This window comes from Vicia villosa, unplaced genomic scaffold (assembly GCF_029867415.1).
Source record: "Vicia villosa cultivar HV-30 ecotype Madison, WI unplaced genomic scaffold, Vvil1.0 ctg.003578F_1_1, whole genome shotgun sequence".
Classification (NCBI taxonomy): Eukaryota; Viridiplantae; Streptophyta; class Magnoliopsida; order Fabales; family Fabaceae; genus Vicia; species Vicia villosa.
The window spans coordinates 106,188-173,218 of NW_026706241.1; the positions used below are offsets into that span (position 1 = coordinate 106,188).

The following is a 67,031-nucleotide window of genomic DNA, read 5'->3' on the forward strand; positions in this document are numbered from 1 at the left end:
GATTCTAAAAACAAGAACATGTGATTATGTAATGATTACATTTGTGAATTTATGGCAAATTGATGAATCACCCAAGGAATCTTCTCACCAACCAATTAGAGCTCATTTCTGGCTCAGAATTGTCCCCTAAGATCAAGCAAAATCGAGGGCTAGGGGATTGATCAAATGGAATCAAAATTCTCATCATTGCATAAGAGATATTTGCAAATTTCCTTCATGGCTAAGAAACCAAATCAACTTCACTAAGGAAGCTCACTCCTCTGCATCTATACTGATCCATTTGCCTATAAATACAGATGCATTCCTCATTCAAAAACACACCAAAGCAACCATATTACTTGCTTTCTCTTTCTCTTCTTTTGTTCATTGTTTTTCAAAGTTCTTTGGCAAGAAGAATCGATTTCTTCAAACCAGAGCTTATCTTTGGGAAGTGAGCATTCTAACATCTCAAGGGAGGTCATTTGAGGTGATCCAAGCACCTGGATCACTTCTGTAGGTGGAGGAACACCATTGTTGCTCTCACTTTGGAGCATTTGCAGTTGGAGGTCCATGGAGTAATTCAGGAGGTTCTGAGCCAAGCCAATCATCCAGGCACACTCCTCAGGTCATAGTGAAGCTAACCAGATGGCTGCAGCCCATCTGTAACTCTAAATTCAACACCCTCCATGTTCACTTGAAGCTGAAATCGAGGGAGGTCCATAGAACAATTCAGAAGGATTCAGGCTATAATAAACATCCAGTTAGCATCATTGAGTCTCAGGGAAGCTATTGAGATCATTCATTCAAGCCCAGGTGCCCTCAATCATCCTCACGACCTTCAATTTCAGAGGTAAGTTTCTGAACCTCACCTCTTTAATTTAAGCACTCTTTGTGATAAAGCTCGATTCTATCTTGTTCAGCATCATCAGAGGATTGAAAACCCTCTATCATCATTCATTTATCTTTCAGCATAGCCATTTAATTTGATTTTTAAGTTTTAGGGTTCTTCACGATTTCTGGTAAATTAGTTAGATGTAGTTAATATAAGTACATGTTAGTTACATATTTAGAATCGTGAGTAAATTTAGAGCAAGTTTGGTCTTTACATCTTTGCAATTGGTGGAGAAATGAGCAAGTTCATAAATTTGAAATTTGAGAGCTTGAGGTTGAAGACGAAGATGGTGGTGGCGCGCAATTTTCAAACTCAGGTCTAAGTTTATTTTATTTTGATTGATACCTGTTTCATTAACGACTAAAACGTGATAGCCCAGTGGTAGAGAGTGTTTGTGTGTTGCGCGTGCCCAAAGTCTGGGGTTCGAATCCCCCTCGCCCCAGACTTTTTGATTCTTTTATTTTTTCAATGATTTACTACTTGTTTTAAAACATAACCAAATGAGTGCAAGTTACTATCACCATGCGCGCGCTGGCCCAGTGGTTTGGTTTTGGGTGTGTGACCTAAAGGGCGTGAGTTCAAGCCTTGGTGAAGACATTTCTATATTTTTTACCACTTTTCACACTTATTTCCTTCACAACTTCACATAAATATTTAACCTATCAAATTAAATCATTTTCACTTCATTTTTCACACACTTCTTATTTAACATATCTATTTTGTGAATAATCAAAAAAATCATAAAAATATTATTTATTTCATGTATTTTTATTAGGTTTAAAATAGTATGTTTTAAGTGTTTTCTTAAATACTTTAAATATATATTATCACTTTATTCTAACCTAATCACTTTGTAAATAAGTTTATGATAAAACCCTAATTATTTAGGTCTTAATTAAGTAAAAATCTTTATTTTTTACTTTGATTAAGTTGACTTTTGTCAATTTTCAAAGCTGTTATCAATCTCCGATTAAACGGATGATTAAGGTTTTCAAACAACAAAACCTTATATCGTTTCAAATCATTTTCAACTGCTTTTATCACCAGTACTGCAAAGTACTGGGCCTCTAATAGAGTGTAAGTCCCAAAAACCTTCTCTTCTTAGCTTGTTTTCAAAACTGTATTTTCAAAATCTTCTTTCTGTTTTCAAAACATTCTTCTGGTATTTGAAGGGCATTATTCCCGGTGAAACTCTTCAGATACCTATGTGACCTTTGTCCATCTTCACTTCTTCTGTTTTCAAAAACCATTAACTGTTTATCATATATATATTCAACTGTTATCAACAAAAACAACAAAAATACTGTTGAGGCTCTGTACATACTTCTTCAATGGCCTCCACTCCATCCAGGTTAGGCTTTACAAGCTTTCAATTTACAGTCTTTATTTAAATTACTGTCAAATATAAACTGTGCATATATTAGTTTAGAACTGCGTTTGAGTATAAACCCTAGGACAGTTAAACTATATATATATTATAGGAATATGACCTAGGATTGAGAATGTCTTCCCGGTGAAGGCTCTTTCCTAATTAGAGATCTGTAGTTCAAACCCCCAAGATGAATTATTCCCGGTGAAACATCTTGGCAAAAACCTTAGAATCCAAAAAAATAGGACACATCCACCCAAAGAGGAATTATTCCCGGTGAAACCTCTTACCCATTTGCTTAGAGCCAAAATAAGTTCAAAACTACATAGCTTTCTCTTGTGCTATAACAAGGACCCTCGGTTAGCCTCCTCTTGGGCTTTGTACAAGGACCCACAGGCTTCTTAAAAGCATTTCCAGCTTCCTCTTGAGCTTGTATACAAGGACCCATCAGGTTTCTTATAAACATAGGAACAGGTCTTTAGTCACCTTTTAGCCTATCCTGGTGAGTTTCTTCCAATTTAAACCAGACTTTAAACAAGCTAAGTTTGTCTCAATTTTGCATTGAGTACAATTTTTGGAATGAGAGACATGGACAGTCTCTGTCACCCTCATCTTCATCAATCTTCCTTAGCAGAGTCTAGGATCCATGTTTGATCATCCTCAGCATTGAGTCAGCCTTCATCTTGGGCTTTAAACAAGAAGTCTCACTAGATAATCTTTCTGCCATTCATTTTAATGTCAAAACCCCTGGAAAGGGTTAGCCTCCAACATCTGTCTTAAATGTCAAAACCCCTGGAAAGGGTTAGCCTCCAACATCTGTCTTAAATGTCAAAACCCCTGGAAAGGGTTAGCCTCCAACATCTGTCTTAAATGTCAAAACCCCTGGAAAGGGTTAGCCTCCAACATCTGTCTTAAATGTCAAAACCCCTGGAAAGGGTTAGCCTCCAACATCTGTCTTAAATGTCAAAACCCCTGGAAAGGGTTAGCCTCCAAAGTCAATTAATAAGAATGTCAAAAAATAAATAATTTCACTCTCTTAGGAGATAATTTCCCCAAAAGAGTCAAAACCCCTGGAAAGGGTCAGCCACCAAAAAACATGATAAAAGTCAGTCTTTTAACAGACAAATTCACCAGCTGAGTCAAAATCCCTGGAAAGGGTTAGCTTCCAAAGAAAAATAGTCTTTTAATAAATAAAACCTCCTCAGTAGAGTCAAAACCAACAAAAACAGTTAGCCTCAACCTTGGGCTTCATACAAGGCACCCAAACAATAAAACTCCCCTGTCAAGAGTCAGCCTCAACCTTGGGCTTTGTACAAGGCAGATAATAGAGTCTCCCCAGTGAGTCCTTCATCACTCAGTAGCCACAACCTTGGGCTTTGTACAAGGCAGATAAACCATATCTTTCATGTGTCAAAGATTCCTAACACTTAGAATCTTTCCCCATATAGTCATCAATACTTAATTCATTTAAGAGTCCGCCACAACCTTGGGCTTTGTACAAGGCAGAAAATAGTGTTTTTCCCTAGCTAAAGTCAGCCACAACCTTGGGCTTTGTACAAGGCACATAAATAGAGTCTCCCTAAGTAGAGTCAGCCTCAATTCTGGGCTTTGTACAGAACACTAAAATACCCTGTAATTAATCCCCAGTGGAGTCATCTCCCAGAGTCAATAATATTAATTAATCAATCAAAAAGCCTCAAGCTTGGGCCTCATACAAGCCAGCTAAAAGTCAAATCTTTTATACAGTAGATAGACATAGCTTATCTCCATAAAGAGATATTTTTACTACTCTACCACATTCAAACAAACAAACATTCCATTTCAATTTTAATCAAGTCTCCCATTTAGGATTTTGAAAGGCATGAGCTGGCAGTAAAACCCAGACATGTGGTAACTTTCCCTAATTTGGATGAGCATCCTTCTTTCATTTAAGAGGCATTTGACTGGTATACTTGCACATACACAAGTAAGGTCCCCCTCTTGAATGAAATGAATTCAGTTATTCTGTCACTCCTTTAAATGTTTGTGGTAGAATAGTACAAATACCTCTCTGTAGAGATAATTTCATGTCTCTTTACTGTAAACAGAGATTTAATTCCAAGCTTCAACCTTGAGCTTCAAGCAAGGCACCCAAAAACAATTAATTTCCCTAGTTAGTTCCCCGAACTACATTAAGCTCTGACTTCCACTAGGGATATGTAGGCATGAGGTTCACAAGGAATCTCAGCGAGCTAATAAAATACCAAAAATAGTCAGTTTGTCTGTCTGTCTGTCTTTTCAAATCAATTCAATTCCTTCTCCTAACACAAAGGAGAAACTTTCCCAATCATTAGCAATAAACACAATCACAATGACACAGAGAAGGTTCCTGTAGAGTACTACAGATATGTAGGGTGCTTAAACACTTCCCTATGTATAACCGACCTCCCGGACTCCAGAATTTCTAGTCTAGGTGAAATCCCCACACTTAGCAAACTCCTAGGGTTTAGTTGAGATCTTTTTTCCCCTTTCCTACTCGTAGGACAAATAAGAAAGTTCGTGTGATATCGTAGGAAGAACTGAAATAAAATTCATCCCACCACGGGCGCATTCTCCTTCCAAATTTCGCGTGAAGGGTTTAGCGTGCCGTCCTCCCAAGTGAAACGGGGAGGTAAAGAAAACGACCACCACACTTAGCTAATATCAAAGTCAGATTCTCTCAAAATAGTTCATCGTCAACTGAAAATATTTAACCACTTGAACACAATAAGCAGGATGTGTAAACTGAAGCAAAATAGTTTAAATTGGAGATGTAATGCGAGGAGTGACAAATTATATCGAAGCTTGCACCCCCACTCATAATTAATGGCACAATCACAAATATGAATCTAATTCACAATGATATTGACAAATATTACAAAAAACAAACAATGTTATTAATGAATATTCCAAACTCTGTTTAATGACTTTATTTCAAAAAAGACACCAACTATGGCTCATAATACTTTATACACTATCCAATTTAAATTTCAAACAAAATTGCAAGAACCAGCAGCCATATCAGTGAAGAACTGATGAGAAAGAGGAACCACGGGCACATTTAGTCACATGACTTTACACCCTCCCCGAGGCCCATACTTTTATGGAGCCCGAACTCAAATGGTATGTTGAATCATAGTAAAGGGGAAAGTAATCCATACCTCACGATAGGTGATGAATATAACTCTAGCTTGTATGAAAGAATCCCATATGTCTCTCTCCACTCTTTTAACATTTTCACTGACCTCTCTTCCATCACTACCTCAATTATATAAAAGGGATTATTTTTAATTTGCTGTGCTACAAGTCCTAGTATAGCTCAAATGTCATCCATTGCAGAAGAAGACTGAATAGGCGACATACAAAGCATTAAGATTGCAATGAACCGTTTGGTCAGGCACGGCTATATCCGTCTAAATTACCAAAATCCTATTGTTCATATGCCCTTCAATTTGCCACATTCATCATAAATAATGTCAAACTCCCCATCTACAAAACAAATCATCTTACCAAATTCTACACTATAAAGTACCATACATAAAATTATTTAAGGTATTTGGCTCATTTTGCTACACATCGACACTTCACGCTCATAGACCAAAACTTGAACCAAAATTTAAAAAGTATATATTATTAGGATATACACTTGGTATGATATGCAATTTAGTTGTTGACCGGACCTCAAAAGGAATTTTTACCTTTAGAAATGTTTATTTTCACGAACATATACTTCCATACCAAGATACCTCCTTATCTGCATCCACATCATGGAATTATTTTTCCTCTAAACCTTCACATTCCATTATCCCCAACTCATCCATTAATCATGACTTAGACACAAATGAGCCTAGTAAGTTAGTTCCTCTCATCATCTCCACACCTTACATCAACCATAATTCTCCATCCATAAATAATAGAGTAACTTCAATAATAAGATATCCACCATCTTATCTGGAAGACTATGTTTGCACTTCAATAAATGATTCTCACAAACTATCAAATGATGATCTTTATCCTATGTATAATTTTTTGTTTAATTCTAATTAGTTCAATTCACATTTCCATTACTGTTTATTAGTGCATTCACATATTAAGACTAAGTGTTGTGTTGAAGCTAATGAGTCTGATTGTTGGAATCAAGCAATGTAAGTTGAACTTAATGTCCTTGAGAAAACTAGAACATGCAAGCTTGTAGATTTACCTCCATATGTTAAGCTATTTGGTTAAAGGTGGATATACAAGATCAAACATTTTGTTCAAGGTTCCTTTGAAAGTTTTGAAGCAAGGTTACATGCAAAGGGGTATAACCAAATTGAAGGCCTGATTACCTAAACTCTCTAAATTATTGAACATTACATCAACTAGATGTGAATAATGGTTTTTTTTGCAAAGTGAGCTATAAGCAATATGATCAGATGAATCGATCCTTAAGCTAACAGATGAAAATTAAGCATCAAATGAAGTCCCAAGATCACAAGTGCTTCAGATAAATCCCAAAGTTTATAGAAGAAGTCTCAAGTCTCAGATGAAATTCAAAGCATCAAATGTAACAAGTATCCAAGTCTTAGATGAATCAAAGTCTCAAATGAGTCTTCTAAGCAAAGGGAAAGCATTCTAAGTCTAAGTCCAAAATTCAAACTCCACAAGCATAAGATAGTAATCAATAGTCCTCAAGAGCACATAATTTTTTATAGGGTTTTTGCCTTTATTAATGTTTTTGGTCTTTTGGAGAAAAGAACAACCAAAAGCCCAAGGGGTATAAGGACATGAATGTAAAGGGCTTGAAATATAAATGACGTAAAAGTAAATGACATTTAAGTAAAGTGCATAAAATGAATGTTAGCACAATTATTAGTCAATATCAGTGTTAATGGTTAGCCAACAGATTCGGGAGAATTTAGCACTACGTTAAGCAATAATAATTGTACTTATGTAGAAGTACACCTATATGAGACCAATCAATAACAATTTATGTGTCAAGGTGGTGGATTGATCCTGATTACAACTAAGGATAACTTGGATGCAAGATAAATTTCAATGTTTTTCTCTCTTTCAAGTGTGGAAGAGGAAGAAGAAGAGATGAATGAATAGATTATGATTTTATCAAACAAAAGGTTTATATAATTAGGAGTATAAAGACCAATATGCCCCTGCATCTAATTAGAATTCTCAAATGCCCTTTGCCCATTAAACTTTGGCTCAAAGTTTTAATCACTTTCTTAAACCTAATTGTATTCTAATTTGGCTTGAAGTATCATGTAATATTCATGAGAAGTAACAGCAATACCCTTATAGTAAAATGCCTTATTCTTCTGATTCCATTAATTTGCAAATAAAAGGATTTTTAATCAATAAATGTATGCCTGGATATTACAAAAATAATCATAGAAGTTTGCTGAACGAAAATGTATAATATATAATGCAATTAAATTTTTTTGATACATCTTTCTTTGTTGAAATGTATTTACGAAATAAAAGAAGATCATACAATATTTTAGAGCTGCGCATAAATATGTTTTCATTCCATTGGTAAATTACTTAAACAAATAATTTTGCGTAACCTTCTCGTCTTCGGTTTAAACTCCTGATCTTAGGATCAGGGACCTTGTCGGGAAGGTTGAACGGTCCTTCTCTAATCTAGGTTTTCTCTGTATCTCTCCGTGACTAATTTCTTCCGCTTCTTCTTTTGTCTGTCGGCTCTCTCTCAGCTGTTTATTTCTCTTCTGGTTTGAGTGGGTCTGGTGATTAGGGTATTCGATGCAGAACGGTGGTTGGTCGAAAGTTTCTTACTCCAAGCGGATATCTCCGAGATGGGATACTTTCCCGTTTGGGGGGAGGAATCTGAATCCGGCGTCTCGAAACAAGGTATTAACCTCGATGTATGTTTCTGAGTTTCCGGAATCGGCTTCAGCGAAAGATCTATTCGATTTATTTGGGTGCATTGGGTGTGTGGTGGAGGTCGCGCTATCTCCTAGGCGGAACAGATTAGGTAAGAGATTTGGTTTTGCTAGATTTATCGATGTGTCTGATGGAAGGAGGTTAGCAGTTCGTTTAGATAATATCATTATGTCTGGGAAGAAAATCCATGTGAACTTGCCAAGGTATCAGAAGGGGCAACAGAGCGGTGGGGGTAGGGATGGAGGGAAGTCTGATAGTTCGTTCAATAGATGTAAGGACAGGAAGGAGGTTAAGGGGGGCGATAGGATTTGGGCTGGGGAATACAGAAAAGGCATTTCCTTTGCGGAGGTGGTGGGGAAGGCTGCGGAGAGTGGTGCGAAGGAAGACGTTAACTGCAGTCCATTTTTCTTTCAACCTAACGAGAGTCGCAAAGCAAGGTTTGCAAAGGCGTATGTGGGGAAAGTTTGTATTCCGGGATCGGCTTTCAACATCCAAACTCAGTTTGACATGGAGGGTGTTTTTGCGGTTAAAGTATCCCCGTTAGGTGGAAATCTGTGTTTGCTCGAGGAGATGGAGGAGGGCTTCATCGAAGATTTAATCGCGGATGGTGAATGTTGGTGGAGGAATTGGTTTTCGGAGGTGAAGAGATGGGAAGAAGGCATGGTGGACGTTAACAGAGATATGTGGATTAGAATTTACGGGCTTCCGGTTCACGTTTGGCATTCGGAATTCTTCATTGCGCTGGCTGAAAAGTGGGGTAGATTTATCTGTATCGATGAGAACACGGCAAAAGGGGATGTGTTCGATGTGGCGAGGATGATGATCAATGTTCCTATTTCTTTTCAGATTCCGGAATCTATGGTGATAGACGTTGGGGGGAGTCGTTTTTGTATTTATCTTCGAGAAGACGCTATGGGACAGCTTTCGTTGAAGTCAAGCTTACCGGTCTCAGTTTCATCAAGTTGTGCTTCTTCTGAACTGGAAGGTAGATGGGCGGAAGATGATAATGATGATATTCTATTCTATGAGGATAGTACTGAACCTATTCGTAGGAGTGGTGACTCGGAAGTGAATAGACCGTGTACTGTAGAAGCTGATATGCTGGATCCTGGTGGGAGTAATTCTGTGGCCTCAACAGGGAACGTAGGGGCTGGATTAACAGTAGGTAACGGAATGTTTGACAATTCGCTTGCCTTGTTTCGGAATTCTGTTACTGAGAGGGAAGGAGGAAGACGCAATTTTAGGGAGTTTGGGGAGGTCGCGGTCAGTTTGTTAAGAAGAAACAACAAGGAAGCAGTTGCTGTTAAGGAAAGTGGGGAAAACACATTTAATGATTCTCAATTTTCTGGAGGGGCTTCGTTACCGGTTACAGGGACTAAGGCTGGTAGTTCTTTGAGGAGAAAATACAAGGATGCTGGAGGTTTTGTGGTCAGTGGAGAGGAAACTGTTTCGGCAGCAAAGCTTATTGATGCAGTTTTTGAAGAGGTGTTAGTTTCGGGTGATCCTCAGCTGGCAGCAGACAGTGATGGAAGGGTAGGTCCGGTTATTGCTGCAGATAGTGTAGAAGGGTCTGTTTTGGGTGTTCCGCAGCCAGCATCAAACAGTGAAGGAGGGGCAGTTCCGCAGGCAGCTGACGGTGATACTCGGAAAAAACAGTGTGGCACTTCCACTAAGAAGGTGAAATTTAAATCATTAAAGGGGATGGGTGGTAAGGTTTATAGTAAGGGAGAAAATGGTGGTAGTATGAGGATTAAAATGGCAGGGTCTTTGGACAACAGTGGTGGAAATTCTTCCGTATGTTATGGATACCAAAAGGAGGATTCGGACATCCACCGGAGCAACTTGAGACAATGGAATTTTGTGGATTTGAAATTAGGCGACAAATTGTGGGAAGCTATAGTGGCTTTGGGGGTGGTCGATGTGGAGGGTCAGAACAAGCTAATTAGTAGAATAGTGAGTTTGGAGAAAGATGGAAGTAATCAAGCTCAAGAGGGATCGGTGAGGAAGGAAATAATCAATGTTACTCAATGATTATTGGAACGTTAAACATTAGAGGGGGAGTGAATGCACTCAAGAGGAGAAGGATTAATTCTTTAATCTCAAAAGGAAAAGCGGATATTTTCTTTTTACAAGAAACGAAGATCTCAAATATGAATGATGAGTTGGCCAAGAGTTTCTGGAGTTCTTCGGAGGTGGATTTTTCTTTTTCGAATTCTTTGGGAAGATCGGGGGGGATCCTTACCATTTGGAAGAAAGATTGTGTGGAGGTGTTAAGTAGTTTTAGAGGAGAGGGATTTTTGGGGATCCATATTAATTGGCAAGGAGAATTATACTATGTGGTAAACGTGTACTCTTCATGTGATATGAATAAGAAGAAAGCTATGTGGAATGTTTTATTGAATTTGATGGATTCTTTCAAAGATGGTGAGTGGATTATAGGAGGCGATTTTAATGCAACGAAAAATAGTAGAGAAAGGAAAGGGAGGGCTTCATCGGCAAGCAAAAGAGATTTAGATCTTTTTTCGGAGTTTATTGATCGAAGCGGTTTGGTGGATATTCCTTGCAAAGGAAAAAAGTTTTCTTGGTTTAGCGGGGATGGAAAATCGATGAGTAGATTAGATCAGTTCCTTTTATCTAGCAAGGTGGTTGAAAGGTGGGAAGTGGTTGGTCAAATAATTGGGGATAGAGATATTTCGGATCATTGTCCTATTTGGCTTTGTAAAGACAATTGCAATTGGGGTCCTAAACCATTTAGGTTCAACAATGAGTGGTTTTCTCTTGACTCTTTTGTTCCGTTTGTCGAAAAGGAATGGATGAGTTTGAAGGTGGAAGGAAGATGTGATTTCGTCCTTAAAGAGAAACTTAGGCTCTTAAAAGACAAGCTTAGAAGGTGGGACAAGGAGGTTTTTGGGAAGTTTGATCTTGATATGGAAGAAGGTGTTCGTGTCATGAATAAGGCCGATGAAAGGTTGGTATCTATTTCTAATTTTTCTTCTTCATCTTTTGAAGAAAACTTTTATTTAAGAAAGGAAGCTTGTAGTAGTTTTTGGAGAAATTTGAGGATTAGGGAGAATTTGATTCTTCAAAAGTCTAGATTGTCTTGGTTAAAAGAGGGAGACTCGAATAGCGGTTTTTTCCATAATGTTATGAAACAAAGAAGAAGGCGTAATCATCTTGGTCCTATTCGATTACCGGGAGGAATGGTAGATTCGGTTGTAGATATTAAAGAAGCGATTTTCAAATATTTCGGGGAAAAGTTTGTTGAACCGGAGGAGGTTAGACCTTTGTTGGAAGGTGTTTCTTTTAATTCTATTATTAGTGAGGAGGCGGAGGGAATTGAAAGACCTTTTCTTGAAAGGGAGATAAAGGAGGCGGTGTGGGCGTGTGGTGGAAATAAAAGCCCGGGTCCGGATGGCTACTCTTTTCTCTTTATAAAAAAGTGTTGGCATATTATAAAGTTTGATTTCATCCGGTTTATTAACTATTTGTTTGAGGGAAGGGCGATTTCAAAGGCGGTCACTTCTTCTTTTTTGACGCTTGTTCCGAAGACCCCTAACCCGATCGGGTTGGAAGATTATAGACCCATTTGTTTGGTGGGTTGCATGTATAAGGTGGCGGCGAAGCTCTTGGCGGGAAGGTTAAAAGTTGTGCTTAATTCGGTTATTTCTACTTGTCAAAGTGCTTTTGTGCCCGGAAGACAACTTCTTGATGGTGTTCTAGTAGCTAATGAGGTGGTGGATTTTGCAAGAAAAGAAGGTAAAAGGTGTATGCTTTTCAAAGTGGATTTTGAAAAGGCGTATGATAAATTAAGTTGGAGTTTTTTGAGATATATGCTTAAAAGGATGGGATTCGGGGAGAAGTGGATGAAGTGGATGGATTCTTTGGTGTTTACTAGTAGCATGTCGGTGTTGGTTAATGGGAGTCCTACGAAGGAATTTAGTGTTTCTAGAGGTTTGAGGCAAGGAGATCCTCTCTCTCCTTTTCTTTATGTCATAGTGGCGGAAGGTCTCTCGGGGTTGATTAGACAATCTATTGAAGTGGGAGAGTTTCAAAGATTTGTTTTTAAGGGATCTTGTTCGGTGGATATATTACAATTTGCGGATGACACTTTAATTGTGGGAGAAGGTAGTTGGAAACAAGTTTGGGCTATTAAAGCGGCGCTCCGGGCTTTTGAGATTGTTTCGGGGCTTGGTATTAATTATCATAAAAGCAAATTGATAGGTATTAATACTAATGTAGGCTTCTTGGAAGCGGCATCTTATTTTCTTTCTTGTAAGGTGGAGGAGAGTAACTTCTATTTTCTTGGAATACCGATCGGTTATAATCCAAGAAAGGAAGAAACTTGGAAGCCACTTTTATCAAAGATGAGGAGAAGGTTGGAAGGATGGACGAATCGCTTTTTGAACTTTGGTGGGAGAATCACTCTTTTAAAGTCAATTCTTAGTTCCTTGGTAATTTTCACTATGTCTTTCTACAAAATGCCAAAAAAAGTGGTGAGAAGTTTTAACACTATACAAAGTAAGTTTTTATGGGGTGGGGTGGAAGAAAAGAGGAGAATTCATTGGGTGAGGTGGGAGGATGTCACTTTACCGGTAGAAAGGGGGGGATTGGGAGTTAAAAATATATCTTTTTTCAATGTGACTCTTTTAAACAAGTGGAGATGGAGGATTCTACAAGGGGAAGATTCTTTGTGGTTAGACGTTTTGAAGGCGCGGTATGGAGATTTATCTTCTAAAGTGTTTTGTTTTGATAAGGAAGAAAAAGTGTCGTCTACATGTTCATTTTTGTGGAAGGACTTGATTAAGGTTAGTTCTCCTTTCATCTTGGATCCTTTTGTTGAAAGAACTAGCTTTGTTGTTCATAATGGTTTTAATACCCCTTTTTGGGAATCCAAGTGGCTTAATGGAATTTCATTGAGAGATGATTTTCCGGTTTTATATGAGGTTTCCCGGTTGAAAAAAGTATCGGTTGCGGCGATGGGTGGGTGGTTGGAAGGTAATTGGAAGTGGAGTAACTTTGGTATTTCCGATCTTTTTTTGGAAACGGACGAGGCTTTAGAAGACATGGTTAGAATGAAAAATAGAGTGGAGGAGTTTAATGGTTGGAAAGTGGGCAAAGATTTGGTGGAATGGAATGGTAATTCGGATAAGACTTTCTCGGTATCTTCGTGTTACGAATTTTTTGATTCTTACCGGATTCCATACGGCCCTCCTAATGTCCATGATGGTGTTTTTAGTTTGATATGGAAGATGGATGTCCCGTTTAAGATTAAAGCTTTTGGGTGGAGGTTATTCCGCAATAGACTTCCAACTAAGGACCAATTGGCTATTAGAGGTATTGTTCTTCCTTTAGAGAATTCGTTATGTACATTTTGTGGTGATTGTTTGGAAAACTTGAATCATCTCTTTTTTAATTGTGGGGTGGTGAAGAAGATTTGGCGCGATATAGCGGTTTGGGTTGGTAAAGGGGATAGTTTTTTTGTTGAGTGCTTTGCGCTTTTTATGGAATGGCACTCATTCTTTAATGTGAATATGGTGAAAGATAGGAAATTGGGGGTAGTGTGGTTAGCGATAACTTGGGCTATTTGGTTGGTTAGAAATGGAGTTTGCTTCCGGAATGACCCTTGGAATGTCGGCAATACCGTTTGGAACATTAAGCTTTTAGTGTGGAAGTGGTCTTTTTGCGGGAATATTACTCATCCCAATTATTCTTTTTACGAGTTTTGTAAGGATCCGCTATATTTTCTCTCGTAAGGATAATTGGTTAGTAATTTTCTTTTTCTTTTTGGTTGAGTTTTCGGTGTATTCGGGTTGGAGAACCCCCTTAGTTCTCCCGTTAATATATATTTCCTTGCCTTCTAAAAAAAAAATAATTTTGCGTAGTTTAACAAATTTCTAACATTCCCGGTCATGTAAGGTTATAAAAGAAATTAAAATTATGAACAATTATTACATGACCTCTTTACTAAGTGTGTTTAAGGAACAAAATAACACATTAATTTCCTTAAGAGAAATTAATTTTCGAAAGGCTTCTTACAACTTCTTTAGTGTATATTTTTAAAAAAATTATTAGGAGTGCAGTATCCCTACCCATTATAAAATGATCAAATCTTGTTCTATACAATACATCAAAAGAAGAAAATATGGCTGCTATTCTCAAGATTGTTTATCTTGTGGTTCTTTTTCTTTTCATATTTCTTGTTGCAATGAACATTGACGGTAAGCTTCTTTGTTTGTAAATAATCTGTTGTCATTAACAATACTAACTTATAATATTTTTCATAATAGCATTGGAGGAATGTATTCGTAATTCTGATTGTCCAAGGTGTGGTCCTCAATGTACTAAGAGGTGTGTCAATTTTAAGTGTAAATGTCTCATCCCAAGTGCACTTTGAGTGCCGAATCCAAGAGAGAATAGTTTGTCTTAAATAAATGAATCAATTTGTACTTCAAAAGAAATTTATGTAATATTGATTCCTCAATAATATTTCTCAATTATCATTTATTTATTAGAGTAACAAAGACTACATGACTTTTTAAACTTTTTTTTGAAAATTTTATTTCACAAAATTTGCGGTTATGAGTTTTGTATTTCAAAACAATGAAAATGAAAATGAATATCAGTCACTAATCTAATATTATTTTTATTAAAATGCAACCGATAAGGTCAATCTATTGTTGTCGTTGTTCTTATTGTCCACATCTGGTCAATGTTAAATGATAAAAGAAAATATTGTGATATTTTAGAATAATTTTTCAATGTTACCAGTAAAAAAAACATTCTATAATATATTATTTTTTTCGATTGTCGTTGTTCTCTTATTGTTTCCACATCTTGTCAATGTTGAATGGTTAAAAAAAATTGTTATAATATGGATAACTTTTCAATGTTTTCCGTAAAGAAAATATTCTATAATATATTATTTTTATCGATTGTCGTTGTTTTATTGTTTCCACATCTTGTCAATGTTGAATGGAAGAAAAAAAAATATTATTATAATATGGAATAACTTTTCAATGTTGTCAATAAAAAAATTCTATAATATATATATTTTTTATTGTCGTTGTTCTTGTTGTTTCCACATCTAGTCAATGTTAAATGGTAAAAGAAAATATTGTTATATTTTGGAATATCTTTTCAATGTTGTCAGTTAAAAAAATATTTTATAATATATTATTTTTTTCAGTTGACAACATTGAGAAATTTATTTTTAATGATACTGTAATTTCAAACAAGAGCTTGAAAATTTTATTTAGAATATATTCCTTTGTTTCATTGTTGCAACAAAAAAATGGTAAATGGTAAAAATAAAATAAAATAATACATGTTACTTTTAATTTTTTTATCATTCACCGCTTTTTAGGATAGGAGTAATCTATTACTTCAGTATTTTTATAAACCGAAGAGAAAAATTCCTATGTTGTTTAATTTTTTATTTTAAAAATATAAAACCTTTAACCTCGATTTTTAAACTCAACCGAAGGGTACAGTAACCGAGTTTGTTGAGTTTCTTTGTTGTTCATAAATAAATATTTGCCGTCCATTTATATAGGATCAACACTCAAGATTTGTGTCCTTTACATAATCTCTTGTCTTTATACATGATAAATTAATTTTCTTATCTAACATTTATTTAATTTTATATATCCAAATCAATTGAATGAGAAGCCATCCAGAATATCCTCCAATATAAAAATGAAAATAATTCCATTATTTGATCTTCACCAAGGTTCACAAGAATAATGATGAAGTAGTTTCATGATTCTTCTTTAAAATTGTACGTGTAGGTTTTTAACAAAAATAATGTAAAATTATTAAAATTAATTTGTATTCTAATAAAAGTTTTATACACACACACACACACACATATATATATATATATATATATATATATATATATATATATATATATATATATATATATATATATATTTGGGAAATAAACCTTCTCAAATGGTCCCTAAAGCACCACCCTCTATTTGTTGTACCACACATATTATTGAAATCTGCGTCAACATTACATTTCAGTTGGTTAACTGCAGGAGGAATCCAACTTGTTGTTAAATTATTAACCACTACCGAATTAAGGTCATCTCTAACTAAGAACCAATCATACCAATTGTGATAAGCTTGTAAATCAATATTCAAAGCATCATCCCGAGTATTTTGCCAAACCACATTATTTCTACTCCTCCAAAGAGTCTAAAGCAAAACAGCAAAACGACCCGCATCTCTAAGATCCTCCCGACTACAAACATACAAAATAAGAGACTTAGCATCATGGAAAGTATGCAATCAAGGGTCTATAATAGATGACAAACCTGTTGCCCGCCAACTTTGAACGATGGCAACGCATCCAAAAAAAAATATATGTCACTCATCTTCATCCTCTAAATCACACCAAGGATATACAGACGAGCATTGAACATGCCGTTGTTGTTTGTTCTCTTAAATCCATTAATTTACAAATGAAAGGATTTTTAATCAATAAAGGTAGGCCGGAATATAACAAAAATAATCATAGAAGTGTGGTGCATGAAAATGAATAATATATAATACAAATAATTTTTTTTTTATACACCTTCACTTTGTTGAAATATATTTACGAAATAAAAGAATTTTTTTTATCACACAATGTGTTAGAGCTGTGCATGAATATGTTTTCATTCCATTGGTAAATTACTTAAACATATAATTTTCCGTGGTTTAACAAATTTCCCACATTCCCGATCATGTAAGGTTATGAAAGAAATTAAAATTAAGAAACAACATAACACATTAATTTACTTAAGAGGCATTAAATATATATTGATTCTTATTTTCGAAAGGCTTCTTACAACTTCTTCGTGTAGTTTCTTTTTAAATTTTATTAGAAGTGCATGATCACTACACATTATAAAAAAGATCAAATCTTGTTATATTCAATACATCAAAATAAGGGAAAATATGGGTGCTACTCTCAAGATTACTTATGTTGTAGTTCTATTTCTTTTCATATTTCTTGTTGCATTGAACATCGATGGTAAGCCATTATTTTACTTTCAAATTGTTGTCTTTACTTCTTTGTTTGTAAACAATCTTTTGTCCCATTAACAACACAAACTTATAATATTTTTCATTATAGCATTGGAGGAATGTATTCGTGATTCTGATTGTCCAAGGTGTGGTCCTCACTGTACTAAGAGGTGTTTCAATTTTAAGTGTAGATGTCTCATCCCAAGTGCACTTTGAGTACCGAATCCAAGAGAGAATAGTTTGTCTTAAATAAATGAATCAATTATTTGTACTTCAAAAGAAATCTATGTAATATTGACTCCTCAATAATATTTCACAAACTACCATTTATTTTATTACAGTGACAAAGACTACATTATTTTTTTATTTTTTTTTTTGAAAATATTATTTCACAAAATTTGCGATATGAGTTTCATATTTCAAAACAATGAAAACGAAAAAGAATATTATTCTTGTCATCTTCTTTCTTAATTGAGGAGGCATACGAAGGCATGCAAGTCAAATATAACACAACTTCTAATTAAAAAAATGTGAATGGCAAAAAGAATAAAATACATGTTATTTTTAATTTTATTTTCATTCACTGTTTTTTAGAATAGAAGTAATCTATAACCTCATTGTTTTTAAAAATCGAAAGGAGAACTTTCTATTTTATTTCTTTGTTGTCTATAAATAAATCTTTGTCGTCCATTTATATATGATCATCAACACTCAAAATTTATGTTCTTTACATAATCTCTTGTCTCTTTATCTAACATTTGTTTAATTTATATATCCAAATCAATTGAATGATCAGAAGCCATTAAAAACACCATGGTTAATTATCTTCCAGAGCGGTGCATGAGACAATTTGGGTGTGTGAAGATGGTACCGAGATCTCCATTTGAGGCTGCTCCCGACACCGTTACCCGTCGAGATCTCACTGCTATGTTTGAGGGTTGGGCGCATCATCTAATCCCGGAGGAGCATCGGTGTATGCGGGCCACCTAGAGCTGGCACTATGTAGATATGTATGTGACATGGTTTTATGAGGTGTCACATCCTATCATGACACCCGATGATCCGGGATATCCACCTAGGCCAGCGCACGAGGAACTCTTGAAGAATCAGTAGGCTAAGGATGACCATGTCACTGATCTCCTGCCGATATGCCAGCAGATACACTCGATTGGGCAAGAGGCATTGGAGAGAGGGATCATTGAGCAGAGCGGTTCAGAGGTGGTTGGCATAATGTAGATGATGGTTAGTGAGGCATCTGGTACGACATCGTATAGGAGGCAGAGGAGGTCGCAAGAAGTTCGCATAGACATACTCAGTAGTATTAGCCTATTTATATATTGTTTATGACTTTTTTACGGTGTTGTAATATTTTGACGTTTTGCGCTTATCCGAACAACTATTTATATATTATCATATCATTTTTTTCTATAATCTACATCTTTTTTATTTTCATTAAATATTTGTCGAATAATAGAAGGTATTAATTTTAGTTGCTACAATGCTCTGATTGTAACAATGTAATGTCGTTGTTTTTTAAAAATGAAGAGTCAGAGCATATTTCGGATATGCATATCCGAAACTGCTTCATTGCATTTTCGGACATGCTTATCCGAAATATTTAAAAGTAGTTCAAATATGGGTGTTTTCGGATATGCATATCCGAAATAATTGAAAATAAGAAAATAGTGACTTCGGAAATGCATATCCGAAGGGTATTTTGGAGTTTTCAAAGGTGTTTTCCACCCTATATGGGTGCAATGAGAAATTTCTAAAAAAACTAGGCTTAAGACAATGGCCTTCTTTTCTTGAGCTTGTGTCGGCCCTGGTATTCTCAAATACCTATTGCCTATAAAACTTTGGCTCAAAGTCTTAGTCAATTTTTTAAGTTTCGAATATATCTTAACCAGGTCGACTCTGCGGATATACAAGGAATGCCACCTCACATAACCTCTAATTTTTTAGAGCTTAACTTTTATATATTGGCTTAGTATAAATATAATATTGAATAATATATAACATTAGTTGCAACTATTATCAATTAATTTGGCGTAGCCGATACTACAATTTTGGTTGTTAAATTCTATATTATATGTACGTTTTCCATTTTAATAAAAAGTGCTACAAAATAAAATCGTTTTTGATTTGGCCCACTTAATCAATTTTTTTCTTTTATTATTTTTGTTCTGAACTAGCCCAAGTATCCCATTTGACCCAATCCACTCTTGACATAAAATGGACTAATTAAGCACTGGCCCAACCCACTAAAGTCAAGAGAGGATAGCGCTTACCCAATGTTCCAAGCACGTTTGAGGACTAGCCGAACACGTTGGGATCCCGTCCCCGACAACAATTAGTCTCCCGGGCACGACTAGTCATGACCTAGTCAAAGGTCCCATACATTCTGGGCTTAGAAACACACCAAAGTCCAAAAAGATAGGTGATCCATTCTACAATGTGTGAACACTTATAAATAGCCCTCTATCCCAAGAGGGCAAGGTAATCCAATTCTCACCCAAAATCTCATACTTTCTATTGTACCTTCTTTGTCCCTTTACTTATTTTGGCATCGGAATGTATTGTAGGGACAACCTCCCTTTTTTCTCAACCATCACCAAAGATCAAGCCTACCGTTATTGGACATCTGTTCTTCTCGACGCAAACAATTTTTATTATATAATATAATATGAATATTAATTATTTAAGTGAATTTCTTATATATATATATATATATATATATATATATATATATATATATATAAGTTGCATTCTTAAATTTATTTATTTTTTGATATTTTAAAATTAGTAAAATTTATCATTATTTATTATTTAAATTATTATTAAATAGATAATAAATTAAATTATTAGATTAAAAAATTTTAGCCTAATTTGTTTTTCGTGATAGTAACGGAAGGGTTAACGGGGTTGATTAGGAAATCTATAGAAGTGGGTGATTTTGAAAGCTTTTCTATTCATCGGAAGTGTGATGTGGATATCCTTCAATTCGCGGATGATACACTTTTGGTGGGGAAAGGTAATTGGAAACATGTGTGGGCCATTAAAGCGGCGTTAAAAGCTTTTGAGTTGGTCTCGGGTTTGGGAATAAATTACCACAAAAGCAAGTTGATTGGGATAAACGTCAATAGAGGTTTTTTGGAAGCCGCTTCTTTTGTTCTTGCGTGCAAGATTGAAGAGAGCAATTTTCATTTCCTTGGGATTCCGGTTGGTTACAATCCGAGGAATTTTGAGACTTGGAGACCGCTCATTTCCAAGTTGAAACATCGGTTGGCGGGGTGGAAAAATAGGTTTCTCAATATTGGTGGTAGAATAACTTTATTAAAATCTATTTTGAGTTCTTTAACGGTGTTCACTATGTCTTTTTATAAGATGCCTCTCAAGGTAGTCAAGGAGATTACTCGTATTCAAAGCTCTTTCTTATGGGGTGGAAGAGATGGTAGGAGGTGTATTCATTGGATTAGTTGGAAGGAGGTAACTAAACCGTTTGACAAAGGTGGTATTGGAATAAAAAATGTGTTGGATTTTAATTTGGCTCTCTTAAGTAAGTGGAGGTGGAAGATTCTTAAAGGGGAGGATTCTCTTTGTCAAAACATTCTTAAGGCGCGGTATGGAGATTTAGGGGTGAAGATTATGGGTGGAGTCATTCCTTTCAGGAACAAGGGCGGGGAGTCCGTTTGGTGGAAAGACATCATGAAATTGGGAGCCAACTCTTTTTTTGACCCGTTTGTTTCTTTTTGCAGATTCGTTGTTCATAATGGGTATAATACTCCATTTTGGGAAGCGAGGTGGTTAGGCGGTTTGATTTTGAAGGAAGAATTCCCAAGGCTTTTTGAGGCATCTTGCTTGAAAGGTGTTTCGGTGGCGGCGATGGGAGGTTGGGTGGAGGATAAGTGGGTTTGGGGGACGTGTGGCATTCCGGATATTCGGTTGCACTCTCCTTGTGTGGTAACCGAATGGGGTGCTTTATATACTTTATTGGAGGCTTTTGGAGGGATGGGCGTTATTAAGGATGAGGTGGAGTGGGACCGTAAAGGGGTTGATTCCTTTTCGGTAGCTTCTTGCTATGAGGTATATGCTCTTTATCGCACTCCTTTGGGTCCGTATGGTAGATTCTATGAGGATAAATCTTTGGTTTGGAAGGCGGATGTTCCCTTTAAGATTAAGGCTTTTGGGTGGAGGCTCCTAGCTAATAGACTCCCAACAAAAGATCTCTTGGTTTTACGAGGTATTCCTATTTCTTCCGACAATTTAAATTGCTCTTTTTGTGGTATTGTTCCGGAAAACCGGGATCATTCTTTTTTTGCTTGCCCTTGTGTAAAGCGTATATGGAGGGAGATAGCTAATTGGATAGGAAAACATGGTTTAGGGGAGGAAGAGAGCTTGTCAAATTTTATGGAGTGGCACTCTTTTTGTAAATCAAAAAAAGTAGGTGTAAAGAAATTAGATGTCATTTGGTTGGCCACGACTTGGTCCATTTGGTTGAGTCGTAATGAGGTGTGCTTTCGGATGGAAGATTGGAATTTAGATGATTTGGTTTGGAGCATCAAATGCTTGGTTTGGAGGTGGTCTTTTTGTGGAGAAATTACACCCGCCAATTATTCTTATTATGACTTTGTTAAGGAACCATTGAGGTACTTGTCATAATATTAATTGGGGTATAATTCCTTTGTCTTTTCTTCTTTTCCTCTTGTTTCCGGTCTTGTGCCGCTCTTTTGTAAACAGGTTTGAGAACCCTTAGTTCTCCGTTCAATGTTATCTTGTTTACTAAAAAAAAAGATTTCCATTTTACTATATCAATTCTATATTTATACATATGAGTCATAATCTGTCTTGTTCAAGTACAACTGAACCCACGGTACAATGTCTTAAAATTTTATGAATAAATGAATATTTTTAAAATTAAAAATTGAAAATAATTATATTTTTTACCATTATGAATGGACACATTAATAATAATTTGGCATAGAAGTTGTAAGACCTTAAAGAATTTGAAATTTTATATAGTTGATTTTTTATTAATTAAAACATGTCATTATTAACATTTTTGGTAGGAAATGGAGTAACATTTCTTGGCCGGATTGGTCCTCCAATCCTGACATATGTTGGAGGTAGTTTTGTGGGATTGTTTTTGTTGGTGTTGTTAGATTGCTCGGTTGGGAAGGTTTTGTTTACTTTTTATTATGGTTTGTTTGTTTGTAAAAGGCTGAACATTCTTTGTGTTTTTTTAATCAAATTCTAATTTTTTATAAAAAACAAAATTAACGTTGTTGAAATGGTTCAAAGAATTATTTCTTTTTATTAAATGGTACGTATGAATTTTTTAAAAAATTGTAAATGTAAGAGTAGATAAGTGCTAAAAATTAAACTTCTATGAGTTTAATTGGTACACACCTTCACTTTGTTTAAATGTATTTATGAAATAAAAGAGGATCATACCATACCTTAGAGTTGTGCATAAATATATTTTCATTCCATTGGTGAATTATCACCATATACAATTTGCCGTGCTTTAACAAATTTCCCATATTCCTTATCATGTAAAGGTAAAGTTATAAAAGCAATTAAAATTAACCAACAATTATAATTTGACAATATTTTAAGCGACCCCTTAACTAAGTGTGTTTAAGGAACAACATAACACACTAGTTTCCTCAAGAGACATTAAATATTGATTCTTATTTTCGAAAGGCTTCTCACAACTTCTTTAGTGTATATATATTCTTTTAAATGATTAGGAGTGCATTATCCCTACACATTATAAAATGATCAAATCTTGCTCTATTATACAATACATCAAAAGAAGAAAATATGGCTGCTATTCTCAAGATTATTTATGTTGTGGTTCTATTTCTTTTCATATTTCTTGTTGCAATGAACATTGACGGTAATTTTTTTTTTTTTACTTTCAAGTTTTCATATTTCGTTGTGTTTACTTCTTTGTTTGTAAACAATCTTTGGTCCCATTAGTAACTAACTTATAATATTTTTTATTTTAGCATTGAAGGAATGTTTTCATGATAATGATTGTCCAAGGTGTGGTGTTCACTGTACTACGAGGTGTGTCAATTTTAAGTGTAAATGTCTCATCCCAAGTGCACTTTGAGTACCGAATCTAAGAGTGAATAGTTTGTCTTAAATAAATGAATCAATTTGTACTTCAAAAGAAATCTATGTAATATTGATTCATCAATAATATTTCTCAATTATCATTTATTGATTAGAGTGACAAAGACTACATGATTTTTTAAATAAATGAATCAATTTATACTTCAATTATCATTTATTCCTATTTTATTTAATTTTTTTATTTTAAAAATATAAAATCCTTAACCTCGATTTTTAAACTCAATCGAAGGGTAAAGTAACTGAGTTTGTTGAGTTTCTTTGCTGTTCATAAATAAATCTTTTCCGTCCATTTATATAGGATCAACACTCAAGATTTGTGTCCTTTACATAATCTATTGTCTTTATACATGATAAATTAATTTCCTTATCTAACATTTATTTAATATTATATATCCAAATTACTTGAATGAGAAGCCATCCAGAATATCCTCCAATATAATAACGCAAATAATTCCATTATTTGATCTTCACCAAGGTTCACAAGAATAATGATGAAGTAGTTTCATGTTTCTTCTTTAAAATTGTACGTGTAGGTTTTTAACATAATAATGTAAAATTATTAAAATTAATTTGTATTCTAATAAAAGTTTTATACACACACATATATATATATATATATATATATATATATATATATATATATATATATATATATATATATATATATATATATATATATATAAACAAAAATATCTACTTGTAGGTTCGAACCCATCACTAGTATAAAAATGTTAATTTACACCCGTTTTTTATTAAATTTACACACATTATTTTTAATAAAAATCGGGTGTATATCCACCGGGTGAGAAATGTCTAACGAATTTACACCCGTTTAAAAACGGGTGTAAATACGTTCTAGTTTACACCCTATTTTAATTAAAATCGGGTGTAAATACGTTCTTAATTACTCTCCATTTTAAAAATATTAGGTGTAAATATGTTCTAGGTTACACCATTTTTTAACAAAAATCGGGTGTAATTGGGCGTAATTACGTTTTTAATTACACCCTGTTTTAATAAAAATCGAGTGTAGATACGTTCTTAATTACACTCTATTTTAATAAAAATGGGGTGTAATTACGTTCCTAATTACACCCAGTTTTAATAAAAATCGGGTGTAGATACGTTCTTAATTACACCCCATTTTTATAAAAAATCGGGTATAGATATGTTCTTAATTACATCCTTTTTTATAAAAATCGGGTGTCAATACGCCATTTATGAATGAACAATTATATTATATTTAAATCTATTTACACACTATTTCATATACACCATTTAGTTATATTTCATTTTCAGTCATAATATTGCAAATACTATAAAATCATACACATAAAAATCATATTTTAATTAAGTCAAAATATTTTTAATATTAACCAAAAAGTATACAAAATCATGTACAGTCTTAATATTTCAAGTATTATAAAATCATACACATAAAAAATTATATTTTAACCAAGTCATAACACTTTTTTCATATATAATTTTACGTCATGCTTGACGGTTAGCTTCGGTGTTCTCTAGTCCAATTGAATCCAACCGCTTTCCACCTGTAGCATTGGATTCATCCATGGCCAAATACCACGCCCTGGAGAAGCAATTGTTTTATGTATGCAAAAAACAAGACACAAGAAATTAATACAAGAAAGTGTTATTACAAGAAAGAGGCACATGTATCAATGCCATGGTAACCATACCGCGGTTTTGACGAGTGTAAAAAATGAAAAAAAGAGGGTGTTGAATATGTAAACCATAGTCTAATTAAGTTCACTCTTGTTTGGAAGTTAGAAATTAGAATTCACCAAACAAAAACAAAAAATATTAACTTGCATTCAAAAACAGAAACATAAAATGATTTGTTAGAAGATATCATCAATGCAGTTCCATCAGAAAAAAAAAGAACAAATGAAACTCCTAAACTTCTCATCCTCTTCCGAATATTAATTGTACCTTATCATCTAACGGCTTAAAATTTCTGACTATTTCTCGTTTTTCTTCAATTTAAATTATATACGTTTTAAATTTGCCAGATTTTTATATATCTCACTAACAATTGATAGAAAACAAGTGAAATATCATAAATAGGTTTGCCGCGGATATTCTGAAGTTCAGTCGAGCTATGTAAATAAAATCTAACTAAATTTTTTTCTTAGCTAATATCAAAGTCAAATTCTCTCAAAACAGTTCATCGTCAACTGAAAATATTTAACCACTTGAACACAATAAGCAGGATGTGTAAACTGAAGCAAAATAGTTTAAATTGGAGATGTAATGCGAGGAGTGACAAATTATATCGAAGCTTGCACCCCCACTCATAATTAATGGCACAATCACAAATATGAATCTAATTCACAATGATATTGACAAATATTACAAAAAACAAACAATGTTATTAATGAATATTCCAAACTCTGTTTAATGACTTTATTTCAAAAAAGACACCAACTATGGCTCATAATACTTTATACACTATCCAATTTAAATTTCAAACAAAATTGCAAGAACCAGCAGCCATATCAGTGAAGAACTGATGAGAAAGAGGAACCACGGGCACATTTAGTCACATGACTTTACACCCTCCCCGAGGCCCATACTTTTATGGAGCCCGAACTCAAATGGTATGTTGAATCATAGTAAAGGGGCAAGTAATCCATACCTCACGATAGGTGATGAATATAACTCTAGCTTGTATGAAAGAATCCCATATGTCTCTCTCCACTCTTTTAACATTTTCACTGACCTCTCTTCCATCACTACCTCAATTATATAAAAGGGATTATTTTTAATTTGCTGTGCTACAAGTCCTAGTATAGCTCAAATGTCATCCATTGCAGAAGAAGACTGAATAGGCGACATACAAAGCATTAAGATTGCAATGAACCGTTTGGTCAGGCACGGCTATATCCGTCTAAATTACCAAAATCCTATTGTTCATATGCCCTTCAATTTGCCACATTCATCATAAATAATGTCAAACTCCCCATCTACAAAACAAATCATCTTACCAAATTCTACACTATAAAGTACCATACATAAAATTATTTAAGGTATTTGGCTCATTATGCTACACATCGACACTTCACGCTCATAGACCAAAACTTGAACCAAAATTTAAAAAGTATATATTATTAGGATATACACTTGGTATGATATGCAATTTAGTTGTTGACCGGACCTCAAAAGGAATTTTTACCTTTAGAAATGTTTATTTTCACGAACATATACTTCCATACCAAGATACCTCCTTATCTGCATCCACATCATGGAATTATTTTTCCTCTAAACCTTCACATTCCATTATCCCCAACTCATCCATTAATCATGACTTAGACACAAATGAGCCTAGTAAGTTAGTTCCTCTCATCATCTCCACACCTTACATCAACCATAATTCTCCATCCATAAATAATAGAGTAACTTCAATAATAAGATATCCACCATCTTATCTGGAAGACTATGTTTGCACTTCAATAAATGATTCTCACAAATTATCAAATGATGATCTTTATCCTATGTATAATTTTTTGTTTAATTCTAATTAGTTCAATTCACATTTCCATTACTGTTTATTAGTGCATTCACATATTAAGACTAAGTGTTGTGTTGAAGCTAATGAGTCTGATTGTTGGAATCAAGCAATGTAAGTTGAACTTAATGTCCTTGAGAAAACTAGAACATGCAAGCTTGTAGATTTACCTCCATATGTTAAGCTATTTGGTTAAAGGTGGATATACAAGATCAAACATTTTGTTCAAGGTTCCTTTGAAAGTTTTGAAGCAAGGTTACATGCAAAGGGGTATAACCAAATTGAAGGTCCTGATTACCTAAACTCTCTAAATTATTGAACATTACATCAACTAGATGTGAATAATGGTTTTTTTTTGCAAAGTGAGCTATAAGCAATATGATCAGATGAATCGATCCTTAAGCTAACAGATGAAAATTAAGCATCAAATGAAGTCCCAAGATCACAAGTGCTTCAGATAAATCCCAAAGTTTATAGAAGAAGTCTCAAGTCTCAGATGAAATTCAAAGCATCAAATGTAACAAGTATCCAAGTCTTAGATGAATCAAAGTCTCAAATGAGTCTTCTAAGCAAAGGGAAAGCATTCTAAGTCTAAGTCCAAAATTCAAACTCCACAAGCATAAGATAGTAATCAATAGTCCTCAAGAGCACATAATTTTTTATAGGGTTTTTGCCTTTATTAATGTTTTTGGTCTTTTGGAGAAAAGAACAACCAAAAGCCCAAGGGGTATAAGGACATGAATGTAAAGGGCTTGAAATATAAATGACGTAAAAGTAAATGACATTTAAGTAAAGTGCATAAAATGAATGTTAGCACAATTATTAGTCAATATCAGTGTTAATGGTTAGCCAACAGATTCGGGAGAATTTAGCACTACGTTAAGCAATAATAATTGTACTTATGTAGAAGTACACCTATATGAGGCCAATCAATAACAATTTATGTGTCAAGGTGGTGGATTGATCCTGATTACAACTAAGGATAACTTGGATGCAAGATAAATTTCAATGTTTTTCTCTCTTTCAAGTGTGGAAGAGGAAGAAGAAGAGATGAATGAATAGATTATGATTTTATCAAACAAAAGGTTTATATAATTAGGAGTATAAAGACCAATATGCCCCTGCATCTAATTAGAATTCTCAAATGCCCTTTGCCCATTAAGTTTTGGCTCAAAGTTTTAATCACTTTCTTAAACCTAATTGTATTCTAATTTGGCTTGAAGTATCATGTAATATTCATGAGAAGTAACAGCAATACCCTTATAGTAAAATGCCTTATTCTTCTGATTCCATTAATTTGCAAATAAAAGGATTTTTAATCAATAAATGTATGCCTGGATATTACAAAAATAATCATAGAAGTTTGCTGAACGAAAATGTATAATATATAATGCAATTAAATTTTTTTGATACATCTTTCTTTGTTGAAATGTATTTACGAAATAAAAGAAGATCATACAATATTTTAGAGCTGCGCATAAATATGTTTTCATTCCATTGGTAAATTACTTAAACAAATAATTTTGCGTAGTTTAACAAATTTCTAACATTCCCGGTCATGTAAGGTTATAAAAGAAATTAAAATTATGAACAATTATTACAGGACCTCTTTACTAAGTGTGTTTAAGGAACAAAATAACACATTAATTTCCTTAAGAGAAATTAATTTTCGAAAGGCTTCTTACAACTTCTTTAGTGTATATTTTTAAAAAAATTATTAGGAGTGCAGTATCCCTACCCATTATAAAATGATCAAATCTTGTTCTATACAATACATCAAAAGAAGAAAATATGGCTGCTATTCTCAAGATTGTTTATCTTGTGGTTCTTTTTCTTTTCATATTTCTTGTTGCAATGAACATTGACGGTAAGCTTCTTTGTTTGTAAATAATCTGTTGTCATTAACAATACTAACTTATAATATTTTTCATAATAGCATTGGAGGAATGTATTCGTGATTCTGATTGTCCAAGGTGTGGTCCTCAATGTACTAAGAGGTGTGTCAATTTTAAGTGTAAATGTCTCATCCCAAGTGCACTTTGAGTGCCGAATCCAAGAGAGAATAGTTTGTCTTAAATAAATGAATCAATTTGTACTTCAAAAGAAATTTATGTAATATTGATTCCTCAATAATATTTCTCAATTATCATTTATTTATTAGAGTAACAAAGACTACATGACTTTTTAAACTTTTTTTTGAAAATTTTATTTCACAAAATTTGCGGTTATGAGTTTTGTATTTCAAAACAATGAAAATGAAAATGAATATCAGTCACTAATCTAATATTATTTTTATTAAAATGCAACCGATAAGGTCAATCTATTGTTGTCGTTGTTCTTATTGTCCACATCTGGTCAATGTTAAATGATAAAAGAAAATATTGTGATATTTTAGAATAATTTTTCAATGTTACCAGTAAAAAAAACATTCTATAATATATTATTTTTTTCGATTGTCGTTGTTCTCTTATTGTTTCCACATCTTGTCAATGTTGAATGGTTAAAAAAAATTGTTATAATATGGATAACTTTTCAATGTTTTCCGTAAAGAAAATATTCTATAATATATTATTTTTATCGATTGTCGTTGTTTTATTGTTTCCACATCTTGTCAATGTTGAATGGAAGAAAAAAAATATTGTTATAATATGGATTAACTTTTCAATGTTGTCAATAAAAAAAATTCTATAATATATATATTTTTTATTGTCGTTGTTCTTGTTGTTTCCACATCTAGTCAATGTTAAATGGTAAAATAAAATATTGTTATATTTTGGAATAACTTTTCAATGTTGTCAGTTAAAAAAATATTTTATATATTATTTTTTTCAGTTGACAACATTGAGAAATTTATTTTTAATGATACTGTAATTTCAAACAAGAGCTTGAAAATTTTATTTAGAATATATTCCTTTGTTTCATTGTTGCAAAAAAAAAATGGTAAATGGTAAAAATAAAATAAAATAATACATGTTACTTTTAATTTTTTTATCATTCACCGCTTTTTAGGATAGGAGTAATCTATTACTTCAGTATTTTTATAAACCGAAGAGAAAAATTCCTATGTTGTTTAATTTTTTTATTTTAAAAATATAAAACCTTTAACCTCGATTTTTAAACTCAACCGAAGGGTACAGTAACCGAGTTTGTTGAGTTTCTTTGTTGTTCATAAATAAATATTTGCCGTCCATTTATATAGGATCAACACTCAAGATTTGTGTCCTTTACATAATCTCTTGTCTTTATACATGATAAATTAATTTTCTTATCTAACATTTATTTAATTTTATATATCCAAATCAATTGAATGAGAAGCCATCCAGAATATCCTCCAATATAAAAATGAAAATAATTTCATTATTTGATCTTCACCAAGGTTCACAAGAATAATGATGAAGTAGTTTCATGATTCTTCTTTAAAATTGTACGTGTAGGTTTTTAACAAAAATAATGTAAAATTATTAAAATTAATTTGTATTCTAATAAAAGTTTTATATACACACACATATATATATATATATATATATATATATATATATATATATATATATATATATATATATATATATATATATATATATATATATATATATATATATATATATATATATATATATATTTGGGAAATAAACCTTCTCAAATGGTCCCTAAAGCACCACCCTCATATTTCAAAACAATGAAAATGAAAAAGAATATTATTCTTGTCATCTTCTTTCTTAATTGAGGAGGTATACGAAGGCATGCAAGTCAAATATAACACAACTTCTAATTAAAAAAATGTGAATGGCAAAAAGAATAAAATACATGTTATTTTTAATTTTATTTTCATTCACTGTTTTTTAGAATAGAAGTAATCTATAACCTCATTGTTTTTAAAAATCGAAAGGAGAACTTTCTATTTTATTTCTTTGTTGTCTATAAATAAATCTTTGTCGTCCATTTATATATAATCATCAACACTCAAAATTTATGTTCTTTACATAATCTCTTGTCTCTTTATCTAACATTTGTTTAATTTATATATCCAAATCAATTGAATGATCAGAAGCCATTAAAAACACCATGGTTAATTATCTTCCAGAGCGGTGCATGAGACAATTTGGGTGTGTGAAGATGGTACCGAGATCTCCATTTGAGGCTGCTCCCGACACCGTTACCCGTCGAGATCTCACTGCTATGTTTGAGGGTTGGGCGCATCATCTAATCCCGGAGGAGCATCGGTGTATGCGGGCCACCTAGAGCTGGCACTATGTAGATATGTATGTGACATGGTTTTATGAGGTGTCACATCCTATCATGACACCCGATGCTCCGGGATATCCACCTAGGCCAGCGCACGAGGAACTCTTGAAGAATTAGTAGGCTAAGGATGACCATGTCACTGATCTCCTGCCGATATGCCAGCAGATACACTCGATTGAGCAAGAGGCATTGGAGAGAGGGATCATTGAGCAGAGCGGTTCAGAGGTGGTTGGCATAATGTAGATGATGGTTAGTGAGGCATCTGGTACGACATCGTATAGGAGGCAGAGGAGGTCGCAGGAAGTTCGCATAGACATACTTAGTAGTATTAGCCTATTTATATATTGTTTATGACTTTTTTACGGTGTTGTAATATTTTGACGTTTTGCGCTTATCCGAACAACTATTTATATATTATCATATCATTTTTTTGCTATAATCTACATCTTTTTTATTTTCATTAAATATTTGTCGAATAATAGAAGGTATTAATTTTAGTTGCTACAATGCTCTGATTGTAACAATGTAATGTCGTTGTTTTTTAAAAATGAAGAGTCAGAGCATATTTCGGATATGCATATCCGAAACTGCTTCATTGCATTTTCGGACATGCTTATCCGAAATATTTAAAAGTAGTTCAAATATGGATGTTTTCGGATATGCATATCCGAAATAATTGAAAATAAGAAAATAATGACTTCGGAAATGCATATCCGAAGGGTATTTTGGAGTTTTCAAAGGTGTTTTCCACCCTATATGGGTGCAATGAGAAATTTCTAAAAAAACTAGGCTTAAGACAATGGCCTTCTTTTCTTGAGCTTGTGTCGGCCCTGGTATTCTCAAATACCGATTGCCTATAAAACTTTGGCTCAAAGTCTTAGTCAATTTTTTAAGTTTCGAATATATCTTAACCAGGTCGACTCTGCGGATATACAAGGAATGCCACCTCACATAACCTCTAATTTTTTAGAGCTTAACTTTTATATATTGGCTTAGTATAAATATAATATTAAATAATATATAACATTAGTTGCAACTATTATCAATTAATTTGGCGTAGTCGATACTACAATTTTGGTTGTTAAATTCTATATTATATGTACGTTTTCCATTTTAATAAAAAATGCTACAAAATAAAATCGTTTTTGATTTGGCCCACTTAATCAATTTTTTTCTTTTATTATTTTTGTTCTGAACTAGCCCAAGTATCCCATTTGACCCAATCCACTCTTGACATAAAATGGACTAATTAAGCACTGGCCCAACCCACTAAAGTCAAGAGAGGATAGCGCTTACCCAATGTTCCGAGCACGTTTGAGGACTAGCCGAACACGCTGGGATCCCGTCCCCGACAACAATTAGTCTCCCGGGCACGACTAGTCATGACCTAGTCAAAGGTCCCATACATTCTGGGCTTAGAAACACACCAAAGTCCAAAAAGATAGGTGATCCATTCTACAATGTGTGAACACTTATAAATAGCCCTCTATCCCAAGAGGACAAGGTAATCCAATTCTCACCCAAAATCTCATACTTTCTATTGTACCTTCTTTGTCCCTTTACTTATTTTGGCATCGGAATGTCTTGTAGGGACAACCTCCCTTTTTTCTCAACCATCACCAAAGATCAAGCCTACCGTTATTGGACATCTGTTCTTCTCGACGCAAACAATTTTTATTATATAATATAATATGAATATTAATTATTTAAGTGAATTTCTTATATATATATATATATATATATATATATATAAGTTGCATTCTTAAATTTATTTATTTTTTGATATTTTAAAATTAGTAAAATTTATCATTATTTATTATTTAAATTATTATTAAATAGATAATAAATTAAATTATTAGATTAAAAAATTTTAGCCTAATTTGTTTTTCTCACTTATTAAGATTTCCATTTTACTATATCAATTCTATATTTATACATATGAGTCATAATCTGTCTTGTTCAAGTACAACTGAACCCACGGTACAATGTCTTAAAATTTTATAAATAAATGAATATTTTTAAAATTAAAAATTGAAAATAATTATATTTTTTACCATTATGAATGGACACATTAATAATAATTTGGCATAGAAGTTGTAAGACCTTAAAGAATTTGAAATTTTATATAGTTGATTTTTTATTAATTAAAACATGTCATTATTAACATTTTTGGTAGGAAATGGAGTAACATTTCTTGGACGGATTGGTCCTCCAATCCTGACATATGTTGGAGGTAGTTTTGTGGGATTGTTTTTGTTGGTGTTGTTAGATTGCTCGGTTGGGAAGGTTTTGTTTACTTTTTATTATGGTTTGTTTGTTTGTAAAAGGCTGAGCATTCTTTGTGTTTTTTTAATCAAATTCTAATTTTTTATAAAAAACAAAATTAACGTTGTTGAAATGGTTCAAAGAATTATTTCTTTTTATTAAATGGTACGTATGAATTTTTTAAAAAATTGTAAATGTAAGAGTAGATAAGTGCTAAAAATTAAACTTCTATGAGTTAAATTGGTACACACCTTCACTTTGTTTAAATGTATTTAAGAAATAAAAGAGGATCATACCATACCTTAGAGTTGTGCATAAATATATTTTCATTCCATTGGTGAATTATCACCATATACAATTTGCCGTGCTTTAACAAATTTCCCATATTCCTTATCATGTAAAGGTAAAGTTATAAAAGCAATTAAAATTAACCAACAATTATAATTTGACAATATTTTAAGCGACCCCTTAACTAAGTGTGTTTAAGGAACAACATAACACACTAGTTTCCTCAAGAGACATTAAATATTGATTCTTATTTTCGAAAGGCTTCTCACAACTTCTTTAGTGTATATATATATTCTTTTAAATGATTAGGAGTGCATTATCCCTACACATTATAAAATGATCAAATCTTGCTCTATTATACAATACATCAAAAGAAGAAAATATGGCTGCTATTCTCAAGATTATTTATGTTGTGGTTCTATTTCTTTTCATATTTCTTGTTGCAATGAACATTGACGGTATTTTTTTTTTTTACTTTCAAGTTTTCATATTTCGTTGTGTTTACTTCTTTGTTTGTAAACAATCTTTGGTCCCATTAGTAACTAACTTATAATATTGTTTATTTTAGCATTGAAGGAATGTTTTCATGATAATGATTGTCCAAGGTGTGGTGTTCACTGTACTACGAGGTGTGTCAATTTTAAGTGTAAATGTCTCATCCCAAGTGCACTTTGAGTACCGAATCTAAGAGAGAATAGTTTGTCTTAAATAAATGAATCAATTTGTACTTCAAAAGAAATCTATGTAATATTGATTCATCAATAATATTTCTCAATTATCATTTATTGATTACAGTGACAAAGACTACATGATTTTTTAAATAAATGAATCAATTTATACTTCCATTATCATTTATTCCTATTTTATTTAATTTTTTTATTTTAAAAATATAAAATCCTTAACCTCGATTTTTAAACTCAATCGAAGGGTAAAGTAACCGAGTTTGTTGAGTTTCTTTGCTGTTCATAAATAAATCTTTTCCGTCCATTTATATAGGATCAACACTCAAGATTTGTGTCTTTTACATAATCTATTGTCTTTATACATGATAAATTAATTTCCTTATCTAACATTTATTTAATATTATATATCCAAATTACTTGAATGAGAAGCCATCCAGAATATCCTCCAATATAAAAACGCAAATAATTCCATTATTTGATCTTCACCAAGGTTCACAAGAATAATGATGAAGTAGTTTCATGTTTCTTCTTTAAAATTGTACGTGTAGGTTTTTAACATAATAATGTAAAATTATTAAAATTAATTTGTATTCTAATAAAAGTTTTATACACACACACACATATATATATATATATATATATATATATATATATATATATATATATATATATATATATATATATATATATATATATATATATATATAAACAAAAATATCTACTTGTAGGTTCGAACCCATCACTAGTACAAAAATGTTAATTTACACCCGTTTTTTATTAAATTTACACACATTATTTTTAATAAAAATCGGGTGTATATCCACCGGGTGAGAAATGTCTAACGAATTTACACCCGTTTAAAAACGGGTGTAAATACGTTCTAGTTTACACCCTATTTTAATTAAAATCGGGTGTAAATACGTTCTTAATTACTCTCCATTTTAAAAATATTAGGTGTAAATATGTTCTAGGTTACACCATTTTTTAACAAAAATCGGGTGTAATTGGGCGTAATTACGTTTTTAATTACACCCTGTTTTAATAAAAATTGAGTGTAGATACGTTCTTAATTACACTCTATTTTAATAAAAATGGGGTGTAATTACGTTCCTAATTACACCCAGTTTTAATAAAAATCGGGTGTAGATACGTTCTTAATTACACCCCATTTTTATAAAAAATCGGGTATAGATATGTTCTTAATTACACCCTTTTTTATAAAAATCGGGTGTCAATATGCCATTTATGAATGAATAATTATATTATATTTAAATCTAGGGTTAAATATGTTTTTGGTCCCTATAAATAACCCAAAATCTTGTTTTAGTCCTATAACATTTTCGTTCAAAGAATGATCCTCATAAAGTTTTCCGTCTCCAATTTTGGTCTCTGCCGTCAACTTTCATTAACGGAAGCTGACGTGGCACGCCACGTGGAAGACAGTCTGGCAAAATTTTTAAAACGCATTAGATTGAGGGGGTTTAAAACCTCCTCTAAATAAACCCAGAAAATTTTAGAAACAAAGTTCTCACAAACATTTCATCAAACACCTTAGATACACCATTTAAAATTGCAAATTCATTAACAAATTCCATTAAAGCCTTCACAAATTCAAACCTGTAAACAATACAAACCGAACCAATACCAGTATCTCATATGATTTAGATACCCAAGTGTCAAGATCTGAGGTTTTGCATCATGGATTAACGCCTGGAGATTTTCAGATTGTAATTCCGCCAGAAAGAGCTGCAATCTATGGAGACAAAGGATGGAGACTTTCAATGTTGAAAGCAGTAGAGAATGTGGTAAGATATCCATCCCTCCCCCTCATGATATAGGACATGATCTTTCACCTGTTTAAGGAATAAATTGTAAATAAAAACACCTTTTTGCTCTTCCTCTTATTCAACGTATTCTATTTGATTACAATAACTGTCAATTTTTACAGTTGCAGGGAAGAAGTCGCTCATTATGCTTGGTGGCAGATGATAGTGTGTATTTACCTCTTCTCGTGGCAAAGCTTTTAGAAGCACCACATGTTATATCATCTTTTCCAGGGCCGAAGGAAAATGGACTCCAATATATGCAAGCTGCTGTCAGTGCAAATAATCTGTCACCAAATTGCATAAAAGCTGTTGGAAAAGGGGTGAAAAAGTTAACCATGCATGGTACAAACCAGAAAAAGGTCGAACTTACCTAATTCCACTTGCCTGGCATGGCTTTAATTTGTATGAACATGCATTTTAATTTAAGTGCTATTAGAAATGTATCATAATAGATAACTTCATTCATGCCTATGTAGCATACATGAAATATTTAAATGACTTTTCCCATGAACAAAGAGGCCCATGTATCATAGAATTGAACTGAAGTGATTAATCTAGCAAACAGAGTGTTACTTTAATATGTTTTATATGAAACATGATTTCATATGAAATAATAATATAAAATTTCTTTTCAAATGCTTTATCTGGCTATTGTACGCAAATGCAAATGTGATTGTGTTTCTTTCTTGCTAGTAATAAACCTTGTGTAAATTTGATAATTATTTTGTTATTCATATATGTTTATTGGTTTTGTTTTAGTTTTTATATTTGGAATTATTTTTATTTATTACTTTGGGATTTTAGTCTATAGCAGATTATCTCATTCTGGCTTAAAATCGGAATTACTTATTAGTGTGTTTAACTTCGGTTCTATAAATAGATTTTCAATGTAAATATCTGAGATGCTTTTGAATTGCTATGATTTCTGAATATCTATGTATATATGTTTGATCTGTAGGTTGACCTGTTAATAGCAGAACCTTTCTATTTTGGACAAGATGGCATGCTTCCGTGGCAGAACCTGCGGTTTGGTATATTTCATTAGCTACTGGTGTAACCATTAACTTGATTTGCTATATCATATATGCCATGCTTTAATAAGTCTTAAGTATTCATTGTGTGTTTTATTTTGGGCGCTACTCCACATTTTGTTGCCTGCCTTTACTCAATTTTTTTAGGAAGGATCGTACAACACTCGAATATATGCTCTCTGAAGATGCTATAATAGTTCCCAATAAAGGAATTTTGAGGGCTTGTGCCATTTATCTTCCTGTAAATTATAATATCCATAAATTTGTGAAGGCTTTAATGGAATTTATTAAAGAATTTGCAATTTTAAATGGTGCATCTAAGGTGTTTGATGAAATGTCTGTGAGAACTTTGTTCCTAAAATTTTCTGGGTTTATTTAGAGGAGGTTTAAAACCCCCTCAATCTAATGCGTTTTAAATTTTGGCCAAGCTGTTTTCCACGTGGCATGCCACGTCAACTTCCGTTAAGGAAAGTTGACGGCAGGGACCAAAATTAGAGAAGGAAAACTTTATGAGGATCATTCTTTGAACGAAAATGTTATAGGAACTAAAACAAGATTTTGGGTTATTTATAGGGATCAAAAACATATTTAACCCTTAAATCTATTTACACACTATTTCATATACACCATTTAGTTATATTTCATTTTCAGTCATAATATTGCAAATACTATAAAATCATACACATAAAAATCATATTTTAATTAAGTCAAAATATTTTTAATATTAACCAAAAAGTATACAAAATCATGTACAGTCTTAATATTTCAAGTATTATAAAATCATACACATAAAAAATTATATTTTAACCAAGTCATAACACTTTTTTCATATATAATTTTACGTCATGCTTGACGGTTAGCTTCGGTGTTCTCTAGTCCAATTGAATCCAACCGCTTTCCACCTGTAGCATTGGATTCATCCATGGCCAAATACCACGCCCTGGAGAAGCAATTGTTTTATGTATGCAAAAAACAAGACACAAGAAATTAATACAAGAAAGTGTTATTACAAGAAAGAGGCACATGTTTGTTTTTTTTTTTCAATAGGAAATGGATTAATTAGAAGAAGCAACAGATACAAACAGAACCAGTCTACCTCTTAATACAATTGAGAGGTAAAATGTTCCAGATATGAAAATTACAGGACGCAGAAGAAATATTAACTGCTCTAAACCACTTCCACGAGGTTAACACAATCGCACTGACACATTCGTCAAAACTAAACGTGCTACCTCTAAACACTATGGAATTCCGCATAATCCAGATATTCCAAACAACCGCCATCCAAATAATCCCCACAGTTAATCTTTCGTCTAAAACCTTAATATTTTCAAAGAAAGCAAGGTAATTTCTTAACTCAAGGTTTGTTAACGAACTAGACGTACCTATCCAAACATCAATTTTCTCCCACACTTTCTCAAGAATAGGGCAGCCAACAAACAAGTGAAAGGAATCCTCTTCACAATTGTTACAAAAAACACAAAAGCAATCGGTGGGCAGGGTGAGAATCTTCTTCTTCCGCAATTGTTGTCTCGTCGGAATTCTATCCATGGTTAACCTCCAAACAAAGATAGAGACCTTTGACGGAACCTCAAGACTCCACAAAAACTTGAGCTTAGCAGCCAAAGCTGGATCCGCCCCCTGCGTCTCTCTTCTCTTCATAATCTCCTTTGCACAAGACTTTACCGTAAAACCGTCCATTTCATTCGGTTCCCACACAAACTGGTCTTGATCATTCTCCACCATAGCACTCTGATCCAACACGTTCAGCAGCTCTTGGACCAAGTATAAATCTTCCTCTTCGTACTCGCTAAACCAATCCTGAACATTCCAATTCCACTCCCCTTCCTGCCATTGTCCCGCTGCCGCTACTGACATGCAAGGATTCGCAGCCTTAACATAAAGCTCAGGGAACACCTCGGCAATAGCATGTTCACCAATCCACCTGCTAAACCAGAATGCTGTTTTTTCACCATTCTTCACCTTACAATAGACTACATCCGAGACAGACAAACCTCTGGATCCTTTACAATCATTAATCGCCATTAAGTCACGCCACCAAATAGAATCCCTCTTCTGAAACAAGCTACTTTCATTGACGAACATTTTCAATTCCGGGTTAGAATACTTGTGCTTAAGCAAATCACTCCAAACCGCGTTATTTTCAACTAGAATTCTCCATTTCCACTTCATTAGCAGCGATATATTCGTATTCTCGATATCCCGGATACCAAGCCCTCCCTCCTCTTTGGATTTACAAACTTGCTTCCAACTTACCCAACAAATGCCTCTATCCCCATCCACACCCCTCCATAAAAATTTTCTTTGAATCCCTATTAACTCATTTATCACTTTTCTAGGCGCCCTGTAAAAAGACAACGAATACAACGGAATCGCGTTCAGCACTGAATTTATCAAGACCACCCTTCCTCCTATAGATAAGTACCTCCCACGCCACGAGTCAAGTCTCCTTTTCACATCATTCACAACCTCTGTCCACATTCCTCTCTTCCTCGGACTATCACCTACCTTAATCCCCAAGAACTTGAAGGGCAATTTCCCTATTCCGCAGGCTAGAAAAGAAGAGGCCATCTGCAGAACTGACTCATCTATATTCAGGCCATAAATGTTGCTTTTACAAAAATTTACCTTAAGACCAGACATTAACTCGAATCCTCTCAGAATCGCTTTCAATGACCAAAGGTTATGGTTCACTCCTTCGCCAATGACTATTGTATCGTCTGCGAACTGAAGGATATCAACTGCTTTATCCGTCCCGAACTGGAATCCCTTGTACTCTCCCAATTCAACAGCTTTGTCCATTAGACATGTCAGGCCCTGCATCACAATTACAAACAATAACGGTGACAAAGGATCTCCCTGACGAAGTCCACGATCCACCTTAAAATCTCTCGTGCAGCTGCCATTAACCACCACTGCCATACTGCTTTTAAACACAGTTGCTTCGATCCAACGCATCCACAAATCTCCAAACCCCATTCTTTTCATCACGTATCTTAAATATTCCCAGTTGACGCAGTCATAAGCTTTCTCATAATCTACTTTCAGAATCAAACAGCTTCTTTTTTCCTTCTTAGCCAAGTCAATAATTTCGTTAACAACCAATACACCATCAAGTATATTTCTATTTCTAATGAAAGCCGACTGTTTAAGAGAGATCAGTCCCTCCACCACTTCTTTGAGCCTTTCAGCCAGAATTTTCGAGAGGATTTTTTGAAGGCTTCCCACAAGGCAAATGGGTCTGTACTCGTTTAGAGATTGCGGGTTTTTCAGTTTCGGAATCAAAGAGATAAAAGATGATGTGCTGGCCTTTATCAAAGTTTGGTTCTCATGAAAATCAAACACAAACTTCATGACGTCTTCTTTGATCCATTCCCAGAAAGTCTTGAAGAATTCCATCGAGAAACCGTCAGGCCCAGGTGTCTTGCTTCCATCACAACTCCACACAACAGCTTTAACTTCCTCCAACGTGAAAGGTCTTTCAAGGGAAACCGCTGCTCCCTCCGCCAGACACTTGAAATCCAACCCTCCAGGAACAGGTCTGTTACCCCCCTTCTCCTTAAAAAAGTCCATGAAGTGTTCACGAATTTTCTCTTTCACCTCCACCATGCTTTCCATCGTTCCATCTTCCTCCCTAACAAAGCTGATGAAATTCCTACGCAATCTACTATTTAAGGATCTATGAAAGTACCTTGTGTTCATGTCACCTTCCTTAAGCCAAGTTTGCCCTGATTTCATCCGTAACATACTTTCCTTCAATACAAGATATCATGTATCAATGCCATGGTAACCATACCGCGGTTTTGACGAGTGTAAAAAATGAAAAAAAGAGGGTGTTGAATATGTAAACCATAGTCTAATTAAGTTCACTCTTGTTTGAAAGTTAGAAATTAGAATTCACCAAACAAAAACAAAAAATATTAACTTGCATTCAAAAACAGAAACATAAAATGATTTGTTAGAAGATATCATCAATGCAGTTCCATCAGGAAAAAAAAGAACAAATGAAACTCCTAAACTTCTCATCCTCTTCCGAATATTAATTGTACCTTATCATCTAACGGCTTAAAATTTCTGACTATTTCTCGTTTTTCTTCAATTTAAATTATATACGTTTTAAATTTGCCAGATTTTTATATATCTCACTAACAATTGATAGAAAACAAGTGAAATATCATAAATAGGTTTGCCGCGGATATTCTGAAGTTCAGTCGAGCTATGTAAATAAAATCTAACTAAATTTTTTTCTTAGCTAATATCAAAGTCAGATTCTCTCAAAACAGTTCATCGTCAACTGAAAATATTTAACCACTTGAACACAATAAGCAGGATGTGTAAACTGAAGCAAAATAGTTTAAATTGGAGATGTAATGCGAGGAGTGACAAATTATATCGAAGCTTGCACCCCCACTCATAATTAATGGCACAATCACAAATATGAATCTAATTCACAATGATATTGACAAATATTACAAAAAACAAACAATGTTATTAATGAATATTCCAAACTCTGTTTAATGACTTTATTTCAAAAAAGACACCATCTATGGCTCATAATACTTTATGCACTATCCAATTTAAATTTCAAACAAAATTGCAAGAACCAGTAGCCATATCATTGAAGAACTGATGAGAAAGAGGAACCGCGGACACATTTAGTCACATGACTTTACACCCTCCCCGAGGCCCATACTTTTATGGAGCCCGAACTCAAATGGTATGTTGAATCATAGTAAAGGGGCAAGTAATCCATACCTCACGATAGGTGATGAATATAACTCTAGCTTGTATGAAAGAATCCCATATGCCTCTCTCCACTCTTTTAACATTTTCACTGACCTCTCTTCCATCACTACCTCAATTATATAAAAGGGATTATTTTTAATTTGCTGTGCTACAAGTCCTAGTATAGCTCAAATGTCATCCATTGCAGAAGAAGACTGAATAGGCGACATACAAAGCATTAAGATTGCAATGAACCGTTTGGTCAGGCACGACTATATCCGTCTAAATTACCAAAATCCTATTGTTCATATGCCCTTCAATTTGCCACATTCATCATAAATAATGTCAAACTCCCCATCTACAAAACAAATCATCTTACCAAATTCTACACTATAAAGTACCATACATAAAATTATTTAAGGTATTTGGCTCATTATGCTACACATCGACACTTCACGCTCATAGACCAAAACTTGAACCAAAATTTAAAAAGTATATATTATTAGGATATACACTTGGTATGATATGCAATTTAGTTGTTGACCGGACCTCAAAAGGAATTTTTACCTTTAGAAATGTTTATTTTCACGAACATATACTTCCATACCAAGATACCTCCTTATCTGCATCCACATCATGGAATTATTTTCCCTCTAAACCTTCACATTCCATTATCCTCAACTTATCCATTCATCATGACTTAGACACAAATGAGCCTAGTAAGTTATTTCCTCCGATCATCTCCATACCTTACATCAACCATAATTCTCCATCCATACATAATAGAGTAACTTCAATAATAAAATATCCACCATCTTATCTGCAAGACTATGTTTGCACTTCAATAAATGATTCTCACAAATTATAAACTGATGATCTTTATCCTATGTATACTTTTTTGTTTTATTCTAATTATTTCAATTCTCATTTCGATTACTCTTTATTAGTGCCTTCACATATTAAGACTAAGTGTTGTGTTGAAGCTAGTGCATCTGATTGTTGGAATCAAGCAATGTAAGTTGAACTTAATGTCCTTGAGAAAACTAGAACATGTCAGCTTGTAGATTTACCTCCATATGTTGAGCAATTTGGTTGAAGGTGGATATACAAGATCAAACATTTTGTTCATGGTTCCTTTGAAAGTTTTGAAGGAAGGTTAGATGCAAATGGGTATAACCAAATTGAAGGTCCTGATTACCTAAACTATCTAAATTAATTTAGAACATTACATCAATTAGATGTGAATAATGGTTTTTTTTTTTTTTGCAAAGTGAGCTACAAGAAAATATTTGTATCATTGTTCCCATGGTGTTTCCTCATCCAAGGTGTTTTTTCTTAGGCAAGTCATTAATTTCATTGAGAACAAAATAAATATATCACAGTTTCAAGGTCTCCATTTGAAGTTGACTTACAAACATTAATAGCTTATAGATGTGAACTTTAATGACAACTTTATCTCCTTAAATATCTACAAGTCACTTGCATTAAGACAACTACTTTATATTGTGACAATCAAAGTGCACTGCACATTACCGCCAACCATTCCACATATAGCTACTCAAGTTGAAGATGATTGATTGATATAAATCTCCAACTTGTGGAGGATATTATAACTTAATAAACAAGCAGTTATAGATGAGAATTAAAATTGTTAGTTAGTTACGAATTGTTACTTGTTGAACAAGTTAATATTGTATATTACTAAAGCATCTTATAAAGGAGAGTAAACACGCTATATAAATCAATATAATTGAGATTAATGAATAAGAAAGGAGTCATTTGCATGCTCAATATTTGTATATCATAATACCTTGCTATATCCGGTTAAGATTTACTATCAAGTGATTTTGTTTAATTTGTTTGAGTTTTTTCAAAATCTTTAGAGTGTGTTTGGATGGAGATTTTAATGAGGAAAAGTATTTTTTTGAGGGAATTTAAAATGACTGACTAAAATCTATTGTTTGAATATAAAATATGAAGAATTGTTAGAATGATGTAAATTTATGAAGTATTTTATTCAAGTTAAATTTAAGGAATTTCAAATGACACCAAAAAATAAAGAATTTGAAATTACTTCTTCATTCTATATAATGCAAATGTTAAACTGTTTATTATTAAATTTTCCAATTTTGCAAGATGGTCCTTATATTTTATGAAAAATTTAAATTCACCTCTAAAAATTTCAAAATATTGTAAATAAGTCCTTAATAATTTTTAAATTTTACAAATTAGTCCCTTCAAATTTTCAAAAATTGCAAATAGTCCATATTTTTCATATACTTAATTTGATCCAAAAGTTTTAAGATTTATGAAAATGAGACAAAAAATTTAATAATGAATCATTTTAATACTCTATTCAAAAAAAGAATTTTAAAATGAATGAATTTCAATTAAATCATTTAAATTGTTTAAAGTTTTAAATTTCTTAAGAATTCTCAATTACCTCATCCAAATACATTTTTAGATTCTTTTAATTTGTAATTTATATTATATTTCTTGAATAAATTTTCATTTACCCTAAAAAAAACCAATCGCTCGCATTGATAATTTAATACTCCATCTGGTTCTATTTATAAGAAAAAAATTGCTTTTTAGATACATTGAATTATTAATGTTTCTAAACAATATATGGGTCAAATACATTATCTTTTCAATAAATTTAAAAAATAAAATTTTTCTTAAAAATAAGACTAGAGGAAATAATATTAAAAAAATTTACCGTTTGAAATACCAGAGTGAAAAAATGTACATAGATAAATCAGAAATTGTTCAAAGTTAATGCATATACGATGTAGCAAACTTGACTTTTCTTATTATAGTAAAGTGAGAGTGGCCAATTTGATTTTTTTTATTTATTTCTTTACTCCTACTCGAGAGCATCCAAGACCATAAAGTTTTAAAGTTCTTGGCATACATGGTAAAGAAAACAAACTAAACAAATTAAAAATCCTCACAAGTCACCATCAATATTAACTCGTGAATAATAAAAATAATAGTATTAATTAGAAGCATGATTAAAAAAATTAAAATATCTAAAGACACGTGAATAAGATGATAAAAGATGTCTTCTTTTTAATTAGAAATTTGAATTTTATTAATTAAAAAATTAAAAAATTTGTGTTGAAAATTTATTTTGAGAAACACAAGAAAGTTAAACCCTTTTGAGAAAAAAATATTGTAATCTTTTACGATTTAACTAATTAGTCTATACCGTTGTGAATTAGTTTGTATAGTTGTATGTAGAGATATTTTAAAAAATTAAAATTATATTAAAAATAAAAAATTTAATTTTAAAGTAAAATTAATATAATGAATCATTTAGTGTGGAACAAAGGGAGCGCTATCCTATTGTCATTTTATCATTTGCCATTTCAAAAGTAATAATTCATTCTACTAAATTAAGATTACACAAAAGTTTTAATCTTCTGTTATCAATCATTGATCATTTAGAATATACATCTATATTTTATTCTATTATAAGTACCATGATTTAATTACTTAAATTAGCCATCATTTGTAATCTGGTTAGTGAGATCAATTAAGGAAAGAGAGTAGAACCATGGAAGAAAAGAATTTCTCTGGTACTTCTCTTCTTGTGCCATCAGTTCAAGAGTTAGCCAAGGATAATATTTCAACAGTTCCACCAAGATATGTTCAATCTCAACTTGAAGAATTGATCATCAATGAAATTGATGGTATACTTGAAATTCCAGTTATTGATATGAAGAAATTGCTTTCTTTAGAATTTGGGAGTGAAGAATTGGCTAAGCTTCACCTTGCTTGCAAAGATTGGGGATTCTTTCAGGTCACTTTTCTCTCTTTACATATCCTATAATTTCTTAATTACAAGCATGATTTTACTTATTGTTAATTCTTAATAATTGTAGTTGGTGAATCATGATGTTAGTTCTTCCTTGGTGGAGAAAGTAAAGTTGGAGATTCAAGAGTTTTTCAACCTTCCAATGTTAGAGAAGAAAAAGTTTTGGCAAACTCAACAACACATGGAAGGATTTGGACAAGCATTTGTTGTGAGTGAAGAGCAAAAGCTTGATTGGGCTGATATATTTTACATGACCACACTTCCTAAACACTTTAGAATGCCACACTTATTTCCACAACTTCCACTTCCTATCAGGTTCTTAGTCTCCCTCTTCCTTTCTCTATCTTAAAATTCTAATTCAATTTTACTCTATCATAAAATTCTTATTTTATCTAATCCGAATAAAAGATTAAAGAGAAAAAAAAAAGACTATAAACACCATCAATTTTACTAATATAATTCGGCCAATAATATGTATTTCAGACTATAAAAAACTATAATTTCTTTTTATTTTTGTGATAATTAGGATTATAATGTTAGGACAATATATCTTAGGGTTAATAGTTGTTTACCCCCCTGTAATATGAGCGTGTTTCGATTTACCCCCCTACCGTTGCCAAAGACAGGTTTTGGCAACGTTTTTTTTGAAAAAAACCGTTGCCAAAAGGTAGGGAGGGGGGAAAAACAAAATTCGCTAACATTACAGGGGGTTAAATTACTATTAACCCTATATCTTACTAAGTACGACTGAGTTTACTAAAATATTCCTGGATGGGGGTCTGCCCCATGCACACCTCCCTCCCAATCACTTACCAAACAACAAGCAAACAGCTAGGTCTAAGACACACTTAGGCCAAACGTTAGGTCTCTCTCTCTCTCTCTCTCTCTCTCTCTCTCTCTCTCTCTCTCTCTCTCTCTCTCTCTCTCTCTCTCTCTCTCTCTCTCTCTCTCTCTCTCTCTCTCTCTCTCTCTCTCTCTCTCTCTCTCTCTCTCTCTCTCTCTCTCTCTCTCTCTCTCTCTCTCTCTCTCTCTATATATATATATATATATATATATATATATATATATATATATTGTTAATGTTGTAATTACTATATTCTACTATTCGAGTCATATTCAATACTTATAAAACTCAATCTACAAAGTAAAAAAAGTCTCTCATTTATATACACATTTATTTTCACGAGAGCATAATTTAATGTGAAACTAACTCAATAAAATTTATATAATATAATTTTAATTACATTTTAGAATTTTGTATAGACCTTACTCAAACATATGTATTAAACTTGATTGTAAGGTGAAAAATATATTCTATTTATAAATTTAGTTTTAAGTCATAACTCGTCTAATGTGAGACATTACGTGTTTTGATATTGATATAGCAAACGTGTTTATAAATGAGATACTTAAGTTATGTTATTTGTCATGCAGAGATACTTTTGAGCTTTACTCCATAGAAATGAAGAAGCTGTCCATGATAATTGTTGAATATATGGGAAAAGCTTTGAAAATGAATGAAAAAGAAATGAATACCATATTTGAAGATGGGATACAATCCATGAGGATAAATTATTACCCTCCATGTCCTCAACCAGAAAAGGTTATTGGTCTAACACCACATTCAGATGCATCAGGACTCACAATCCTCTTACAACTCAATGATGTCCAAGGGCTCCAAGTAAGAAAAGATGGCATGTGGGTCCCAGTTAAACCCCTTCCTAATGCCTTCATTGTCAATATTGGAGACATGCTTGAGGTTAAAATCTTGCTTCCTATTCAACTTATTTCAACTCAATTCTAAACCTAAGGTTGTTTATTTTTTTAATTTTGATTACATGTTTTTGATGGCAGATTGTAACAAATGGGATATATCGAAGTATTGAACATAGAGCAACTGTGAACTCTGCAAAAGAAAGACTATCAATTGCAACATTTTGTACAACAAGACACAACGGAGAGATAGGTCCCGCAAGAAGCTTCATCACCGAAGAAACACCAGCACGATTCAAAACAATTGGACTGCAAGAATACTTAAGGAATGTTTTTGCTCGTAAACTTGATGGCAAGTCTTACCTAGATGCTATGAGAACATAGCATCACTTACTCAAGTTATTGAAATTGTTGTACTATCATATATGTCAATGTGTTTTAATGAAGTGAAAATAATTGACAAATTAGACAATGAAATAAATTTTCCTAAATATTTTAGGACTAATGCAGTAAACACTGGTAGCTATGTAATGAATCGTGTCTTTATAAGATCAATTTTAAAGTTAATGTCCTATGAAATATATAAAAGATTCGGATATTTTGAACTTTCATGTCTTCGATTGCAAATGTTTGGTCCTTAATAACAGAAAGAATAACATTGGTAAAATTGAAGATAAAGTCGATGCGGATTTTTTCTTGTATATTACACTACTAGGAAAGCTTTTTAGTATTTTCAACAAATTAACTTTGACTATAATAGAATTTTTACACGTTCTTTGATGAAACTAACCCAATATATATAAGTAGAAGTCTCTGACTGTGCAAGTATTCTAGATAAAGATCAAAACAAAGAGAGAAAATAAAACAAAAAAATTAAGACAAAAACAAAGACCTAAGAGAAGAAATAAATAAATGCGAAGGGAAAAATGGATAATCATAAAAAACTACATAAGGTATGAAGAACAACAAGAGACCATTCAGGCCTCTAGAAACCATGCAACCTTTCTCATTCCTTATGGAAAATTTTTGCCAGAGCTTTTCATACGAGCGGAGATAGTTGATATGGTCAGCAATGGAACGTCAGCTAATGCTTTAGTTGTAGAACAACGCGAGAAGTTTGACTATGTAGAATGAACTATCTTGTACTTTTTCTGGATTTTTGTTTCGTTTCATCGGCCCCATCTTGTACTTCCCGTTACTCATTAATGAAAGTTTATCTCTATTTTTTTTAATAGGCAATGGATTAAAAACCGGAGTAAAAGGGATACTCCTCCCAACATACAAAGAGGAAAACTCCTACGTCTCAAAACACGAGAGCGGAAGGATATTCCAAATATAAAAGTTACAAGAGTTGACTCTAATATAGAAAGAATTAAGCCATCTCCAAGCTTTGTCGACGATCTCCGACCAACATTGAGTGAAACTAAAAATTTCATCTTTGAAAACAACGGCATTCCTCGATAACCAAATGTGCCAAACCGTTGAAAGCCACACCACCGCCCCAATAACTCTATACTTTACACACCGAATCTTATCGCAATTATGGAAGAAGTTCACAAATTCCTCTCTAGTCAAGAATGAAGAGACTCCAACCCAATCGTAGACTTTCCTCCAAATTCTATTAGTCACTACACAATCAACGAATAAATGCCGATGTGACTCATCCTCCGTTAAGCACAGAGCACATCTAGCATTGATGCTCTCTCTCAAAATGCCCCTTTCGACCAATAAATCTTTGGTTGCTAGTTTATTAATAATGCATCGCCATCCAAAGAAAAGAATCTTCGAAGGAACCTTAATATTCCAAAGATGAGATAATGCTCTAACCGTGAATATGTCAAGCGGCGGACTAGAGAGTTTCTCTTTAAAAAGTTTATAACACGAACTCACCGAGAAAACTCTGCTTGGTTCCTTGCTCCACCGAAAAGAATCTTCCCCGCCTCTCTGAACAAGCAGTTGGCGCTGCTGCAACTCCGATAGTAAGTCGGACAGAAGAGCTGCCAGCCTCGTTTCATCCGGTCCGCCGCCCCGTCCGACCGATTCTGCACTGACTGCATCATCAACAGAAGCAGCAACATGTATCATTTTTTCCAGATCCCACGTCCAGTTTCCAGCACTGTTGTTGACCATGGTGTTGCTGTCCGGGTCATTGGACAAAGATCCTGCAAGAGAAACAACAGCTAGGTGGTTTTCGGCATAACGAAATAGCTCCGGATATGCTTCAATAAGGTTTTGATTGCCGGTCCAGCAAGCATACCAAAATGGTATGTCATTACCGCTCCGGACCTTGCACTCTACTGCCCCGGCAAAATGGTTGTTGTCTAGCCTCTCGTAATTGTCGGAAATTAAGATATCCCTCCACCAAATTGAGTCTTTTTACCCACCACCGAACAATCCCCTATTAACACCTTCGCCTTCACATTACCGTATCTAGCCTCTAAAAGATCCCTCCAAACCGCCTCCTTCTCCGTTAGAATCCTCCACTTCCATTTACTAAGTAACGCCGCATTCATAATTTCCACGTGCTTCACACCTAACCCTCCTTCGTCTCTAGATTTGCAAATCGTGTCCCAACTTACCCAATTAACCGTTTTTCTAAGCTCGCACCCTCCCCAAAGGAAATTCCTTTGAATGGCCACAACCTCTTTCAACACTTTCTTAGGCGCTTTATAAAAGGATAGTGAGTATAAAGGAACCGCATTAAGAACCGAGTTGATCAACACCACCCTACCCGCCAAATTAAGATGAAATCCTTTCCACACGGCCAATCTTTTTTTCATCATTGATAATAAATCTCTCCACAACACAAGCTTCCTAGGATCTCCCCCCACCCGCACTCCGAGAAATTTAAACGGTAAGCTTCCGACTTTACACGTGAGAAAGGTTGAAGCGACTTCCAAAAACCATTGGTCCAAGTTGATACCATAAAGATTACTCTTATGAAAATTAATGCGGGACCCGGACATCAATTCGAAACCTCTAAGAATAACCTTCACACTCCACAAATTAGCGGCATCTCCCTCGGCTAAAATAATCGCGTCGTCCGCGAATTGTAAAATATCCACATCCTTCTCGCCATTTATCTTAAACCCACGAAATTCTCCCACTTCTTTAGATTTCTTCACTAGAGCCGTAAGGACCTCCATGGCTAGCACAAACAAGAAAGGAGAGAGAGGATCCCCTTGTCTAAGGCCTTTCTCCACTCTAAAATCCTTATTAGTACTACCGTTAACAAGAACGGATAAAGAATTAGAGAATACACTTCCCTCCATCCACCTCAACCACCTATCACCAAAGCCCATTTTTCTTAAAGTGAACCATAAGAAATTCCAACTTATCCTATCGTAGGCCTTTTCAAAATCCACCTTTAGTACCACACAATTCCTCTTTTCCCTCATAGCTAGATCAAGAATCTCATTCACCACTAGGACACCATCCAAAATATTTCTCTCCGGAATAAAAGCCGATTGATTCCTCGAGACCAACTTACCAACCACCCTTCTTAATCTTGCCGCCATCAACTTTGCTAGAATTTTATATAAGCTTCCCACTAAACAAATTGGGCGATAATCCTTCAAGGATTGCGGATTGGACACTTTTGGGATTAAAGTGATGAAAGAAGAGGTACAAGCCTTCGTAAGTATGGCTTTCTCTTGGAAATCTCTAACAAAGTTTAAGACATCCGATTTTATCACCTCCCATGATAACTTGAAAAATTCTAAAGAAAAACCGTCCGGGCCGGGACTTTTATTCCCATCACAAGACCAAACCGCCTCCTTCACCTCATCTTCCGAAAATGAACACTCCAAGGCCAACCTATCCTCCTCGGCCAAACATTTCAACTCAAGACCCTCCGGCACCGGTCTTCCATAATCATCTTCCATGAATAAGTCTTGAAAATAGTTTCTAATCTCCCCCTTGATGTTTTCTACTCCTTCCACCAATCCTTCTTTACCTTCCAACAAAGAGATCGCATTCCGTCTTTGTCTATCTTTGATTGCATTGTGAAATTTTTTTGAGTTTTTGTCCCCTTCCATCAATCAAAGACTCTGAGATTTTTTCCTAAGCATAGCTTCTTTAACATTCAAACTATGCCTAATATCCTTGCCAACCTCTCTTCTTTCAACAACCAAATCTTCAATATCTCCCCCAAGATTGTCCACCATTAACCTATCCAACTCATTCATTTTGTCCACCTCTTCCTCCACCTTAAGATCTATCCAACCAAACACCTCCCGGTTCCAAACCCTCAATTTTCCTCGTAATATTTTAAGCTTCTCATACAAAACAAAATCCCCCTTCCTTTAACAATTAGCTTCTCCCATTCAACCTTGATAAACGCCTTAAAATCCTTGTGCTTATACCAAACATTATTGAACCTAAAAGGTTTAGGACCCAAATCGACTTTTCCCACATTCAACCGAATAGGCGTGTGATCGGAAATATCTCTTTTGTCGATTCTTTGGTCTATCACTTCCCAAATATCCATCATATTCCTCGTAACAAGGAAACGATCTAGCCTACTCATAGCCTTCCCATTATCTTTGAACCAAGTAAATCTACCTCCTACACAATTAACATCAATCAACTCCATATTCTCCACGAAGCTATCGAACTCTCCCATCCCCCTTCGTTCACGCGTGCTGCAAACTCCCTCACGCTCTTCCTTATTCAGCACTTCATTAAAGTCTCCGGCTATGCACCACTCCTCATTCCCACGTCTATTCTTCAACGATAATAGATCAGACCACACCGAACTTCTTTCCCTCCTACTACATGGGGCGTAAACATTGACAAGATTGTAACTATTACCTTTCCAAAAAATGTTAATTCCCACAAATCCTTTCCCACGAAAGCTGTGATTTACCGTCAGTGCACCTTTTTTCCACAAAATAACCATCTCTCCAGCCGCTCCTACAGAATTGCTAGAGGTCCATTCCACCTCCTTCACACCCCAAAAATCCCTTGCTAAAGAGTCATTGAAACACTCATACTTTGTTTCTTGCAGAAAGCAAACATCTATCTTGTTCAATTGAATTAAGTAGATGACCCTCTTCCTTTTGGAAGAGATGCCTCCTCCCCTTATGTTGTAGGACATATGATTCATAAAAATAGATTATTGGCCTCCTTCTTACCCAACGAAATCTCCTTGTCTCTCTTTTCTAAAATCTCCACATCCTTCTCAACCTCACCATCTTCCTTCTCGCTCACCACCCCCAATCTAGATATAGCAGACCACACCTTCCTCCCCACTTCCGACACACCCAAAAGCCCTAGCATTACTACAGATTATATCAGAATCAGTAACTGAGTTGCAGAAGGATAGGGACTCACCAGCAAAAATCGGCTCTTCAATAGAATCAGAGATAGAGCACAGTGTAGGACATGTCTTCTTTATGATAATTTTCCTCGGACCGATATTCTTGATGATGGACGCCGTCATTGATACCTCCTATCCCAGATTTCGCACCGGCTTTTTCTTCCTCTTGATTTTTGATTTCAGATCTGAGCTTCTATTGTTTTGGGAAAATGTGTTATAATTCACTTTAATATTTATTTCCATAAACAATTATGAAAATAAATTTTGTATTTTATCCCATAAATCAATGAAGTTTTATCTTTTTTTATTTTATTTTGTTAAAGTCTTTTTGATTTCTGACAAATGGGAAGAAGTAAAGATGATTTTGGCATATCTATTCTCAGAAGATCTTTCCAACGCATAATATGAGATTTTTGCTTCTAAGAATGCTTAACTCAAGAACTTTGCAATAGTTCACTGAAATCTTAAGGACAAGCAAAACTATGAAGGATAGTCATAAGAATGATCAAGATCTGAAAAGCCAGCTAGTTGAGATGTTTTGAACATGGTAAATATTCAAGACGAACCCGGTTCTGAAGCTTAACACAAATCCATAACCAGGTTTCTACAATTCATCGCTTTTTGATAGCAAGCTAAGATCTGAGATGAAGAACCAAGCATTTCTAGTTAGACTCTGATGAAGTCTCAAACAGGAAAGTATTCCTTTCCAGCTACCTTCTTATACTACAAATTTATTTTGAAAGTCTTGAGCTCACGGGGAGCCTTAGAACAAGCTTAAATTAATTTTAAATGTATAGTTCTTAAGGGAAGTTGTTTAGCTAATTCTGAATATGCTTTTATGTGATTTAAATATAATATAATTTGTTCATCAAAATACATGTTTTTTTCATCATAAAAAAGGGCATATTGTAAGAACAAGATTTGGTTATGGATTTGGCCTTATGTTTTGATGATAACATTACATGATATCTTAGAGAACAATTTAATACTCTAACAGTTTCTGTCAAGTGTGTATATTTTGCTAACAGATTCTCAATCTGAAGAAAAGGCGTGTAACGTCATCAGGTTTTGAACTCAACATATTATGACTCTGGAAGAAACCAATAGGGTTTACAAAGACTCAGTCAAGTTCTAGAATGTTTCTATAATAATGGCTCTGATGAACTATAGTGATAGAGCTTTTGATCATGACTCTCGTGGAAGAGCTTTTGGAGACTCCTTTAGCTATGAGATTTTGTTATCCAAGTTCTAAAGACCCTGATGTCATGGTTCTGGAAGAATAAGTTCTGAATATTCTGAAGACCAAGTGCTAAAGAATTTGAAGACAAGGTTCTGGATGAACAAGTTCCAAAGACTTTAAAGACTTAGGCTCTGAAGATAGTTTTGATCCTTCTAAGCGCTTCATCATCTACTATCAGAAGCTGCGAAGATTAAAAGATGATATCAAAATTGGTTTACATGAGAAAATAGTACGAGGTACATATGTTTCCACTACCCGAATAGGATGGAGCAAGGACTATACTACGGTACTATGTTGTCGACCACTCTCTCATTGGCCTTTGTGGACAAAATAACTGGAATTGAGTATTTATATTATACCCTTCAATGGACTTCTTTTTTGCTATAAAAGGAAGACTTGGAAGATTGAAGAAGTAGATTTCAAGTGAACAAAACATACGCTGAAATGTTGCATAATTCCCTCTAATTATTTTCTTTGTATAATTTTATAAAGCAAATGTACTTTTTTTAGTTAACTTGCCGCAAGTGAGCTTTTGTTCATATACTTGCTTAACACTTTTGTGTTATTTAATTGTATTCAAACTTGCATATTCTGCTTTCAAGAAGCATTTGTGTAAACACAAACCTTTATATTCAGCTTGTGAGTTGATAGTTCCTTAAGAGACTGGTACACTTAACATTTCTCAAGAGGAAATTGACGGGTAGTCTTAGTGGTTTGCAACATTGAAAGTTGGTATTTGTTGTGATTTATATAATCAGCTTGGTAATAGTTAATTAAGTCATTGTTAAGAAGAGAAAATCACCTTGATGGGTGGACTAGATTAACTTCGTTAACAGTCAACAAGGATAAAAATAATTGTGTCATTTTTTTCTTGTGTTCTTTGTTTTTGAATTGGGAAGAATTTGATTTTAAACCTTAAAACACAATTCAAATCCCCATTTCTTGTGTTTCACGCACATTCAATTATATCCATTTAGATTAACTAAGATATATAATTCAACTTGTTTTTGTAATAGGAAACCGTTCTTATTAAAACCAGTACAAGGGGTACTCAAATCCCACAACCAATGCTACCTACTCTTCCTATAACAGTCCAAGAGAGAGCTAAACCAATCATAGAATAAACAATCTGGAATGGTTTTACAAAATAAACCTAACCACCTCCTAGATGTAAATTTAATAGAATTCAAACAATCCTCAAAACTAAACACCCTACTTTGGAAAATAATACAATTCCTAAACAGCCACATATTCCAAGTTATAGCTAACCAAATCAAACAAATACAATACTAGAAATCCTTGTTCTTCACATTATGGTTGTTGTAACAGAAATTAGAAAGATGATCCAAATTCAAAACTACATTTGTACCCAACCAAGACTCTACAGCTTCCCAAATTCGTCTAGTCAACAAACAAGAATCGAAAAGGTGGTGAACGACTTCTTCTTCAAGGAAGCAAAAATCACAACACTTGTTCCTATCAAAAGAAACCACACCTCTATTTGCATGTTGATCACGAGTTAGCAGCCGGTGAATAAGCAGCCTCCAGCCAAATAAATGAATAATGGTTGGAACTTTAAGATCCTACAAAATACCTACACCTTTCCTGATGTCGCTGGACCAAAGCAAAGAGACAGATGACTGAGTAACAACTTAATGGCGAGATTCATAGAGGATTTCTCATCATGAACTTTCATTCATTGGAACTCATCATTCCCCACCTCAAAAGGAAAACAAGAATCCAACAAGACAAAAAAATCAGACACATGAGACCGAAAATCTTTAAAATGATTCACCCTCTTATTTAATACACTCTAAAGAGGATTTTATGCCTAATCATAAACTTCCAAAAAGCTTCCTTCAAAGAGTGGTTACCCAACCAGCAACTATGCCAAAATCAAATGCTTCTACCATTGTGCAACCTGCAAGAAATGTTCGTTAAAAATACTTTATGTCTTTATTGATCAACCTATCCACAAGAGTAAGATCCCTCTACCATATAGAATCCCCTCTGTTGATCAATTTCTTATTGCTGGAAAACATTCTATGCCACAACAACCCACTCCAAATGGCTTATTTTCCCCTCAAAATCCTCCATTTCCACTTGATCAGTAATGCTTTGTTGAATCATTCGATATTTTTGCTACCGAGCCCTCCATTATGAACTAGGCTACAAACCAAGTCCCAACTGGTCCAATGAATAATATGCTTATTCTCGTTACCACACCACATCAAATTTATTTGAATGCACCAAATCTCTTTCAAGACCTTAACTAGAGCTTTATAGAATGACAAAGAATAAATATGAATAACATTCAACACCATATTTATCAACACAAATATTCCCCCATAGAAAGATGCCTGCTTTTCCATATTGAGAACATGTTCCTTAGATTTCTAAAAAGATCTTTCCATAAATAAATATTTCCTAGGATTGTCACCTATCTTCACCCCTAAAAATTTGCAAGGGAAATGATCAATGCTGCAAGAAAGAAAAGATGAGGCAACTAACATATTGACCCTCAAACCAGAAATTAGTTTGAAACCTCTCAATATAGCCTTCAGACTACAAAGATTGTTGCTACCTCTATCACCTATTGTTAAAGTATCATTTGCAAATTTAAGAATGTCAAATTTGACCTCCTCATTGAGTAGAAAGCCGTTGTACTCTCCAGTCTCCTCCTAGGATTGTTGTTACCTCCATCATATATTTTTGTTGGAAGACGAGGAAGTTCTTCTGGTTAATGGCCGCGAGTAGGGTCGTAGAGTTTCGGTCCGCGTTCGGCGGCACGAGAATCAATTGATAGGTGTCGCCGAGGAGACTCTGCTATTGGGCAAAATCGTAGCCAGCATCCTCGGATGAGGGAGTGACGGGCTGCCCATCCCTGTGGTCAATCTGCTCGAGACCAGTTGTCGTATTGTTTTCTTGGTTCTCAATAACGAGGAAAGGGTTCACGTTGTTGCCGTGTTGGCTGACCATTGTGATCAGTAGGTTGGTATTGGATTGCTTTGGTCTAATTCTCGAGAAGAAGGGGAAGCAGTTGGTTTTCCACGGACGACACCATTGATCTTACTGGGATCAGACAATCGTCTTGGCCTGTGAATTTCTTTCTGATCGGTCCAAAGAAGAGGATGGGGTACTTGCAATACACTCCGATGCTAAAGTAAGATTCTGAGTGAAAGCAAGTGAATTAAGTGAGAATGAGTGAATTACCTGGCCTTCTTGTTAAAGAGGATATTAATAATCTCCAGCGCTGGGCAAAGATCTTCCGTTTTGGGATGGATTGTTGGAAACCCAAAATGGGAGATTTCCATGATCCTACGTGGTAGGGCCGAGTCAACGCGTGACTCTCATCCTAGATGGACTTCCTATAGGGTTCGGAGGAGGCAGTTCACCGAATCTTCGTGACTTTTATATATCAATAGCATATTCAAAATTCAACTCACTGCAACACTTTATTCTTATTATAAGAAGTACTTTGAAAGATATAAATTTAAAACTCATTTTGAACTAAAATTTCTAAAAACACAAGAATCTCTCCAACTAAATAAACTTAGTTAACCGAGTATATTTCCTAAAATTCACCATTTCTCAAAAGACAAAATCACGTATTGAGTTTCTATTTAAGGTCACAAGTTCAGATCTCAACAAAACCAAAAGTTTATTATTTCAAATATTATTTTTTTTAACATTAGAATATTAAATTTTAAAATTTAATAGTCATATATCATTTATATAAAATAAATATATTTTTTTGAGAGATAATTTATTTTTACACCAATAAAATCATATTTAAAAAATCATTTTAATTATTTCAATTATATAAAATATGAAAAATAAATTAAATACATTTGCGCAACGTGTAGTATATTAATTACTAGGGCATCGTGTAAAGTAACTTATGAAGGAGAGTAAACAAGCTATATAAAGTATAAACCAATATAATTGAGATTAATGAGAATCATTTGAATGCTCAATATTTGTATATAGATTAATGAATAAGACAAGAGTCATTTGAATGCTCAATATTTGTATATCCTAATACCTTGCTATATCCGGTTAAAATTTACCATGAAGAAATTTTGTTTAATTATCTCAATTTAATATTATTGAGAAACTTTACCGTTTGAAATAGCCGAGTGGAAAAATGTACAAAGATGAAACAGAAATTGTCCAAATTGAAGGCATATATTATGTAGCAAACTTGACTTTTTCTTATAAATCAAAGAGTAAAGTGGGAGTGGCCAATTTGATTTTGTTTCTTTACTTGTACTCGAGAACATCCAAGACCATAAAGTTCTTAAGTTGTTGGCATAATGGTGATGAAAACAAACTAAACAAATTTAAGGTCCTCACAAGTCACAATCAATGTTAACTTGATGATAATAAAAATAATAGTATTAGTTAAAAGCATGATAAAAAAATTTAAAACACACAATAAGATAGTAAAAGATGTCTTCTTTTTAACTAGAAATTTTATGTTCAAATCTATTTTAAAACACACAAGATTATTAAAATCTCTTGTGAAAGAACATTGTAATTTTCCACGACTCAATAAATTAGTATGTGCAGTTGTGAGTAAAGATATTTAAGTCATACTTAAAAAAATAAGAAAATTAAAATTGTATTTAAAATTTAAAAATATTTAATTTTAAAGTAAAATATAATGAATCATTTTGTTTGGATTGATGGAACTCGACGAAGCGGAATGAAATGAAATAATATTATGTTTCATTATTTAGATTGGTAAAAAAGGATGAAATTAAGTGGAACATGATAAAATGCATTTCATCCTATTCCTTTCAATTTCTCATTTTTTTTCCATCTAATTTAAAGTGTATGAGACATTTTAAATAAAATTGTCAGATCATAGTATGGGATCATGTTGTGATTATATCATTTGCCATTAAAAAGTAATAATTCATTCTTCTAAATTAAGATTACACAAAAGTCTTAGTTTCCTGTTATCAATCATTATTCATTTAGATTATACTTCTACATTTTATTCTATTACAAATACCATGATTTAAGTAATTAAATTAGCCATCATTTGTGATCTGGTTAGTGAGAACAATTAAGGAAAGAGAGTAGAACCATGGAAGAGAAAAAGAATTTCTCTGGCACATCTCTCCTTGTGCCATCAGTTCAAGAGTTGGCCAAGGATAATATTTCAGCAGTTCCACCAAGATATGTTCAATCTCAACTTGAAGAATTGGTCATCAATGAAATTGATGGTATACTTGAAATTCCAGTTATTGATATGAAGAAATTGTTTTCTTTAGAATTTGGGAGTGAAGAATTGGCTAAGCTTCACCTTGCTTGCAAAGACTGGGGATTCTTTCAGGTCACTTTTCTGTCTTTACATATCCTTTAATTTCTTGATTACAATCATGGTTTTTATTATTGTTAATTCTTAATAATTGTAGTTGGTGAATCATGAGGTTAGTTCTTTATTATTGGAGAAAGTAAAGTTGGAGATTCAAGAGTTTTTCAACCTTCCAATGTTAGAGAAGAAAAAGTTTTGGCAAACTTAACAACATATGGAAGGATTTGGACAAGCATTTGTTGTGAGTGAAGAACAAAAGCTTGATTGGGCTGACATGTTTTACATGACCACACTTCCTAAACACTCTAGAATGCCACACTTATTTCCACAACTTCCACTTCCTATCAGGTTCTTAGTCTCACTCTTTTTCTATATCTTAAAAGAACTTGGTTACTTATTAATCTATGTTATTTGTCATGTAGAGACGCTTTTGAGCTTTACTCCATAGAAATGAAGAAGCTGTCCATGATAATTGTTGAATATATGGGAAAAGCCTTGAAAATGGATGAAAAAGAAATGAATATCATATTTGAAGATGGGATACAATCAATGAGGATAAACTATTACCCTCCATGTCCTCAACCAGAAAAGGTTATTGGGCTAACACCACATTCAGATCCTGTAGGTGTCACTATCCTCCTACAACTCAATGAAGTTGAAGGACTCCAAGTAAAAAAAGATGGCTTGTGGGTCCCAGTTAAACCCCTTCCTAATGCCTTCATTGTCAATATTGGAGACATGCTTGAGGTAAAAATCTTCCTTCCTATTCAACTTAGTTCAACTCAATTCAAACTCTAAGGTTTGACTATATTTTTTTGTTGGCAGATTGTAACTAATGGAATATATCGAAGTATTGAACATAGAGCAATTGTGAACTCTACAAAAGAAAGACTGTCAATTGCAACATTTTGTTCAATAAGACACAACGGAGAGATAGGTCCCGCAAAAAGTTTCATCACCGAAGAAACACCAGCACGATTCAAAGCAATTGGACTGGAAGAATACTTAAGGAATGTTTTTGCTCGTAAACTTGATGGAAAGTCTTATCTAGATGCTATGAGGATATAGCATCTCTAACTCAAGTTATTGAAATTGGTGTACTATCATATATGTCAATGTATGTTTTGTTACTAAACTAAATCATCATAAATATTAAATAAATAGATGCTCACATTAGTTGTCGTTTTATATACATAATTTTTAAATTTATAGAGTAAAATTTTAAATTTTTCTTAGGTTTAGAAATATTTAATGATGTTAAAAAAAAGATGACGCCGTGAAATCAATTTTCTTAAATATTTCTAAATTAAGGTAGAAAATTGCTTGCTAAGTAATGAATCGTGTCTTGAAAAGATCAACTTTAAAATTAAAACGTTCTATAAAATATAAAAAAGAGTCGAATATTTCTCACTCTCATGTATTCTATTCCAAATGTTTGGTCCTTAATAACCGGAAGAATAACCTTGGTAAATTTGATGCTAAAGTCGATGAAGTTCCACTACAAGAATTATGTTGCCCAGCCACGTGAATTTGTGACGTGGCTTACATGTGGCTAAAAAAGGGTAGTTGCGACGTGGTCACAACGTCACTACTATTTTTATAATTAAAATATTGAAGATAACGTATAGATTGTTGGACACAATGTTTTCTTTAAAATATATATATTTGCGACATGGTTATAACGTCGGTACGTTTAAAATAATTTAAAAATAATAATAAATACACTAACAATCCGATGGAGGGATTTATGAAATTTTGAAAAATTAAGTTGTGTCATGGAATCCACGTCGCTAACTTTTTTGGGGAAAAAGTCTGACTTTGACTTGACTTGGTTCTGACTAGAGTGAGTAAAAGAAATAAAGGAAGTTACCATTTGAACTGTTGCGTCATGCATTCCACGTCGCAACTAGCGACATGTATACCACGTGGCTAATTTTTGACCGTTAACACGTTGCGACGTGATTTTCACTTCGCTGGATTGCGTCATGAAAATCATGTCGCTATTTCCCTTTAAATACAGTTGGCGCACAGACTTCTGCGTAACCCCATCTCTTCCTCTTTCTTTCTTCCTCCTTCTTCCTTCCTCATTCTTTCTCCCCCTTCTCTTCCTCTATTCTCCTTCTTCCACCATATTTTTTTCTTCTCCTTCCACTCATGGTCGAGCTGGTTAAAGAAACTCAGACAAAAAAATCGCGTGATTTGGTTGACGAGCGTACACGAAAAGCTTTGGTAAGTTATTCAATTTTGATTATATTTTTTTTATATTTAATGGCATTTTTGTGATGTGATTTTTACGTGGCAACTGAAAAGTTACGGCGTGATTTTCATGTGGCAACTGAGATGCTGCGGCATGAAAATCGCGTGGCAAATAATTTTCATTTTATTATTTAATATATTTTAATTTAAGTTATATACTTAATATTTTTTATTTTATATGTAGGAGGATTATCAAACATTTTTTGTACAATTTTTGGTCCATAATCCCCAATATACTCCTAGAGAGTCAGAGCCGCTTCATCCAGATGTGGATTTTTACATTTTGAATGAAGTCGTTGGCGGAAAAGGGCCTAATGGATATTTTTTTGGTGGTGGAAATTTGGCGGGTAGTTTGAGAAGTGGAGATAGAACTTTATTTCAAAGAGTTAGAGATGGGGAAGGAACTTCATGTCCAGCACAATTGTCACTGTAAATGATGGAAACAATAAGATAATTGGCGCTAACTGAGGCAAGACGCGAGTCAGCACAGCGCAAGGCAACGCTAAAAGCCCAAATGGAGGCACAACAACGACAAATAGAGGCAATGGCGAAGAGGCAAGCAGAAATGGAGGAGCAAATGCGGTTATTTATGCAATTCCAACAAAGAAGTGGTAGTCAATCGTTTGATGGAAACGTAGGAGTTGGTGGAAATGAGCAAGAAAATGATGATGATATGAACCTTGATGATTTTCCCGATCCAGAAGACCCTTAGTATTAATTTTATTTTTATTTTTATTTGAAATTTAAAATTGTGTAGGATAATTGAATTTTATGTAATATTTTGATTATTATTAGTATTTTATTTATTATTATATTTTAATTTTAATTGTGAATAATATTTTACTTATTATTATTATAATTAAATAAATATTTTTCATTAATGGTTATTAATTTCGAATAAAAAATATTAATAATAATAAAACCTTTTTTTATTAATAATAGTAATCAACTTTTTTTTTTTAAAAAAATTTCATTTGTGTACCACGTCGCAACTTTTTAATATAATTCAGGATGTTGCTAAAAAATCTATGCCTTCCTGCTTTTTCTGTTCCTGTCTGTATCTTTGTCTGTTCCAACATAAAAAGTTGTTGGTGTCTGTGCATCACGTTGCGACGTGATTTCCATGTCACTATTCAGTGACATGAAAATCACGACACAAATGAGTTGCCACGCACTCTCAATCGACATATATGTTCACGTCGCAAATTTTGTGTTGTGACGTGATTTCCCACTTTGTGGCATGGAAATCACGTCACTACAGAGCTTATTTTTTGTAGTGATCTCTTTCTTGTATATTACAATTCTAGTAAACAAAATTAGTATATTTTGAACAATAAATATGTTACATGTTACTTTTAATGAAACTAACCATAAATATGTATGGGTAGTAGTATTTAACAATGCAGGTACTCTAGAGAAAAACTCCTTAAAAATAAAGATCGAAAAGAAGACAAAGACAAAAAACAAAAATAAATTTTTTTGAAAAGATTTGACGATCACTTGACAAAGTCAAGGTTTATTGCAAAAGAGTTTAAGTTTGAAAATAAGAAGATTTTGAAATTTAAGAAGTTGGGCAAGAGATGAAGGGACTATCCTAAAGCACAAAGTAAAAGCTAAGGAATAGAAAGATCTAACCAAGAAGAAGTCAAACAAATTAACACAAGAATTCCATTCCTTTAGATTAACCTCAAAGCATAACATCAGATGAACCAAAACCCTTGAGGAGATGAATAACCAATAGCCATAAGTTTAAAATAACAATCCTTTCAAACATGTATCAACTAAAACCTGAACTTGTCTCAGATGAACTGGCATTAGAAGAAATTGTATCAGATGAATTTCCAAAGTTTCTAACCAACAGAAAACCTGCACACATACAAAATAATCAGACAAACCAAGCAACCAATAGATAAAATTCCAAGGTCTCGTATACATTGGTATCAGATGAAAGGCTACAAGTCAATATTCTAATTCTAGGTCCAAAGGTCCAACTCCTTGAGCAAGGGATAGTAGCGATAGTCCAAACTAAAGAAATTTTTTTAGGGGTTTTCTCATTATTAAGTGCCTTTTAACAAACAGAAAAACAAGATAAAAGCTCAAGTGAGTAATGATAAAATAAATAATCAAGTGAGCAAGGAGAAAATAAGTGCTCAAGTGAGCAAAACATAAAGGACATAAAAATAGAATGCTATGAATGATAAATTGCAAGAATTAAAGGCAAGAATTAAAGTGCATAAAGTAAAAGTTAGCACAATAATATGGTTAATTGTTAGTGTTAGGGTTAATGATCTGATTCAGGACAAATTTAATGCTATGTTAAGAAATCATAGATGTACTTATATAGAAGTAGCATCTATGAGGCCTATCAGTAGAACTTATGTATCATATTTGTTAGAGAAAAGATATATACTATTCTCCTAAAATAAATAGCTTAAGTCAAAATAAAGGTGATCAAGACTAAGTCAAGGAGATGAGATCACAACATCAACTAAATCCTTGTTAATACCTTGGTACAAACTTATCATTAACCCAAAATACTTCACATGATCCTTTGATCAAGTAGACAGTAGATTGGAATACGTGAAAGTACATTAGATACTAGTCCAAACCTAATTGAACCAGATGAATCATCAATCATCCAATTGATAAAAAAAGAAAAAGAAGAGAGAGAGAGAGAGAGAGAGAGAGAGAGAGAGAGAGAGAGAGAGAGAGCAAATTGGATCAAGATATGATCAAGATCCAAGACAAACAGCAATATCAAGCATAAAAAGAATTAAAATGCATAGAAAAGATTTTTAAAATGAAAATAGAAAAGTATATTCAAAACAACAAATAAAATTCAAATTAAATGAGACCATAAAAAATTAAAAAATGATCAAAAATATAATTAGAAATTTTTTTGAAATTTTTGAAATCATGAAACTAATTTTAAACTATTTAAAATCAAGCAAACAATCAAAAATAAGTGAAAAATAGTAAAATTAAAAATAAAAATATGAAAATATAAGAATCGGAAGAAGAAAAATCAAAGAGAAATTTTATAATTATTTTGTTTTTTTTTTTTGGATTAAAAAATTAGCGAGGTTAATTTTTAAAGTTAAAAAACAATTTAAATTAAATTTTGAAAAATAAAATAAAATCAAAAAGATCAGAGGCGTTAGATCCATTCCACTTAACCAGCGTGACAAATCCAAAGGTCCAAAGGTATGGATGTATAATGGAGGTGAGTCAACACACGCGTATGCAAGCAAATAAGGGCATGCCAATAGAAACATTTCATTTGGCGCGTAAGTAATGGTAGCTAAATCGGTCTCTAAACATTTTAGTGACCGGTTTTTAAGCTTCTTTGATCTCTAATTCGGTCACGAAAAGATAATTTTCTAGTAGTGGTGTTTTATTTGAATCAATTTGATGCTTGCAACTGTCTATACGGAGTATGCTCAAAATCTTATGAAAACTGACTTTGGAAAATGACACGATGCAACTGAGTTCACACTTATAAAAATTCTAAGTCCAAATACCTTAAAATGACTTATAATGTTCCAATGAATTACATGGTTTTCCAAGCATTTTTAGAACTTGATCTTTGAAGGGAACTTGCAGAGGGCATCATGAAGAGTATTATGAAAAAAATAATATGCTTCAAACGATAAAAATTTAGCAAGTTATGATCATGGTATGTTGGACAAAAATCACTTAAATCCACGAAAGGACCTATAATATTTTCAAATATTTGATGATCCTCCAAGCATAAGTGGCTCTTGATTTGTAAAGAGAAGTTGTAGAGGATGACAAAAAGAGTAATTTGCCTGAAGAAGCATTAAAAAATGTTTAAAAATGAAGGAGTTATGCTCTTTTTACCATAGACTTGAAAAAGTTGATTTTTTAGGTCAAACTACCTTGATCAAACTTGAATCCTTTGACATTTTCTTGTAATCCAAGGCACTAAGATGCACATAGGAACTCAAAATGATGCCTCCTTGAATGAATTAAGATTGAATTTGGCCACACTTGAGGTTACTTGATAATGAAGGCATGGAAATAAACACATGAACCTTTGACTTTTTTTGAGAAAGAAGTAACCAGCATTTGAGCAATCTTTGATCAATTGATGATGAATCATGCTTGAGAATGATATGACCTAAGATTATAGGTCAATATTTGATGAATAAGCCTTTGAGAATTACTAATGATAATGCTTTGACTTTGAGGACCTTCAAACCCTAGTTGAGGAACCATGATGGATGTCTTTGATCAAAACCCTAGCTTGCAAACAAAAATGAAAGAAACAAGACATATTTTTGATATTTTTATTAGATGTTAGTAAAGGGTGTTTAGTGATCCCCAGGTGATTTTGATGCAATGTATAGATGCAACTGAGGTAGGATCTTAAGGGAAAATTAGGGTATGACACCATGCACAATCATGGTAGGCGTGTTTTTTAGTCAATTTTTTTTGTTTTGAAATAATATATTCTTTAGTCTCATTCCTAAGTTAAGGAATAAAGTATATTGAGTTGTAATTTCGTTCCATCACTCTTAAACTCTTGTTAATGTTCAAGCACGAAGGAGAGTGTTTAAGTGAAAATGAGAGGGATCTCATCTGCATGGGGAATCCTTAATACAAATTCACGTTTAGTATTAAGAAAGGAGGCATTGAAATATGATTTTTTAAAGCATACCAATTTATTCTACTGACTGTTACGAGTGAATTTTCTTTCTTGGGTTAATACCCTCTAAATGTAGGTGGCTTTGCACCAATTAGGTTACCAATTATTGTGTCATTTTATCTAATAAATTTTTTTCAATAATTATATCTTACACTTTTCATACACATTGTCACAACATTGTGTTTGACATCTTGATTTCTAGATAACCAAATTTAACATATTGTAGGAAAAAGTTTGTTGTCCTTTCAGCATAAACTTTATTCTTATTCATATCTATGGATTCACCAACATAACTTCACCTTATAATTTCCTTAAGTTGGTTGTTCACAACGGTGTCCTAACTTCCTTTATTTACTCATGAAAAATAAGTTTGCTGCTATAGAATAACTCGAACTTATTGTGACTCCAAGCACCACTTGAACAAATGAAATTCACAAAACTGAGCACCTAGTTTGCTTCTCCCTAACTCCATAACTCGCACAAATGAAATTATTAATTGATGATGAGGATGACTAGAGTTTGAACATTGTCGCTTATTTTTATTGAAACAAAGATCGGCATTATTAGTTTGGAGAAAAAGTTGGCATCTAACAAACACCACAGTAGGTGGGCATTTAAACTCTACTTTCTAAAATCAACATACGACACAATAATTTAATTACATTAATTTTTAAAATTGTTGATTGATAAATATCAATAACTTACTTATATCAAATATTATGATAAACAAGAGAAAAAAACATGGCGACGAACCCTTTGTTAGGTGTA

At 33.4% G+C, this 67,031-nt stretch overlaps 3 protein-coding genes, 4 long non-coding RNA genes and 1 pseudogene across 7 annotated transcripts; 7 read left to right on the plus strand and 1 right to left on the minus strand.

The window, feature by feature from the left end:
* Nucleotides 1-14,117: 14,117 nt before the first annotated feature.
* Nucleotides 14,118-14,658, plus strand: LOC131641206 (uncharacterized). Its single transcript, XR_009295453.1, has 2 exons — nucleotides 14,118-14,374; nucleotides 14,444-14,658. It is a non-coding gene; the product is annotated as an uncharacterized LOC131641206 (long non-coding RNA).
* Nucleotides 14,659-22,928: 8,270 nt separating this feature from the next.
* LOC131641208 (uncharacterized) lies at nucleotides 22,929-23,459 on the plus strand. The gene is made up of 2 exons (XR_009295454.1): nucleotides 22,929-23,070; nucleotides 23,183-23,459. It is a non-coding gene; the product is annotated as an uncharacterized LOC131641208 (long non-coding RNA).
* A 4,994-nt stretch (nucleotides 23,460-28,453) lies between these two features.
* On the plus strand, nucleotides 28,454-28,989 carry LOC131641209 (uncharacterized). The gene is made up of 2 exons (XR_009295455.1): nucleotides 28,454-28,705; nucleotides 28,775-28,989. It is a non-coding gene; the product is annotated as an uncharacterized LOC131641209 (long non-coding RNA).
* Nucleotides 28,990-33,934: 4,945 nt separating this feature from the next.
* Nucleotides 33,935-34,427, plus strand: LOC131641211 (uncharacterized). Its single transcript, XR_009295456.1, has 2 exons — nucleotides 33,935-34,091; nucleotides 34,202-34,427. It is a non-coding gene; the product is annotated as an uncharacterized LOC131641211 (long non-coding RNA).
* A 1,561-nt stretch (nucleotides 34,428-35,988) lies between these two features.
* LOC131641207 (protein arginine N-methyltransferase 7-like) lies at nucleotides 35,989-37,489 on the plus strand. The gene is made up of 3 exons (XM_058911510.1): nucleotides 35,989-36,121; nucleotides 36,265-36,501; nucleotides 37,101-37,489. The coding sequence occupies exons 1-3, from the start codon at nucleotides 36,098-36,100 to the stop codon at nucleotides 37,185-37,187; spliced, it is 348 nt and encodes a 115-aa protein (XP_058767493.1). The 5' UTR covers nucleotides 35,989-36,097; the 3' UTR covers nucleotides 37,188-37,489.
* Nucleotides 37,490-45,296: 7,807 nt separating this feature from the next.
* LOC131641204 (protein SRG1-like) lies at nucleotides 45,297-48,055 on the plus strand. The gene is made up of 4 exons (XM_058911509.1): nucleotides 45,297-45,724; nucleotides 45,807-46,054; nucleotides 47,174-47,498; nucleotides 47,594-48,055. The coding sequence occupies exons 1-4, from the start codon at nucleotides 45,479-45,481 to the stop codon at nucleotides 47,834-47,836; spliced, it is 1,062 nt and encodes a 353-aa protein (XP_058767492.1). The 5' UTR covers nucleotides 45,297-45,478; the 3' UTR covers nucleotides 47,837-48,055.
* Nucleotides 48,056-51,492: 3,437 nt separating this feature from the next.
* On the minus strand, nucleotides 51,493-52,895 carry LOC131641210 (uncharacterized). Its single transcript, XM_058911512.1, has 4 exons — nucleotides 52,787-52,895; nucleotides 52,588-52,725; nucleotides 51,817-52,453; nucleotides 51,493-51,754 (listed from the first exon to the last, which is right to left on the minus strand). Exons 1-4 carry the CDS (start codon nucleotides 52,893-52,895, stop codon nucleotides 51,493-51,495), a joined length of 1,146 nt encoding a protein of 381 aa, XP_058767495.1.
* A 6,042-nt stretch (nucleotides 52,896-58,937) lies between these two features.
* LOC131641205 (protein SRG1-like) lies at nucleotides 58,938-60,509 on the plus strand (annotated as a pseudogene).
* Nucleotides 60,510-67,031: the final 6,522 nt, after the last annotated feature.

Coding starts and splice junctions, on each gene's coding strand:
- LOC131641207 (XM_058911510.1), top strand. CDS start 36,098: ATGTTGAAAGCAGTAGAGAATGTG. Junction 36,122..36,264: donor TGAAAGCAGTAGAGAATGTG/GTAAGATATCCA, acceptor CAATTTTTACAG/TTGCAGGGAAGAAGTCGCTC. Junction 36,502..37,100: donor ATGGTACAAACCAGAAAAAG/GTCGAACTTACC, acceptor TTTGATCTGTAG/GTTGACCTGTTAATAGCAGA.
- LOC131641204 (XM_058911509.1), top strand. CDS start 45,479: ATGGAAGAAAAGAATTTCTCTGGTACTTCTCTTCTTGTGCCATCAGTT. Junction 45,725..45,806: donor AAGATTGGGGATTCTTTCAG/GTCACTTTTCTC, acceptor TAATAATTGTAG/TTGGTGAATCATGATGTTAG. Junction 47,499..47,593: donor ATATTGGAGACATGCTTGAG/GTTAAAATCTTG, acceptor TTTTGATGGCAG/ATTGTAACAAATGGGATATA.
- LOC131641210 (XM_058911512.1), bottom strand. CDS start 52,895: ATGACGGCGTCCATCATCAAGAATATCGGTCCGAGGAAAATTATCATA. Junction 52,726..52,786: donor TGAAGAGCCGATTTTTGCTG/GTGAGTCCCTAT, acceptor TAGTAATGCTAG/GGCTTTTGGGTGTGTCGGAA. Junction 51,755..51,816: donor TTTAGGTTCAATAATGTTTG/GTATAAGCACAA, acceptor TAATTGTTAAAG/GAAGGGGGATTTTGTTTTGT.